Source organism: Leiobunum rupestre, chromosome 1, assembly GCF_980474605.1.
Source record: "Leiobunum rupestre chromosome 1, qqLeiRupe1.1.hap1, whole genome shotgun sequence".
Classification (NCBI taxonomy): Eukaryota; Metazoa; Arthropoda; class Arachnida; order Opiliones; family Sclerosomatidae; genus Leiobunum; species Leiobunum rupestre.
This window is the reverse complement of record NC_143384.1, coordinates 68,539,487-68,611,575: the sequence shown is the minus strand read 5'-3', so window position 1 is coordinate 68,611,575 and position 72,089 is coordinate 68,539,487.

Genomic DNA, 72,089 nt, shown 5'->3' with positions numbered 1-72,089 from the left:
GGCAGCTCTGTTTTGTTAACCACACTAAGAAAATCGATATAAATTTGGAATTAATTCTTAAGAATGAAGAATAATTTCAGTTCCAAAATCCATTTATCTGGCAGATTGCCGTGTTGAAATGCCAAATTTTGGTAAATTTCTTCAGTCAAACAGGGTTTTGAAGAAACATTGACACTAGCAATTGATTAACAAATCAATAAACTTGAATAATTATTGATATAAATAAGCCTGGCAGCGCTGTTTTATTAACCACACTAAGAAAGTTAAAATAAATTTTGTATTAAATCTTAAGAATTATGAATATTTCCAGCTCCAAAATCCATTTATCTGGCAGATTGCCGTGTTGAAATGCCAAATTTTGGTAAATTTCTTCAGTCAAACAGAGTTTTGAAGAAACATTGACACTAGCAATTGATTAACAAATCAATAAACTTGAATAATTATTGATATAAATAAGTCTGGCAGCTCTGTTTTGTTAACCACACTAAGAAAATAAATATAAATTTTGAATTAATACTTAAGATTTATGAATATTTATAGCTCCAAAATCCATTTATCTGGAGGATTGCCGTGTTGAAATACCAAATTTTGGTAAATTTCTTTAGTCAAACAGGGTTTTGAAGAAACATTGACACTAGCAATTGATTAACAAATCAATAAACTTGAATAATTATTGATATAAATAAGCCTGGCAGCTCTGTTTTGTTAACCACACTAAGAAAATCAATATAAATTTTGAATTAATTCTAAAGAGTGAAGAAAAATTTCAGTTCCAAAATCCATTTATCTGGCAGATTGCCGTGTTGAAATGCCAAATTTTGGTAAATTTCTTCAGTCAAACAGGGTTTTGAAGAAACATTGACACTAGCAATTGATTAACAAATCAATAAACTTGAATAATTATTGATATAAATAAGCCTGGCAGCGCTGTTTTATTAACCACACTAAGAAAGTAAATATAAATTTAGTATTAAATCTTAAGAATTATGAATATTTCCAGCTCCAAAATCCATTTATCTGGCAGATTGCCGTGTTGAAATGGCAAATTTTGGTAAATTTCTTCAGTAAAACACGTTTTGAAGAAACATTGACACAAGCAATTGATTAACAAATCAATAAATTTGAATAATTATTGATATAAATAAGCCTGGCAGCTCTGTTTTGTTAACCAAACTAAGAAAAACGATATCAATTTTGAATTAATTCTTAAGAATTATGAATATTTCCAGCTCCAAAATCCATTTATCTGGCAGATTGCCGTGTTGAAATGCCAAGTTTTGGTAAATTTCTTCAGTCAAACAGTATTTTGAAGAAACATTGACACTAGCAATTGATTAACAAATCAATAAACTTTAATAATTATTGATATAAATAAGCCTGGCAGCTCTGTTTTGTTAACCACACTAAGAAAATAAATATTAATTTTGAATTAATTATTAAGAATGAAGAATATTTCCAGCTCCAAAATCCATTTATATGGCAGATTGCAGTGTTGAAATGCCAAATTTTGGTAAATTTCTTCAGTCAAACAGGGTTTTGCGAAACATTGACACTAGCAATTGATTAACAAATCAATAAACTTGAATAATTATTGATATAAATAAGCCTGGCAGCTTTGTTTTGTTAACCACACTAAGAAAATAAATATAAATTTTGAATTAATTCTTAAGAATTATGAACATTTCCAGCTCCAAAATCCATTTATTTGGCAGATTGCCGTGTTGAAATGCCAAATTTTGGTAAATTTCTTCAGTAAAACTGAGTTCTGAAGAAACATTGACACTAGCAATTGATTAACAAATCAATAAACTTGAATAATTATTGATATAAATAAGCCTGGCAGCTCTGTTTTGTTAACCACACTAAGAAAATAAATATAAGTTTTGAATTAATTCTTAAGAATTATTAATATTTCCAGCTCCAAAATCCATTTATCTGGCAGATTGCCGTGTTGAAATGCCAAATTTTGGTAAATTTCTTCAGTCAAACATGGTGTTGAAGAAACATTGACACTAGCAATTGATTAACAAATCAATAAACTTGAATAATTATTGATCTAAATTAGCCTGGCAGCTTTGTTTTGTTAACCACACTAAGAAAATAAATATAAATTTTGAATTAATTCTTAAGAATTATGAACTTTTCCAGCTCCAAAATCCATTTATATGGCAGATTACCGTGTTGAAATACCAAATTTTGGTAAATTTCTTTAGTTTACCAAGAAAAATCGACCCAAGTAATTCATCAACAAATCTATAAACTTGAATAATTATTGATATAAATAAGCCTGGCAGCTCTGTTTTGTTAACCACACTAAGAAAATCGATATAAATATGGAATTAATTCTTAAGAATGAAGAATAATTTCAGTTCCAAAATCCATTTATCTGGCAGATTGCCGTGTTGAAATGCCAAATTTTGGTAAATTTCTTCAGTCAAACAGGGTTTTGAAGAAACATTGACACTAGCAATTGATTAACAAATCAATAAACTTGAATAATTATTGATATAAATAAGCCTGGCAGCGCTGTTTTATTAACCACACTAAGAAAGTTAAAATAAATTTTGTATGAAATCTTAAGAATTATGAATATTTCCAGCTCCAAAATCCATTTATCTGGCAGATTGCCGTGTTGAAATGCCAAATTTTGGTAAATTTCTTCAGTCAAACAGAGTTTTGAAGAAACATTGACACTAGCAATTGATTAACAAATCAATAAACTTGAATAATTATTGATATAAATAAGTCTGGCAGCTCTGTTTTGTTAACCACACTAAGAAAATAAATATAAATTTTGAATTAATACTTAAGATTTATGAATATTTATAGCTCCAAAATCCATTTATCTGGAGGATTGCCGTGTTGAAATACCAAATTTTGGTAAATTTCTTTAGTCAAACAGGGTTTTGAAGAAACATTGACACTAGCAATTGATTAACAAATCAATAAACTTGAATAATTATTGATATAAATAAGCCTGGCAGCTCTGTTTTGTTAACCACACTAAGAAAATCAATATAAATTTTGAATTAATTCTAAAGAGTGAAGAAAAATTTCAGTTCCAAAATCCATTTATCTGGCAGATTGCCGTGTTGAAATGCCAAATTTTGGTAAATTTCTTCAGTCAAACAGGGTTTTGAAGAAACATTGACACTAGCAATTGATTAACAAATCAATAAACTTGAATAATTATTGATCTAAATTAGCCTGGCAGCTTTGTTTTGTTAACCACACTAAGAAAATAAATATAAATTTTGAATTAATTCTTAAGAATTATGAACTTTTCCAGCTCCAAAATCCATTTATATGGCAGATTACCGTGTTGAAATACCAAATTTTGGTAAATTTCTTTAGTTTACCAAGAAAAATCGACCCAAGTAATTCATCAACAAATCTATAAACTTGAATAATTATTGATATAAATAAGCCTGGCAGCTCTGTTTTGTTAACCACACTAAGAAAATCGATATAAATATGGAATTAATTCTTAAGAATGAAGAATAATTTCAGTTCCAAAATCCATTTATCTGGCAGATTGCCGTGTTGAAATGCCAAATTTTGGTAAATTTCTTCAGTCAAACAGGGTTTTGAAGAAACATTGACACTAGCAATTGATTAACAAATCAATAAACTTGAATAATTATTGATATAAATAAGCCTGGCAGCGCTGTTTTATTAACCACACTAAGAAAGTTAAAATAAATTTTGTATTAAATCTTAAGAATTATGAATATTTCCAGCTCCAAAATCCATTTATCTGGCAGATTGCCGTGTTGAAATGCCAAATTTTGGTAAATTTCTTCAGTCAAACAGAGTTTTGAAGAAACATTGACACTAGCAATTGATTAACAAATCAATAAACTTGAATAATTATTGATATAAATAAGTCTGGCAGCTCTGTTTTGTTAACCACACTAAGAAAATAAATATAAATTTTGAATTAATACTTAAGATTTATGAATATTTATAGCTCCAAAATCCATTTATCTGGAGGATTGCCGTGTTGAAATACCAAATTTTGGTAAATTTCTTTAGTCAAACAGGGTTTTGAAGAAACATTGACACTAGCAATTGATTAACAAATCAATAAACTTGAATAATTATTGATATAAATAAGCCTGGCAGCTCTGTTTTGTTAACCACACTAAGAAAATCAATATAAATTTTGAATTAATTCTAAAGAGTGAAGAAAAATTTCAGTTCCAAAATCCATTTATCTGGCAGATTGCCGTGTTGAAATGCCAAATTTTGGTAAATTTCTTCAGTCAAACAGGGTTTTGAAGAAACATTGACACTAGCAATTGATTAACAAATCAATAAACTTGAATAATTATTGATATAAATAAGCCTGGCAGCGCTGTTTTATTAACCACACTAAGAAAGTAAATATAAATTTAGTATTAAATCTTAAGAATTATGAATATTTCCAGCTCCAAAATCCATTTATCTGGCAGATTGCCGTGTTGAAATGGCAAATTTTGGTAAATTTCTTCAGTAAAACACGTTTTGAAGAAACATTGACACAAGCAATTGATTAACAAATCAATAAATTTGAATAATTATTGATATAAATAAGCCTGGCAGCTCTGTTTTGTTAACCACACTAAGAAAAACGATATCAATTTTGAATTAATTCTTAAGAATTATGAATATTTCCAGCTCCAAAATCCATTTATCTGGCAGATTGCCGTGTTGAAATGGCAAATTTTGGTAAATTTCTTCAGTAAAACACGTTTTGAAGAAACATTGACACAAGCAATTGATTAACAAATCAATAAATTTGAATAATTATTGATCTAAATAAGCCTGGCAGCTTTGTTTTGTTAACCACACTAAGAAAATAAATATAAATTTTGAATTAATTCTTAAGAATTATGAACATTTCCAGCTCCAAAATCCATTTATCTGGCAGATTGCCGTGTTGAAATACCAAATTTTGGTAAATTTCTTTAGTATACCAAGAAAAATCGACACAAGCAATTGATTAACAAATCAATAAATTTGAATAATTAATGATATAAATAAGCCTTGCAGCTCTGTTTTATTAACCACACTAAGAAAATCGATATCAATTTTGAATTAATTCTTAAGAATTATGAATATTTCCAGCTCCAAAATCCATTTATCTGGCAGATTGCCGTGTTGAAATGCCAAATTTTGGTAAATTTCTTCAGTCAAACAGAGTTTTGAAGAAACATTGACACTAGCAATTGATTAACAAATCAATAAACTTGAATAATTATTGATATAAATAAGTCTGGCAGCTCTGTTTTGTTAACCACACTAAGAAAATAAATATAAATTTTGAATTAATACTTAAGATTTATGAATATTTATAGCTCCAAAATCCATTTATCTGGAGGATTGCCGTGTTGAAATACCAAATTTTGGTAAATTTCTTTAGTCAAACAGGGTTTTGAAGAAACATTGACACTAGCAATTGATTAACAAATCAATAAACTTGAATAATTATTGATATAAATAAGCCTGGCAGCGCTGTTTTATTCAAATTCAAATTCAAATTTTATTTGTTTTATATATATTAGTTTTTTACAATTATGAGGTAAAAGGGCCAAGTCGTCATGCGACTTATAGCCCTGTATTGATATACAAAATAAGACCGACTTTAAAGTACATTAGAATCATGTAGTAATTTTAAGCAAACTTAACAAGAATAAAAAGAACATATTAACAAAATATTAATAAAACAAGAAAAAAAAAATAAAAAAACAAAAAAGAAGACATTAAATGAGGTCATTAATAATACAAGATACCAACAGTAGTTGTCTAAAACTAATTTCTTAGTCATCCTTTTAATAGATTCGAGTGTTTTTATGTCCATTAGTTTTTCGTGCAGTTCATTGTATGTTTTAACCCCGGAATAGAAGATTGAATTTATTTTCTTTGACGTATTGCATTTTGGAGGTTTCAGTTTGTAGTAGAATCTAGTTTTCGTAGTTGGCTCAGAGATCGTGAATAAATTATTAGTTTTGTCTTTTATATTTTTTTGTATAAAAATCAGACTGATATATTTATAAATTTGATATATATTTAAAATTTTGCATTTTTTAAAAAATGGTTTTGTGGATGATTTCCATTCTAAGCTGTAGATGTTTCGTACTACACGTTTTTGTAGAATGTTTATTCGGTTTAAGTTAAAATTTGGGTGTTTCCCCACACAACTACGGCATAAGTTATATATGAGTAGAACATTGAATAATAGAGTTCGAACAAAATTTTCCTTGGAAAGTATTCCCGACATTTACGAATCATATACGTGGAGCTAGACAATTTATTACATATTGAGTTTATATGGTCGTTCCACGTTAGGTGAGTATCGAACCACACTCCCAAATATCTAAACCTTGGCACCCTCTTGATTTCCGAACCATTGATACTTAGTTTACAAAGGTCGTCAGCTACTGTTTTACCCCGGTTTCTAAAAAGTATATATTCAGTTTTGCTTTTATTTAATTTTAATCCATTTTTATTTAACCATTCATTTATTAAATTAATGTAGTTGTTAGCTTTTTTAAATAGGGGCTCAAGTGTTATACTTTCTAAGAGTAGTACGGCGTCATCTGCGTAAAGCTTTAGGGTGTCCCAGGGCACTATTTGGGTTATATCGTTTAGATATAAATTAAATATTAGGGGTGAGAGGACTGAGCCTTGGGGTACCCCAATGGTGATAGAGGCTGCTTCCGACAATTTTTCGTGAATTTTGGTGTAGCAAGGCCTATTACTCAGATAGCTGGTTAGCCAGTTAAGGGCTCGCCCTCTAATTCCCAGCCGCTCAAGCTTTTGGAGAAGTCTTTTGTGAGGAACGCTATCAAAGGCTTTCTCTAAATCAATAAATATTCCTAGACAGTAGTACGATTTATCAAGAGCATTCAATATGGTTTTATATGTACTAGTAATAGCCAGGTCAGTTCCACACCCTGCCCTAAACCCGAACTGGAGATCTGATAGAGTTCTGTGTTTTTCACAGAAGTTATTCAGTCTCGTTAAAAAGCATTTATCAAATATTCTAGCAAAGACGGAAAGTACGGAAATTGGCCGGTAGTTGGTAAGAATTTGTTCATCTCCTAAGAAAGTAAATATAAATTTAGTATTAAATCTTAAGAATTATGAATATTTATAGCTCCAAAATCCATTTATCTGGAGGATTGCCGTGTTGAAATAACAAATTTTGGTAAATTTCTTCAGTCAAACAGGGTTTTGAAGAAACATTGACACTAGCAATTGATTAACAAATCAATAAACGAATAATTATTGATATAAATAAGCCTGGCTGCTCTGTTTTGTTAACCACACTAAGAAAATCGATATAAATTTTGAATTAATTCTTAAAAATGATGAATTATTTCAGTTCCAAAATCCATTTATCTGGCAGATTGCCGTGTTGAAATGCCAAATTTTGGTAAATTTCTTCAGTCAAACAGTATTTTGAAGAAACATTGACACTAGCAATTGATTAACAAATCAATAAACTTTAATAATTATTGATATAAATAAGCCTGGCAGCTCTGTTTTGTTAACCACACTAAGAAAATAAATATTAATTTTGAATTAATTATTAAGAATGAAGAATATTTCCAGCTCCAAAATCCATTTATATGGCAGATTGCAGTGTTGAAATGCCAAATTTTGGTAAATTTCTTCAGTCAAACAGGGTTTTGCGAAACATTGACACTAGCAATTGATTAACAAATCAATAAACTTGAATAATTATTGATATAAATAAGCCTGGCAGCTTTGTTTTGTTAACCACACTAAGAAAATAAATATAAATTTTGAATTAATTCTTAAGAATTATGAACATTTCCAGCTCCAAAATCCATTTATTTGGCAGATTGCCGTGTTGAAATGCCAAATTTTGGTAAATTTCTTCAGTAAAACTGAGTTCTGAAGAAACATTGACACTAGCAATTGATTAACAAATCAATAAACTTGAATAATTATTGATATAAATAAGCCTGGCAGCTCTGTTTTGTTAACCACACTAAGAAAATAAATATAAGTTTTGAATTAATTCTTAAGAATTATTAATATTTCCAGCTCCAAAATCCATTTATCTGGCAGATTGCCGTGTTGAAATGCCAAATTTTGGTAAATTTCTTCAGTAAAACTGAGTTTTGAAGAAACATTGACACTAGCAATTGATTAACAAATCAATAAACTTGAATAATTATTGATATAAATAAGCCTGGCAGCGCTGTTTTATTAACCACACTAAGAAAGTAAAAATAAATTTTGTATTAAATCTTAAGAATTATGAAAATTTCCAGCTCCAAAATCCATTTATCTGGCAGATTGCCGTGTTGAAATGGCAAATTTTGGTAAATTTCTTCAGTCAAACACGTTTTGAAGAAACATTGACACTAGCAATTGATTAACAAATCAATAAACTTGTATAATTATTGATATAAATAAGCCTGGGAGCTCTGTTTTATTAACCACACTAAGAAAAACAATATTAATTTTGAATTAATTCTTAAGAATTATGAATATTTCCAGCTCCAAAATCCATTTATCTGGCAGATTGCCGTGTTGAAATGCCAAATTTTGGTAAATTTCTTCAGTCAAACATGGTTTTGAAGAAACATTGACACTAGCAATTGATTAACAAATCAATAAACTTGAATAATTATTGATCTAAATTAGCCTGGCAGCTTTGTTTTGTTAACCACACTAAGAAAATAAATATAAATTTTGAATTAATTCTTAAGAATTATGAACATTTCCAGCTCCAAAATCCATTTATTTGGCAGATTGCCGTGTTGAAATGCCAAATTTTGGTAAATTTCTTCAGTAAAACTGAGTTCTGAAGAAACATTGACACTAGCAATTGATTAACAAATCAATAAACTTGAATAATTATTGATATAAATAAGCCTGGCAGCTCTGTTTTGTTAACCACACTAAGAAAATAAATATAAGTTTTGAATTAATTCTTAAGAATTATTAATATTTCCAGCTCCAAAATCCATTTATCTGGCAGATTGCCGTGTTGAAATGCCAAATTTTGGTAAATTTCTTCAGTAAAACTGAGTTTTGAAGAAACATTGACACTAGCAATTGATTAACAAATCAATAAACTTGAATAATTATTGATATAAATAAGCCTGGCAGCGCTGTTTTATTAACCACACTAAGAAAGTAAAAATAAATTTTGTATTAAATCTTAAGAATTATGAAAATTTCCAGCTCCAAAATCCATTTATCTGGCAGATTGCCGTGTTGAAATGGCAAATTTTGGTAAATTTCTTCAGTCAAACACGTTTTGAAGAAACATTGACACTAGCAATTGATTAACAAATCAATAAACTTGTATAATTATTGATATAAATAAGCCTGGGAGCTCTGTTTTATTAACCACACTAAGAAAAACAATATTAATTTTGAATTAATTCTTAAGAATTATGAATATTTCCAGCTCCAAAATCCATTTATCTGGCAGATTGCCGTGTTGAAATGCCAAATTTTGGTAAATTTCTTCAGTCAAACATGGTTTTGAAGAAACATTGACACTAGCAATTGATTAACAAATCAATAAACTTGAATAATTATTGATCTAAATTAGCCTGGCAGCTTTGTTTTGTTAACCACACTAAGAAAATAAATATAAATTTTGAATTAATTCTTAAGAATTATGAACTTTTCCAGCTCCAAAATCCATTTATATGGCAGATTACCGTGTTGAAATACCAAATTTTGGTAAATTTCTTTAGTTTACCAAGAAAAATCGACCCAAGTAATTCATCAACAAATCTATAAACTTGAATAATTATTGATATAAATAAGCCTGGCAGCTCTGTTTTGTTAACCACACTAAGAAAATCGATATAAATTTGGAATTAATTCTTAAGAATGAAGAATAATTTCAGTTCCAAAATCCATTTATCTGGCAGATTGCCGTGTTGAAATGCCAAATTTTGGTAAATTTCTTCAGTCAAACAGGGTTTTGAAGAAACATTGACACTAGCAATTGATTAACAAATCAATAAACTTGAATAATTATTGATATAAATAAGCCTGGCAGCGCTGTTTTATTAACCACACTAAGAAAGTTAAAATAAATTTTGTATTAAATCTTAAGAATTATGAATATTTCCAGCTCCAAAATCCATTTATCTGGCAGATTGCCGTGTTGAAATGCCAAATTTTGGTAAATTTCTTCAGTCAAACAGAGTTTTGAAGAAACATTGACACTAGCAATTGATTAACAAATCAATAAACTTGAATAATTATTGATATAAATAAGTCTGGCAGCTCTGTTTTGTTAACCACACTAAGAAAATAAATATAAATTTTGAATTAATACTTAAGATTTATGAATATTTATAGCTCCAAAATCCATTTATCTGGAGGATTGCCGTGTTGAAATACCAAATTTTGGTAAATTTCTTTAGTCAAACAGGGTTTTGAAGAAACATTGACACTAGCAATTGATTAACAAATCAATAAACTTGAATAATTATTGATATAAATAAGCCTGGCAGCTCTGTTTTGTTAACCACACTAAGAAAATCAATATAAATTTTGAATTAATTCTAAAGAGTGAAGAAAAATTTCAGTTCCAAAATCCATTTATCTGGCAGATTGCCGTGTTGAAATGCCAAATTTTGGTAAATTTCTTCAGTCAAACAGGGTTTTGAAGAAACATTGACACTAGCAATTGATTAACAAATCAATAAATTTGAATAATTATTGATATAAATAAGCCTGGCAGCGCTGTTTTATTAACCACACTAAGAAAGTAAATATAAATTTAGTATTAAATCTTAAGAATTATGAATATTTCCAGCTCCAAAATCCATTTATCTGGCAGATTGCCGTGTTGAAATGGCAAATTTTGGTAAATTTCTTCAGTAAAACACGTTTTGAAGAAACATTGACACAAGCAATTGATTAACAAATCAATAAATTTGAATAATTATTGATATAAATAAGCCTGGCAGCTCTGTTTTGTTAACCAAACTAAGAAAAACGATATCAATTTTGAATTAATTCTTAAGAATTATGAATATTTCCAGCTCCAAAATCCATTTATCTGGCAGATTGCCGTGTTGAAATGCCAAGTTTTGGTAAATTTCTTCAGTCAAACAGTATTTTGAAGAAACATTGACACTAGCAATTGATTAACAAATCAATAAACTTTAATAATTATTGATATAAATAAGCCTGGCAGCTCTGTTTTGTTAACCACACTAAGAAAATAAATATTAATTTTGAATTAATTATTAAGAATGAAGAATATTTCCAGCTCCAAAATCCATTTATATGGCAGATTGCAGTGTTGAAATGCCAAATTTTGGTAAATTTCTTCAGTCAAACAGGGTTTTGCGAAACATTGACACTAGCAATTGATTAACAAATCAATAAACTTGAATAATTATTGATATAAATAAGCCTGGCAGCTTTGTTTTGTTAACCACACTAAGAAAATAAATATAAATTTTGAATTAATTCTTAAGAATTATGAACATTTCCAGCTCCAAAATCCATTTATTTGGCAGATTGCCGTGTTGAAATGCCAAATTTTGGTAAATTTCTTCAGTAAAACTGAGTTCTGAAGAAACATTGACACTAGCAATTGATTAACAAATCAATAAACTTGAATAATTATTGATATAAATAAGCCTGGCAGCTCTGTTTTGTTAACCACACTAAGAAAATAAATATAAGTTTTGAATTAATTCTTAAGAATTATTAATATTTCCAGCTCCAAAATCCATTTATCTGGCAGATTGCCGTGTTGAAATGCCAAATTTTGGTAAATTTCTTCAGTCAAACATGGTGTTGAAGAAACATTGACACTAGCAATTGATTAACAAATCAATAAACTTGAATAATTATTGATCTAAATTAGCCTGGCAGCTTTGTTTTGTTAACCACACTAAGAAAATAAATATAAATTTTGAATTAATTCTTAAGAATTATGAACTTTTCCAGCTCCAAAATCCATTTATATGGCAGATTACCGTGTTGAAATACCAAATTTTGGTAAATTTCTTTAGTTTACCAAGAAAAATCGACCCAAGTAATTCATCAACAAATCTATAAACTTGAATAATTATTGATATAAATAAGCCTGGCAGCTCTGTTTTGTTAACCACACTAAGAAAATCGATATAAATATGGAATTAATTCTTAAGAATGAAGAATAATTTCAGTTCCAAAATCCATTTATCTGGCAGATTGCCGTGTTGAAATGCCAAATTTTGGTAAATTTCTTCAGTCAAACAGGGTTTTGAAGAAACATTGACACTAGCAATTGATTAACAAATCAATAAACTTGAATAATTATTGATATAAATAAGCCTGGCAGCGCTGTTTTATTAACCACACTAAGAAAGTTAAAATAAATTTTGTATTAAATCTTAAGAATTATGAATATTTCCAGCTCCAAAATCCATTTATCTGGCAGATTGCCGTGTTGAAATGCCAAATTTTGGTAAATTTCTTTAGTATACCAAGAAAAATCGACACAAGCAATTGATTAACAAATCAATAAATTTGAATAATTAATGATATAAATAAGCCTTGCAGCTCTGTTTTATTAACCACACTAAGAAAATCGATATCAATTTTGAATTAATTCTTAAGAATTATGAATATTTCCAGCTCCAAAATCCATTTATCTGGCAGATTGCCGTGTTGAAATGCCAAATTTTGGTAAATTTCTTCAGTCAAACAGAGTTTTGAAGAAACATTGACACTAGCAATTGATTAACAAATCAATAAACTTGAATAATTATTGATATAAATAAGTCTGGCAGCTCTGTTTTGTTAACCACACTAAGAAAATAAATATAAATTTTGAATTAATACTTAAGATTTATGAATATTTATAGCTCCAAAATCCATTTATCTGGAGGATTGCCGTGTTGAAATACCAAATTTTGGTAAATTTCTTTAGTCAAACAGGGTTTTGAAGAAACATTGACACTAGCAATTGATTAACAAATCAATAAACTTGAATAATTATTGATATAAATAAGCCTGGCAGCTCTGTTTTGTTAACCACACTAAGAAAATCAATATAAATTTTGAATTAATTCTAAAGAGTGAAGAAAAATTTCAGTTCCAAAATCCATTTATCTGGCAGATTGCCGTGTTGAAATGCCAAATTTTGGTAAATTTCTTCAGTCAAACAGGGTTTTGAAGAAACATTGACACTAGCAATTGATTAACAAATCAATAAACTTGAATAATTATTGATCTAAATTAGCCTGGCAGCTTTGTTTTGTTAACCACACTAAGAAAATAAATATAAATTTTGAATTAATTCTTAAGAATTATGAACTTTTCCAGCTCCAAAATCCATTTATATGGCAGATTACCGTGTTGAAATACCAAATTTTGGTAAATTTCTTTAGTTTACCAAGAAAAATCGACCCAAGTAATTCATCAACAAATCTATAAACTTGAATAATTATTGATATAAATAAGCCTGGCAGCTCTGTTTTGTTAACCACACTAAGAAAATCGATATAAATATGGAATTAATTCTTAAGAATGAAGAATAATTTCAGTTCCAAAATCCATTTATCTGGCAGATTGCCGTGTTGAAATGCCAAATTTTGGTAAATTTCTTCAGTCAAACAGGGTTTTGAAGAAACATTGACACTAGCAATTGATTAACAAATCAATAAACTTGAATAATTATTGATATAAATAAGCCTGGCAGCGCTGTTTTATTAACCACACTAAGAAAGTTAAAATAAATTTTGTATTAAATCTTAAGAATAATGAATATTTCCAGCTCCAAAATCCATTTATCTGGCAGATTGCCGTGTTGAAATGCCAAATTTTGGTAAATTTCTTCAGTCAAACAGAGTTTTGAAGAAACATTGACACTAGCAATTGATTAACAAATCAATAAACTTGAATAATTATTGATATAAATAAGTCTGGCAGCTCTGTTTTGTTAACCACACTAAGAAAATAAATATAAATTTTGAATTAATACTTAAGATTTATGAATATTTATAGCTCCAAAATCCATTTATCTGGAGGATTGCCGTGTTGAAATACCAAATTTTGGTAAATTTCTTTAGTCAAACAGGGTTTTGAAGAAACATTGACACTAGCAATTGATTAACAAATCAATAAACTTGAATAATTATTGATATAAATAAGCCTGGCAGCTCTGTTTTGTTAACCACACTAAGAAAATCAATATAAATTTTGAATTAATTCTAAAGAGTGAAGAAAAATTTCAGTTCCAAAATCCTTTATCTGGCAGATTGCCGTGTTGAAATGCCAAATTTTGGTAAATTTCTTCAGTCAAACAGGGTTTTGAAGAAACATTGACACTAGCAATTGATTAACAAATCAATAAACTTGAATAATTATTGATCTAAATTAGCCTGGCAGCTTTGTTTTGTTAACCACACTAAGAAAATAAATATAAATTTTGAATTAATTCTTAAGAATTATGAACTTTTCCAGCTCCAAAATCCATTTATATGGCAGATTACCGTGTTGAAATACCAAATTTTGGTAAATTTCTTTAGTTTACCAAGAAAAATCGACCCAAGTAATTCATCAACAAATCTATAAACTTGAATAATTATTGATATAAATAAGCCTGGCAGCTCTGTTTTGTTAACCACACTAAGAAAATCGATATAAATATGGAATTAATTCTTAAGAATGAAGAATAATTTCAGTTCCAAAATCCATTTATCTGGCAGATTGCCGTGTTGAAATGCCAAATTTTGGTAAATTTCTTCAGTCAAACAGGGTTTTGAAGAAACATTGACACTAGCAATTGATTAACAAATCAATAAACTTGAATAATTATTGATATAAATAAGCCTGGCAGCGCTGTTTTATTAACCACACTAAGAAAGTTAAAATAAATTTTGTATTAAATCTTAAGAATTATGAATATTTCCAGCTCCAAAATCCATTTATCTGGCAGATTGCCGTGTTGAAATGCCAAATTTTGGTAAATTTCTTCAGTCAAACAGAGTTTTGAAGAAACATTGACACTAGCAATTGATTAACAAATCAATAAACTTGAATAATTATTGATATAAATAAGTCTGGCAGCTCTGTTTTGTTAACCACACTAAGAAAATAAATATAAATTTTGAATTAATACTTAAGATTTATGAATATTTATAGCTCCAAAATCCATTTATCTGGAGGATTGCCGTGTTGAAATACCAAATTTTGGTAAATTTCTTTAGTCAAACAGGGTTTTGAAGAAACATTGACACTAGCAATTGATTAACAAATCAATAAACTTGAATAATTATTGATATAAATAAGCCTGGCAGCTCTGTTTTGTTAACCACACTAAGAAAATCAATATAAATTTTGAATTAATTCTAAAGAGTGAAGAAAAATTTCAGTTCCAAAATCCATTTATCTGGCAGATTGCCGTGTTGAAATGCCAAATTTTGGTAAATTTCTTCAGTCAAACAGGGTTTTGAAGAAACATTGACACTAGCAATTGATTAACAAATCAATAAACTTGAATAATTATTGATATAAATAAGCCTGGCAGCGCTGTTTTATTAACCACACTAAGAAAGTAAATATAAATTTAGTATTAAATCTTAAGAATTATGAATATTTCCAGCTCCAAAATCCATTTATCTGGCAGATTGCCGTGTTGAAATGGCAAATTTTGGTAAATTTCTTCAGTAAAACACGTTTTGAAGAAACATTGACACAAGCAATTGATTAACAAATCAATAAATTTGAATAATTATTGATATAAATAAGCCTGGCAGCTCTGTTTTGTTAACCACACTAAGAAAAACGATATCAATTTTGAATTAATTCTTAAGAATTATGAATATTTCCAGCTCCAAAATCCATTTATCTGGCAGATTGCCGTGTTGAAATGCCAAATTTTGGTAAATTTCTTCAGTCAAACATGGTTTTGAAGAAACATTGACACTAGCAATTGATTAACAAATCAATAAACTTGAATAATTATTGATCTAAATAAGCCTGGCAGCTTTGTTTTGTTAACCACACTAAGAAAATAAATATAAATTTTGAATTAATTCTTAAGAATTATGAACATTTCCAGCTCCAAAATCCATTTATATGGCAGATTACCGTGTTGAAATACCAAATTTTGGTAAATTTCTTTAGTATACCAAGAAAAATCGACACAAGCAATTGATTAACAAATCAATAAATTTGAATAATTAATGATATAAATAAGCCTTGCAGCTCTGTTTTATTAACCACACTAAGAAAATCGATATCAATTTTGAATTAATTCTTAAGAATTATGAATATTTCCAGCTCCAAAATCCATTTATCTGGCAGATTGCCGTGTTGAAATGCCAAATTTTGGTAAATTTCTTCAGTCAAACAGAGTTTTGAAGAAACATTGACACTAGCAATTGATTAACAAATCAATAAACTTGAATAATTATTGATATAAATAAGTCTGGCAGCTCTGTTTTGTTAACCACACTAAGAAAATAAATATAAATTTTGAATTAATACTTAAGATTTATGAATATTTATAGCTCCAAAATCCATTTATCTGGAGGATTGCCGTGTTGAAATACCAAATTTTGGTAAATTTCTTTAGTCAAACAGGGTTTTGAAGAAACATTGACACTAGCAATTGATTAACAAATCAATAAACTTGAATAATTATTGATATAAATAAGCCTGGCAGCTCTGTTTTGTTAACCACACTAAGAAAATCAATATAAATTTTGAATTAATTCTAAAGAGTGAAGAAAAATTTCAGTTCCAAAATCCATTTATCTGGCAGATTGCCGTGTTGAAATGCCAAATTTTGGTAAATTTCTTCAGTCAAACAGGGTTTTGAAGAAACATTGACACTAGCAATTGATTAACAAATCAATAAACTTGAATAATTATTGATATAAATAAGCCTGGCAGCGCTGTTTTATTAACCACACTAAGAAAGTAAATATAAATTTAGTATTAAATCTTAAGAATTATGAATATTTCCAGCTCCAAAATCCATTTATCTGGCAGATTGCCGTGTTGAAATGGCAAATTTTGGTAAATTTCTTCAGTAAAACACGTTTTGAAGAAACATTGACACAAGCAATTGATTAACAAATCAATAAATTTGAATAATTATTGATATAAATAAGCCTGGCAGCTCTGTTTTGTTAACCACACTAAGAAAAACGATATCAATTTTGAATTAATTCTTAAGAATTATGAATATTTCCAGCTCCAAAATCCATTTATCTGGCAGATTGCCGTGTTGAAATGGCAAATTTTGGTAAATTTCTTCAGTCAAACACGTTTTGAAGAAACATTGACACTAGCAATTGATTAACAAATCAATAAACTTGTATAATTATTGATATAAATAAGCCTGGGAGCTCTGTTTTATTAACCACACTAAGAAAAACAATATTAATTTTGAATTAATTCTTAAGAATTATGAATATTTCCAGCTCCAAAATCCATTTATCTGGCAGATTGCCGTGTTGAAATGCCAAATTTTGGTAAATTTCTTCAGTCAAACATGGTTTTGAAGAAACATTGACACTAGCAATTGATTAACAAATCAATAAACTTGAATAATTATTGATCTAAATTAGCCTGGCAGCTTTGTTTTGTTAACCACACTAAGAAAATAAATATAAATTTTGAATTAATTCTTAAGAATTATGAACTTTTCCAGCTCCAAAATCCATTTATATGGCAGATTACCGTGTTGAAATACCAAATTTTGGTAAATTTCTTTAGTTTACCAAGAAAAATCGACCCAAGTAATTCATCAACAAATCTATAAACTTGAATAATTATTGATATAAATAAGCCTGGCAGCTCTGTTTTGTTAACCACACTAAGAAAATCGATATAAATTTGGAATTAATTCTTAAGAATGAAGAATAATTTCAGTTCCAAAATCCATTTATCTGGCAGATTGCCGTGTTGAAATGCCAAATTTTGGTAAATTTCTTCAGTCAAACAGGGTTTTGAAGAAACATTGACACTAGCAATTGATTAACAAATCAATAAACTTGAATAATTATTGATATAAATAAGCCTGGCAGCGCTGTTTTATTAACCACACTAAGAAAGTTAAAATAAATTTTGTATTAAATCTTAAGAATTATGAATATTTCCAGCTCCAAAATCCATTTATCTGGCAGATTGCCGTGTTGAAATGCCAAATTTTGGTAAATTTCTTCAGTCAAACAGAGTTTTGAAGAAACATTGACACTAGCAATTGATTAACAAATCAATAAACTTGAATAATTATTGATATAAATAAGTCTGGCAGCTCTGTTTTGTTAACCACACTAAGAAAATAAATATAAATTTTGAATTAATACTTAAGATTTATGAATATTTATAGCTCCAAAATCCATTTATCTGGAGGATTGCCGTGTTGAAATACCAAATTTTGGTAAATTTCTTTAGTCAAACAGGGTTTTGAAGAAACATTGACACTAGCAATTGATTAACAAATCAATAAACTTGAATAATTATTGATATAAATAAGCCTGGCAGCGCTGTTTTATTAACCACACTAAGAAAGTAAATATGAATTTAGTATTAAATCTTAAGAATTATGAATATTTCCAGCTCCAAAATCCATTTATCTGGCAGATTGCCGTGTTGAAATGGCAAATTTTGGTAAATTTCTTCAGTAAAACACGTTTTGAAGAAACATTGACACAAGCAATTGATTAACAAATCAATAAATTTGAATAATTATTGATATAAATAAGCCTGGCAGCTCTGTTTTGTTAACCACACTAAGAAAAACGATATCAATTTTGAATTAATTCTTAAGAATTATGAATATTTCCAGCTCCAAAATCCATTTATCTGGCAGATTGCCGTGTTGAAATGCCAAATTTTGGTAAATTTCTTCAGTCAAACATGGTTTTGAAGAAACATTGACACTAGCAATTGATTAACAAATCAATAAACTTGAATAATTATTGATCTAAATAAGCCTGGCAGCTTTGTTTTGTTAACCACACTAAGAAAATAAATATAAATTTTGAATTAATTCTTAAGAATTATGAACATTTCCAGCTCCAAAATCCATTTATATGGCAGATTACCGTGTTGAAATACCAAATTTTGGTAAATTTCTTTAGTATACCAAGAAAAATCGACACAAGCAATTGATTAACAAATCAATAAATTTGAATAATTAATGATATAAATAAGCCTTGCAGCTCTGTTTTATTAACCACACTAAGAAAATCGATATCAATTTTGAATTAATTCTTAAGAATTATGAATATTTCCAGCTCCAAAATCCATTTATCTGGCAGATTGCCGTGTTGAAATGCCAAATTTTGGTAAATTTCTTCAGTCAAACAGAGTTTTGAAGAAACATTGACACTAGCAATTGATTAACAAATCAATAAACTTGAATAATTATTGATATAAATAAGTCTGGCAGCTCTGTTTTGTTAACCACACTAAGAAAATAAATATAAATTTTGAATTAATACTTAAGATTTATGAATATTTATAGCTCCAAAATCCATTTATCTGGAGGATTGCCGTGTTGAAATACCAAATTTTGGTAAATTTCTTTAGTCAAACAGGGTTTTGAAGAAACATTGACACTAGCAATTGATTAACAAATCAATAAACTTGAATAATTATTGATATAAATAAGCCTGGCAGCTCTGTTTTGTTAACCACACTAAGAAAATCAATATAAATTTTGAATTAATTCTAAAGAGTGAAGAAAAATTTCAGTTCCAAAATCCATTTATCTGGCAGATTGCCGTGTTGAAATGCCAAATTTTGGTAAATTTCTTCAGTCAAACAGGGTTTTGAAGAAACATTGACACTAGCAATTGATTAACAAATCAATAAACTTGAATAATTATTGATATAAATAAGCCTGGCAGCGCTGTTTTATTAACCACACTAAGAAAGTAAATATAAATTTAGTATTAAATCTTAAGAATTATGAATATTTCCAGCTCCAAAATCCATTTATCTGGCAGATTGCCGTGTTGAAATGGCAAATTTTGGTAAATTTCTTCAGTAAAACACGTTTTGAAGAAACATTGACACAAGCAATTGATTAACAAATCAATAAATTTGAATAATTATTGATATAAATAAGCCTGGCAGCTCTGTTTTGTTAACCACACTAAGAAAAACGATATCAATTTTGAATTAATTCTTAAGAATTATGAATATTTCCAGCTCCAAAATCCATTTATCTGGCAGATTGCCGTGTTGAAATGCCAAATTTTGGTAAATTTCTTCAGTCAAACATGGTTTTGAAGAAACATTGACATTAGCAATTGATTAACAAATCAATAAACTTGAATAATTATTGATCTAAATAAGCCTGGCAGCTTTGTTTTGTTAACCACACTAAGAAAATAAATATAAATTTTGAATTAATTCTTAAGAATTATGAACATTTCCAGCTCCAAAATCCATTTATATGGCAGATTACCGTGTTGAAATACCAAATTTTGGTAAATTTCTTTAGTATACCAAGAAAAATCGACACAAGCAATTGATTAACAAATCAATAAATTTGAATAATTAATGATATAAATAAGCCTTGCAGCTCTGTTTTATTAACCACACTAAGAAAATCGATATCAATTTTGAATTAATTCTTAAGAATTATGAATATTTCCAGCTCCAAAATCCATTTATCTGGCAGATTGCCGTGTTGAAATGCCAAATTTTGGTAAATTTCTTCAGTCAAACAGAGTTTTGAAGAAACATTGACACTAGCAATTGATTAACAAATCAATAAACTTGAATAATTATTGATATAAATAAGTCTGGCAGCTCTGTTTTGTTAACCACACTAAGAAAATAAATATAAATTTTGAATTAATACTTAAGATTTATGAATATTTATAGCTCCAAAATCCATTTATCTGGAGGATTGCCGTGTTGAAATACCAAATTTTGGTAAATTTCTTTAGTCAAACAGGGTTTTGAAGAAACATTGACACTAGCAATTGATTAACAAATCAATAAACTTGAATAATTATTGATATAAATAAGCCTGGCAGCTCTGTTTTGTTAACCACACTAAGAAAATCAATATAAATTTTGAATTAATTCTAAAGAGTGAAGAAAAATTTCAGTTCCAAAATCCATTTATCTGGCAGATTGCCGTGTTGAAATGCCAAATTTTGGTAAATTTCTTCAGTCAAACAGGGTTTTGAAGAAACATTGACACTAGCAATTGATTAACAAATCAATAAACTTGAATAATTATTGATATAAATAAGCCTGGCAGCGCTGTTTTATTAACCACACTAAGAAAGTAAATATAAATTTAGTATTAAATCTTAAGAATTATGAATATTTCCAGCTCCAAAATCCATTTATCTGGCAGATTGCCGTGTTGAAATGGCAAATTTTGGTAAATTTCTTCAGTAAAACACGTTTTGAAGAAACATTGACACAAGCAATTGATTAACAAATCAATAAATTTGAATAATTATTGATATAAATAAGCCTGGCAGCTCTGTTTTGTTAACCAAACTAAGAAAAACGATATCAATTTTGAATTAATTCTTAAGAATTATGAATATTTCCAGCTCCAAAATCCATTTATCTGGCAGATTGCCGTGTTGAAATGCCAAGTTTTGGTAAATTTCTTCAGTCAAACAGTATTTTGAAGAAACATTGACACTAGCAATTGATTAACAAATCAATAAACTTTAATAATTATTGATATAAATAAGCCTGGCAGCTCTGTTTTGTTAACCACACTAAGAAAATAAATATTAATTTTGAATTAATTATTAAGAATGAAGAATATTTCCAGCTCCAAAATCCATTTATATGGCAGATTGCAGTGTTGAAATGCCAAATTTTGGTAAATTTCTTCAGTCAAACAGGGTTTTGCGAAACATTGACACTAGCAATTGATTAACAAATCAATAAACTTGAATAATTATTGATATAAATAAGCCTGGCAGCTTTGTTTTGTTAACCACACTAAGAAAATAAATATAAATTTTGAATTAATTCTTAAGAATTATGAACATTTCCAGCTCCAAAATCCATTTATTTGGCAGATTGCCGTGTTGAAATGCCAAATTTTGGTAAATTTCTTCAGTAAAACTGAGTTCTGAAGAAACATTGACACTAGCAATTGATTAACAAATCAATAAACTTGAATAATTATTGATATAAATAAGCCTGGCAGCTCTGTTTTGTTAACCACACTAAGAAAATAAATATAAGTTTTGAATTAATTCTTAAGAATTATTAATATTTCCAGCTCCAAAATCCATTTATCTGGCAGATTGCCGTGTTGAAATGCCAAATTTTGGTAAATTTCTTCAGTCAAACATGGTTTTGAAGAAACATTGACACTAGCAATTGATTAACAAATCAATAAACTTGAATAATTATTGATCTAAATTAGCCTGGCAGCTTTGTTTTGTTAACCACACTAAGAAAATAAATATAAATTTTGAATTAATTCTTAAGAATTATGAACTTTTCCAGCTCCAAAATCCATTTATATGGCAGATTACCGTGTTGAAATACCAAATTTTGGTAAATTTCTTTAGTTTACCAAGAAAAATCGACCCAAGTAATTCATCAACAAATCTATAAACTTGAATAATTATTGATATAAATAAGCCTGGCAGCTCTGTTTTGTTAACCACACTAAGAAAATCGATATAAATATGGAATTAATTCTTAAGAATGAAGAATAATTTCAGTTCCAAAATCCATTTATCTGGCAGATTGCCGTGTTGAAATGCCAAATTTTGGTAAATTTCTTCAGTCAAACAGGGTTTTGAAGAAACATTGACACTAGCAATTGATTAACAAATCAATAAACTTGAATAATTATTGATATAAATAAGCCTGGCAGCGCTGTTTTATTAACCACACTAAGAAAGTTAAAATAAATTTTGTATTAAATCTTAAGAATTATGAATATTTCCAGCTCCAAAATCCATTTATCTGGCAGATTGCCGTGTTGAAATGCCAAATTTTGGTAAATTTCTTCAGTCAAACAGAGTTTTGAAGAAACATTGACACTAGCAATTGATTAACAAATCAATAAACTTGAATAATTATTGATATAAATAAGTCTGGCAGCTCTGTTTTGTTAACCACACTAAGAAAATAAATATAAATTTTGAATTAATACTTAAGATTTATGAATATTTATAGCTCCAAAATCCATTTATCTGGAGGATTGCCGTGTTGAAATACCAAATTTTGGTAAATTTCTTTAGTCAAACAGGGTTTTGAAGAAACATTGACACTAGCAATTGATTAACAAATCAATAAACTTGAATAATTATTGATATAAATAAGCCTGGCAGCTCTGTTTTGTTAACCACACTAAGAAAATCAATATAAATTTTGAATTAATTCTAAAGAGTGAAGAAAAATTTCAGTTCCAAAATCCATTTATCTGGCAGATTGCCGTGTTGAAATGCCAAATTTTGGTAAATTTCTTCAGTCAAACAGGGTTTTGAAGAAACATTGACACTAGCAATTGATTAACAAATCAATAAACTTGAATAATTATTGATCTAAATTAGCCTGGCAGCTTTGTTTTGTTAACCACACTAAGAAAATAAATATAAATTTTGAATTAATTCTTAAGAATTATGAACTTTTCCAGCTCCAAAATCCATTTATATGGCAGATTACCGTGTTGAAATACCAAATTTTGGTAAATTTCTTTAGTTTACCAAGAAAAATCGACCCAAGTAATTCATCAACAAATCTATAAACTTGAATAATTATTGATATAAATAAGCCTGGCAGCTCTGTTTTGTTAACCACACTAAGAAAATCGATATAAATATGGAATTAATTCTTAAGAATGAAGAATAATTTCAGTTCCAAAATCCATTTATCTGGCAGATTGCCGTGTTGAAATGCCAAATTTTGGTAAATTTCTTCAGTCAAACAGGGTTTTGAAGAAACATTGACACTAGCAATTGATTAACAAATCAATAAACTTGAATAATTATTGATATAAATAAGCCTGGCAGCGCTGTTTTATTAACCACACTAAGAAAGTTAAAATAAATTTTGTATTAAATCTTAAGAATTATGAATATTTCCAGCTCCAAAATCCATTTATCTGGCAGATTGCCGTGTTGAAATGCCAAATTTTGGTAAATTTCTTCAGTCAAACAGAGTTTTGAAGAAACATTGACACTAGCAATTGATTAACAAATCAATAAACTTGAATAATTATTGATATAAATAAGTCTGGCAGCTCTGTTTTGTTAACCACACTAAGAAAATAAATATAAATTTTGAATTAATACTTAAGATTTATGAATATTTATAGCTCCAAAATCCATTTATCTGGAGGATTGCCGTGTTGAAATACCAAATTTTGGTAAATTTCTTTAGTCAAACAGGGTTTTGAAGAAACATTGACACTAGCAATTGATTAACAAATCAATAAACTTGAATAATTATTGATATAAATAAGTCTGGCAGCTCTGTTTTGTTAACCACACTAAGAAAATAAATATAAATTTTGAATTAATACTTAAGATTTATGAATATTTATAGCTCCAAAATCCATTTATCTGGAGGATTGCCGTGTTGAAATACCAAATTTTGGTAAATTTCTTTAGTCAAACAGGGTTTTGAAGAAACATTGACACTAGCAATTGATTAACAAATCAATAAACTTGAATAATTATTGATATAAATAAGCCTGGCAGCTCTGTTTTGTTAACCACACTAAGAAAATCAATATAAATTTTGAATTAATTCTAAAGAGTGAAGAAAAATTTCAGTTCCAAAATCCATTTATCTGGCAGATTGCCGTGTTGAAATGCCAAATTTTGGTAAATTTCTTCAGTCAAACAGGGTTTTGAAGAAACATTGACACTAGCAATTGATTAACAAATCAATAAACTTGAATAATTATTGATCTAAATTAGCCTGGCAGCTTTGTTTTGTTAACCACACTAAGAAAATAAATATAAATTTTGAATTAATTCTTAAGAATTATGAACTTTTCCAGCTCCAAAATCCATTTATATGGCAGATTACCGTGTTGAAATACCAAATTTTGGTAAATTTCTTTAGTTTACCAAGAAAAATCGACCCAAGTAATTCATCAACAAATCTATAAACTTGAATAATTATTGATATAAATAAGCCTGGCAGCTCTGTTTTGTTAACCACACTAAGAAAATCGATATAAATATGGAATTAATTCTTAAGAATGAAGAATAATTTCAGTTCCAAAATCCATTTATCTGGCAGATTGCCGTGTTGAAATGCCAAATTTTGGTAAATTTCTTCAGTCAAACAGGGTTTTGAAGAAACATTGACACTAGCAATTGATTAACAAATCAATAAACTTGAATAATTATTGATATAAATAAGCCTGGCAGCGCTGTTTTATTAACCACACTAAGAAAGTTAAAATAAATTTTGTATTAAATCTTAAGAATTATGAATATTTCCAGCTCCAAAATCCATTTATCTGGCAGATTGCCGTGTTGAAATGCCAAATTTTGGTAAATTTCTTCAGTCAAACAGAGTTTTGAAGAAACATTGACACTAGCAATTGATTAACAAATCAATAAACTTGAATAATTATTGATATAAATAAGTCTGGCAGCTCTGTTTTGTTAACCACACTAAGAAAATAAATATAAATTTTGAATTAATACTTAAGATTTATGAATATTTATAGCTCCAAAATCCATTTATCTGGAGGATTGCCGTGTTGAAATACCAAATTTTGGTAAATTTCTTTAGTCAAACAGGGTTTTGAAGAAACATTGACACTAGCAATTGATTAACAAATCAATAAACTTGAATAATTATTGATATAAATAAGCCTGGCAGCTCTGTTTTGTTAACCACACTAAGAAAATCAATATAAATTTTGAATTAATTCTAAAGAGTGAAGAAAAATTTCAGTTCCAAAATCCATTTATCTGGCAGATTGCCGTGTTGAAATGCCAAATTTTGGTAAATTTCTTCAGTCAAACAGGGTTTTGAAGAAACATTGACACTAGCAATTGATTAACAAATCAATAAACTTGAATAATTATTGATATAAATAAGCCTGGCAGCGCTGTTTTATTAACCACACTAAGAAAGTAAATATAAATTTAGTATTAAATCTTAAGAATTATGAATATTTCCAGCTCCAAAATCCATTTATCTGGCAGATTGCCGTGTTGAAATGGCAAATTTTGGTAAATTTCTTCAGTAAAACACGTTTTGAAGAAACATTGACACAAGCAATTGATTAACAAATCAATAAATTTGAATAATTATTGATATAAATAAGCCTGGCAGCTCTGTTTTGTTAACCACACTAAGAAAAACGATATCAATTTTGAATTAATTCTTAAGAATTATGAATATTTCCAGCTCCAAAATCCATTTATCTGGCAGATTGCCGTGTTGAAATGCCAAATTTTGGTAAATTTCTTCAGTCAAACATGGTTTTGAAGAAACATTGACACTAGCAATTGATTAACAAATCAATAAACTTGAATAATTATTGATCTAAATAAGCCTGGCAGCTTTGTTTTGTTAACCACACTAAGAAAATAAATATTAATTTTGAATTAATTATTAAGAATGAAGAATATTTCCAGCTCCAAAATCCATTTATATGGCAGATTGCAGTGTTGAAATGCCAAATTTTGGTAAATTTCTTCAGTCAAACAGGGTTTTGCGAAACATTGACACTAGCAATTGATTAACAAATCAATAAACTTGAATAATTATTGATATAAATAAGCCTGGCAGCTTTGTTTTGTTAACCACACTAAGAAAATAAATATAAATTTTGAATTAATTCTTAAGAATTATGAACATTTCCAGCTCCAAAATCCATTTATTTGGCAGATTGCCGTGTTGAAATGCCAAATTTTGGTAAATTTCTTCAGTAAAACTGAGTTCTGAAGAAACATTGACACTAGCAATTGATTAACAAATCAATAAACTTGAATAATTATTGATATAAATAAGCCTGGCAGCTCTGTTTTGTTAACCACACTAAGAAAATAAATATAAGTTTTGAATTAATTCTTAAGAATTATTAATATTTCCAGCTCCAAAATCCATTTATCTGGCAGATTGCCGTGTTGAAATGCCAAATTTTGGTAAATTTCTTCAGTCAAACATGGTTTTGAAGAAACATTGACACTAGCAATTGATTAACAAATCAATAAACTTGAATAATTATTGATCTAAATTAGCCTGGCAGCTTTGTTTTGTTAACCACACTAAGAAAATAAATATAAATTTTGAATTAATTCTTAAGAATTATGAACTTTTCCAGCTCCAAAATCCATTTATATGGCAGATTACCGTGTTGAAATACCAAATTTTGGTAAATTTCTTTAGTTTACCAAGAAAAATCGACCCAAGTAATTCATCAACAAATCTATAAACTTGAATAATTATTGATATAAATAAGCCTGGCAGCTCTGTTTTGTTAACCACACTAAGAAAATCGATATAAATATGGAATTAATTCTTAAGAATGAAGAATAATTTCAGTTCCAAAATCCATTTATCTGGCAGATTGCCGTGTTGAAATGCCAAATTTTGGTAAATTTCTTCAGTCAAACAGGGTTTTGAAGAAACATTGACACTAGCAATTGATTAACAAATCAATAAACTTGAATAATTATTGATATAAATAAGCCTGGCAGCGCTGTTTTATTAACCACACTAAGAAAGTTAAAATAAATTTTGTATTAAATCTTAAGAATTATGAATATTTCCAGCTCCAAAATCCATTTATCTGGCAGATTGCCGTGTTGAAATGCCAAATTTTGGTAAATTTCTTCAGTCAAACAGAGTTTTGAAGAAACATTGACACTAGCAATTGATTAACAAATCAATAAACTTGAATAATTATTGATATAAATAAGTCTGGCAGCTCTGTTTTGTTAACCACACTAAGAAAATAAATATAAATTTTGAATTAATACTTAAGATTTATGAATATTTATAGCTCCAAAATCCATTTATCTGGAGGATTGCCGTGTTGAAATACCAAATTTTGGTAAATTTCTTTAGTCAAACAGGGTTTTGAAGAAACATTGACACTAGCAATTGATTAACAAATCAATAAACTTGAATAATTATTAATATAAATAAGTCTGGCAGCTCTGTTTTGTTAACCACACTAAGAAAATAAATATAAATTTTGAATTAATACTTAAGATTTATGAATATTTATAGCTCCAAAATCCATTTATCTGGAGGATTGCCGTGTTGAAATACCAAATTTTGGTAAATTTCTTTAGTCAAACAGGGTTTTGAAGAAACATTGACACTAGCAATTGATTAACAAATCAATAAACTTGAATAATTATTGATATAAATAAGCCTGGCAGCTCTGTTTTGTTAACCACACTAAGAAAATCAATATAAATTTTGAATTAATTCTAAAGAGTGAAGAAAAATTTCAGTTCCAAAATCCATTTATCTGGCAGATTGCCGTGTTGAAATGCCAAATTTTGGTAAATTTCTTCAGTCAAACAGGGTTTTGAAGAAACATTGACACTAGCAATTGATTAACAAATCAATAAACTTGAATAATTATTGATCTAAATTAGCCTGGCAGCTTTGTTTTGTTAACCACACTAAGAAAATAAATATAAATTTTGAATTAATTCTTAAGAATTATGAACTTTTCCAGCTCCAAAATCCATTTATATGGCAGATTACCGTGTTGAAATACCAAATTTTGGTAAATTTCTTTAGTTTACCAAGAAAAATCGACCCAAGTAATTCATCAACAAATCTATAAACTTGAATAATTATTGATATAAATAAGCCTGGCAGCTCTGTTTTGTTAACCACACTAAGAAAATCGATATAAATATGGAATTAATTCTTAAGAATGAAGAATAATTTCAGTTCCAAAATCCATTTATCTGGCAGATTGCCGTGTTGAAATGCCAAATTTTGGTAAATTTCTTCAGTCAAACAGGGTTTTGAAGAAACATTGACACTAGCAATTGATTAACAAATCAATAAACTTGAATAATTATTGATATAAATAAGCCTGGCAGCGCTGTTTTATTAACCACACTAAGAAAGTTAAAATAAATTTTGTATTAAATCTTAAGAATTATGAATATTTCCAGCTCCAAAATCCATTTATCTGGCAGATTGCCGTGTTGAAATGCCAAATTTTGGTAAATTTCTTCAGTCAAACAGAGTTTTGAAGAAACATTGACACTAGCAATTGATTAACAAATCAATAAACTTGAATAATTATTGATATAAATAAGTCTGGCAGCTCTGTTTTGTTAACCACACTAAGAAAATAAATATAAATTTTGAATTAATACTTAAGATTTATGAATATTTATAGCTCCAAAATCCATTTATCTGGAGGATTGCCGTGTTGAAATACCAAATTTTGGTAAATTTCTTTAGTCAAACAGGGTTTTGAAGAAACATTGACACTAGCAATTGATTAACAAATCAATAAACTTGAATAATTATTGATATAAATAAGCCTGGCAGCTCTGTTTTGTTAACCACACTAAGAAAATCAATATAAATTTTGAATTAATTCTAAAGAGTGAAGAAAAATTTCAGTTCCAAAATCCATTTATCTGGCAGATTGCCGTGTTGAAATGCCAAATTTTGGTAAATTTCTTCAGTCAAACAGGGTTTTGAAGAAACATTGACACTAGCAATTGATTAACAAATCAATAAACTTGAATAATTATTGATATAAATAAGCCTGGCAGCGCTGTTTTATTAACCACACTAAGAAAGTAAATATAAATTTAGTATTAAATCTTAAGAATTATGAATATTTCCAGCTCCAAAATCCATTTATCTGGCAGATTGCCGTGTTGAAATGGCAAATTTTGGTAAATTTCTTCAGTAAAACACGTTTTGAAGAAACATTGACACAAGCAATTGATTAACAAATCAATAAATTTGAATAATTATTGATATAAATAAGCCTGGCAGCTCTGTTTTGTTAACCACACTAAGAAAAACGATATCAATTTTGAATTAATTCTTAAGAATTATGAATATTTCCAGCTCCAAAATCCATTTATCTGGCAGATTGCCGTGTTGAAATGCCAAATTTTGGTAAATTTCTTCAGTCAAACATGGTTTTGAAGAAACATTGACACTAGCAATTGATTAACAAATCAATAAACTTGAATAATTATTGATCTAAATAAGCCTGGCAGCTTTGTTTTGTTAACCACACTAAGAAAATAAATATAAATTTTGAATTAATTCTTAAGAATTATGAACATTTCCAGCTCCAAAATCCATTTATATGGCAGATTACCGTGTTGAAATACCAAATTTTGGTAAATTTCTTTAGTATACCAAGAAAAATCGACACAAGCAATTGATTAACAAATCAATAAATTTGAATAATTAATGATATAAATAAGCCTTGCAGCTCTGTTTTATTAACCACACTAAGAAAATCGATATCAATTTTGAATTAATTCTTAAGAATTATGAATATTTCCAGCTCCAAAATCCATTTATCTGGCAGATTGCCGTGTTGAAATGCCAAATTTTGGTAAATTTCTTCAGTCAAACAGAGTTTTGAAGAAACATTGACACTAGCAATTGATTAACAAATCAATAAACTTGAATAATTATTGATATAAATAAGTCTGGCAGCTCTGTTTTGTTAACCACACTAAGAAAATAAATATAAATTTTGAATTAATACTTAAGATTTATGAATATTTATAGCTCCAAAATCCATTTATCTGGAGGATTGCCGTGTTGAAATACCAAATTTTGGTAAATTTCTTTAGTCAAACAGGGTTTTGAAGAAACATTGACACTAGCAATTGATTAACAAATCAATAAACTTGAATAATTATTGATATAAATAAGCCTGGCAGCTCTGTTTTGTTAACCACACTAAGAAAATCAATATAAATTTTGAATTAATTCTAAAGAGTGAAGAAAAATTTCAGTTCCAAAATCCATTTATCTGGCAGATTGCCGTGTTGAAATGCCAAATTTTGGTAAATTTCTTCAGTCAAACAGGGTTTTGAAGAAACATTGACACTAGCAATTGATTAACAAATCAATAAACTTGAATAATTATTGATATAAATAAGCCTGGCAGCGCTGTTTTATTAACCACACTAAGAAAGTAAATATAAATTTAGTATTAAATCTTAAGAATTATGAATATTTCCAGCTCCAAAATCCATTTATCTGGCAGATTGCCGTGTTGAAATGGCAAATTTTGGTAAATTTCTTCAGTAAAACACGTTTTGAAGAAACATTGACACAAGCAATTGATTAACAAATCAATAAATTTGAATAATTATTGATATAAATAAGCCTGGCAGCTCTGTTTTGTTAACCACACTAAGAAAAACGATATCAATTTTGAATTAATTCTTAAGAATTATGAATATTTCCAGCTCCAAAATCCATTTATCTGGCAGATTGCCGTGTTGAAATGGCAAATTTTGGTAAATTTCTTCAGTAAAACACGTTTTGAAGAAACATTGACACAAGCAATTGATTAACAAATCAATAAATTTGAATAATTATTGATCTAAATAAGCCTGGCAGCTTTGTTTTGTTAACCACACTAAGAAAATAAATATAAATTTTGAATTAATTCTTAAGAATTATGAACATTTCCAGCTCCAAAATCCATTTATATGGCAGATTACCGTGTTGAAATACCAAATTTTGGTAAATTTCTTTAGTATACCAAGAAAAATCGACACAAGCAATTGATTAACAAATCAATAAATTTGAATAATTAATGATATAAATAAGCCTTGCAGCTCTGTTTTATTAACCACACTAAGAAAATCGATATCAATTTTGAATTAATTCTTAAGAATTATGAATATTTCCAGCTCCAAAATCCATTTATCTGGCAGATTGCCGTGTTGAAATGCCAAATTTTGGTAAATTTCTTCAGTCAAACAGAGTTTTGAAGAAACATTGACACTAGCAATTGATTAACAAATCAATAAACTTGAATAATTATTGATATAAATAAGTCTGGCAGCTCTGTTTTGTTAACCACACTAAGAAAATAAATATAAATTTTGAATTAATACTTAAGATTTATGAATATTTATAGCTCCAAAATCCATTTATCTGGAGGATTGCCGTGTTGAAATACCAAATTTTGGTAAATTTCTTTAGTCAAACAGGGTTTTGAAGAAACATTGACACTAGCAATTGATTAACAAATCAATAAACTTGAATAATTATTGATATAAATAAGCCTGGCAGCGCTGTTTTATTCAAATTCAAATTCAAATTTTATTTGTTTTATATATATTAGTTTTTTACAATTATGAGGTAAAAGGGCCAAGTCGTCATGCGACTTATAGCCCTGTATTGATATACAAAATAAGACCGACTTTAAAGTACATTAGAATCATGTAGTAATTTTAAGCAAACTTAACAAGAATAAAAAGAACATATTAACAAAATATTAATAAAACAAGAAAAAAAAAATAAAAAAACAAAAAAGAAGACATTAAATGAGGTCATTAATAATACAAGATACCATCAGTAGTTGTCTAAAACTAATTTCTTAGTCATCCTTTTAATAGATTCGAGTGTTTTTATGTCCATTAGTTTTTCGTGCAGTTCATTGTATGTTTTAACCCCGGAATAGAAGATTGAATTTATTTTCTTTGACGTATTGCATTTTGGAGGTTTCAGTTTGTAGTAGAATCTAGTTTTCGTAGTTGGCTCAGAGATCGTGAATAAATTATTAGTTTTGTCTTTTATATTTTTTTGTATAAAAATCAGACTGATATATTTATAAATTTGATATATATTTAAAATTTTGCATTTTTTAAAAAATGGTTTTGTGGATGATTTCCATTCTAAGCCGTAGATGTTTCGTACTACACGTTTTTGTAGAATGTTTATTCGGTTTAAGTTAAAATTTGGGTGTTTCCCCACACAACTACGGCATAAGTTATATATGAGTAGAACATTGAATAATAGAGTTCGAACAAAATTTTCCTTGGAAAGTATTCCCGACATTTACGAATCATATACGTGGAGCTAGACAATTTATTACATATTGAGTTTATATTTTCGTTCCACGTTAGGTGAGTATCGAACCACACTCCCAAATATCTAAACCTTGGCACCCTCTTGATTTCCGAACCATTGATACTTAGTTTACAAAGGTCGTCAGCTACTGTTTTACCCCGGTTTCTAAAAAGTATATATTCAGTTTTGCTTTTATTTAATTTTAATCCATTTTTATTTAACCATTCATTTATTAAATTAATGTAGTTGTTAGCTTTTTTAAATAGGGGCTCAAGTGTTATACTTTCTAAGAGTAGTACGGCGTCATCTGCGTAAAGCTTTAGGGTGTCCCAGGGCACTATTTGGGTTATATCGTTTAGATATAAATTAAATATTAGGGGTGAGAGGACTGAGCCTTGGGGTACCCCAATGGTGATAGAGGCTGCTTCCGACAATTTTTCGTGAATTTTGGTGTAGCAAGGCCTATTACTCAGATAGCTGGTTAGCCAGTTAAGGGCTCGCCCTCTAATTCCCAGCCGCTCAAGCTTTTGGAGAAGTCTTTTGTGAGGAACGCTATCAAAGGCTTTCTCTAAATCAATAAATATTCCTAGACAGTAGTACGATTTATCAAGAGCATTCAATATGGTTTTATATGTACTAGTAATAGCCAGGTCAGTTCCACACCCTGCCCTAAACCCGAACTGGAGATCTGATAGAGTTCTGTGTTTTTCACAGAAGTTATTCAGTCTCGTTAAAAAGCATTTATCAAATATTCTAGCAAAGACGGAAAGTACGGAAATTGGCCGGTAGTTGGTAAGAATTTGTTCATCTCCTAAGAAAGTAAATATAAATTTAGTATTAAATCTTAAGAATTATGAATATTTATAGCTCCAAAATCCATTTATCTGGAGGATTGCCGTGTTGAAATAACAAATTTTGGTAAATTTCTTCAGTCAAACAGGGTTTTGAAGAAACATTGACACTAGCAATTGATTAACAAATCAATAAACTTGAATAATTATTGATATAAATAAGCCTGGCAGCTCTGTTTTGTTAACCACACTAAGAAAATCGATATAAATTTTGAATTAATTCTTAAAAATGATGAATTATTTCAGTTCCAAAATCCATTTATCTGGCAGATTGCCGTGTTGAAATGCCAAATTTTGGTAAATTTCTTCAGTCAAACAGGGTTTTGAAGAAACATTGACACTAGCAATTGATTAACAAATCAATAAACTTGAATAATTATTGATATAAATAAGCCTGGCAGCTCTGTTTTGTTAACCACACTAAGAAAATAAATATTAATTTTGAATTAATTATTAAGAATGAAGAATATTTCCAGCTCCAAAATCCATTTATATGGCAGATTGCAGTGTTGAAATGCCAAATTTTGGTAAATTTCTTCAGTCAAACAGGGTTTTGCGAAACATTGACACTAGCAATTGATTAACAAATCAATAAACTTGAATAATTATTGATATAAATAAGCCTGGCAGCTTTGTTTTGTTAACCACACTAAGAAAATAAATATAAATTTTGAATTAATTCTTAAGAATTATGAACATTTCCAGCTCCAAAATCCATTTATATGGCAGATTGCCGTGTTGAAATACCAAATTTTGGTAAATTTCTTTTGTTTAACCAGAAAAATCGACCCAAGTAATTCATAAACAAATCTATAAACTTGAATAATTATTGATATAAATAAGCCTGGCAGCTCTGTTTTGTTAACCACACTAAGAAAATCGATATAAATTTTGAATTAATTCTTAAGAATGAAGAATAATTTCAGTTCCAAAATCCATTTATCTGGCAGATTGCCGTGTTGAAATGCCAAATTTTGGTAAATTTCTTCAGTCAAACAGGGTTTTGAAGAAACATTGACACTAGCAATTGATTAACAAATCAATAAACTTGAATAATTATTGATATAAATAAGCCTGGCAGCTCTGTTTTATTAACCACACTAAGAAAATAAATATAAATTTTGTATTAAATCTTAAGAATTATGAATATTTCCAGCTCCAAAATCCATTTATCTGGCAGATTGCCGCTTTGAAATGCCAAATTTTGGTAAATTTCTTCAGTCAAACAGGGTTTTGAAGAAACATTGACACTAGCAATTGATTAACAAATCAATAAACTTGAATAATTATTGATATAAATAAGCCTGGCAGCTCTGTTTTGTTAACCACACTAAGAAAATAAATATAAATTTTGAATTAATTCTTAAGAATGAAGAATAATTTCAGTTCCAAAATCCATTTATCTGGCAGATTGCCGTGTTGAAATGGCAAATTTTGGTAAATTTCTTCAGTCAAGCAGGGTTTGAAGAAACATTGACACTAGCAATTGATTAACAAATCAATAAACTTGAATAATTATTGATATAAATAAGCCTGGCAGCGCTGTTTTATTAACCACACTAAGAAAATCGATATAAATTTGGAATTAATTTTTAAGAATTGTGAATATTTCCAGCTCCAAAATCCATTTATATGGCAGATTGCCGTGTTGAAATACCAAATTTTTGTAAATTTCTTTTGTTTAACCAGAAAAATCGACCCAAGTAATTCATAAACAAATCTATAAACTTGAATAATTATTGATATAAATAAGCCTGGCAGCTCTGTTTTGTTAACCACACTAAGAAAATAAATATAAATTTTGAATTAATTCTTAAGAATTATGAATATTTCCAGCTCCAAAATCCATTTATCTGGCAGATTGCCGTGTTGAAATGGCAAATTTTGGTAAATTTCTTCAGTCAAACATTGTTTTGAAGAAACATTGACACTAGCAATTGATTAACAAAACAATTATCTTGAATAATTATTGATATAAATAAGCCTGGTAGCTCTGTTTTATTAACCACACTAAGAAAATCGATATAAATTTTGAATTAATTCTTAAGAATGAAGAATAATTTCAGTTCCAAATTCCATTTATCAGGCAGATTGCCGTGTTGAAATCCCAAATTTTGGTAAATTTCTTTAGTTTACCAAGAAAAATGGACCCAAGTAATTCATTAACAAATCTATAAACTTGAATAATTATTGATATAAATAAGCCTGGCAGCGCTGTTTTATTAACCACACTAAGAAAATCGATATATATTTTGAATTAATTTTTAACTTGAATAATTATTGATATAAATAAGCCTGGCAGCTCTGTTTTGTTAACCACACTAAGAAAATCGATATAAATTTTGAATTAATTCTTAAGAATGAAGAATAATTTCAGTTCCAAAATCCATTTATCTGGCAGATTGCCGTGTTGAAATGCCAAACTTTGGTAAATTTCTTCAGTCAAACAGGGTTTTGAAGAAACATTGACACTAGCAATTGATTAACAAATCAATAAACTTGAATAATTATTGATATAAATAAGCCTGGCAGCGCTGTTTTATTAACCACACTAAGAAAATCGATATAAATTTTGAATTAATTTTTAAGAATTGTGAATATTTCCAGCTCCAAAATCCATTTATCTGGCAGATTGCCGTGTTGAAATGGCAAATTTTGGTAAATTTCTTCAGTCAAACAGGGTTTTGAAGAAACATTGACACAAGCAATTGATTAAAAAATCAATAAATTTGAATAATTAATGATATAAATAAGCCTGGCAGCGCTGTTTTATTAACCACACTAAGAAAATCGATATAAATTTTGAATTAATTTTTAAGAATTGTGAATATTTCCAGCTCCAAAATCCATTTATATGGCAGATTGCCGTGTTGAAATACCAAATTTTGGTAAATTTCTTTTGTTTAACCAGAAAAATCGACCCAAGTAATTCATAAACAAATCTATAAACTTGAATAATTATTGATATAAATAAGCCTGGCAGCTCGGTTTTGTTAACCACACTAAGAAAATCGATATAAATTTTGAATTAATTCTTAAGAATGAAGAATAATTTCAGTTCCAAAATCCATTTATCTGGCAGATTGCCGTGTTGAAATGCCAAATTTTGGTAAATTTCTTCAGTCAAACAGGGTTTTGAAGATACATTGACACTAGCAATTGATTAAAAAATCAATAAACTTGAATAATTATTGATATAAATAAGCCTGGCAGCTCTGTTTTGTTAACCACACTAAGAAAATAAATATAAATTTTGAAATAATTTTCAAGAATTATGAATATTTCCAGCTCCAAAATCCATTTATCTGGCAGATTGCCGTGTTGAAATCCCAAATTTTGGTAAATTTCTTCAGTCAAACAGGGTTTTGAAAAAACATTGACACTAGCAATTGATTAACAAATCAATAAACTTGAATAATTATTGATATAAATAAGCCTGGCAGCTCGGTTTTGTTAACCACATTAAGAAAATAAATATAAATTTTGAAATAATTTTCAAGAATTATGAATATTTCCAGCTCCAAAATCCATTTATATCGCAGATTGCCGTGTTGAAATACCAAATTTTGGTAAATTTCTTTAGTTTACTAAGACAAATCGACCCAAGTAATTCATTAACAAATCTATAAACTTGAATAATTATTGATATAAATAAGCCTGGCAGCTTTGTTTTATTAACCACACTAAGAAAATCGATATAAATTTTGAATTAATTTTTAAGAATTGTGAATATTTCCAGCTCCAAAATCCATTTATATCGCAGATTGCCGTGTTGAAATACCAAATTTTGGTAAATTTCTTCAGTCAAACAGGGTTTTGAAGAAACATTGACACTAGCAATTGAATAACAAAACAATAAATTCGAATAATTATTGATATAAATAAGCCTGGCAGCTCTGTTTTGTTAACCACACTAAGAAAATAAATATTAATTTTGAATTAATTCTTAAGAATTATGAATATTTCCAGCTCCAAAATCCATTTATCTGGCAGATTGCCGTGTTGAAATGCCAAATTTTGGTAAATTTCTTCAGTCAAACATTGTTTTGAAGAAACATTGACACTAGCAATTGATTAACAAATCAATAAACTTGAATAATTATTGATATAAATAAGCCTGGCAGCTCTGTTTTGTTAACCACACTAAGAAAATAAATATAAATTTTGAATTAATTCTTAAGAATTATGAATATTTCCAGCTCCAAAATCCATTTATCTGGCAGATTGCCGTGTTGAAATGGCAAATTTTGGTAAATTTCTTCAGTCAAACATTGTTTTGAAGAAACATTGACACTAGCAATTGATTAACAAAACAATTATCTTGAATAATTATTGATATAAATAAGCCTGGTAGCTCTGTTTTATTAACCACACTAAGAAAATCGATATAAATTTTGAATTAATTCTTAAGAATGAAGAATAATTTCAGTTCCAAATTCCATTTATCAGGCAGATTGCCGTGTTGAAATCCCAAATTTTGGTAAATTTCTTTAGTTTACCAAGAAAAATGGACCCAAGTAATTCATTAACAAATCTATAAACTTGAATAATTATTGATATAAATAAGCCTGGCAGCGCTGTTTTATTAACCACACTAAGAAAATCGATATATATTTTGAATTAATTTTTAACTTGAATAATTATTGATATAAATAAGCCTGGCAGCTCTGTTTTGTTAACCACACTAAGAAAATCGATATAAATTTTGAATTAATTCTTAAGAATGAAGAATAATTTCAGTTCCAAAATCCATTTATCTGGCAGATTGCCGTGTTGAAATGGCAAATTTTGGTAAATTTCTTCAGTCAAACATTGTTTTGAAGAAACATTGACACTAGCAATTGATTAACAAAACAATTATCTTGAATAATTATTGATATAAATAAGCCTGGTAGCTCTGTTTTATTAACCACACTAAGAAAATCGATATAAATTTTGAATTAATTCTTAAGAATGAAGAATAATTTCAGTTCCAAATTCCATTTATCAGGCAGATTGCCGTGTTGAAATCCCAAATTTTGGTAAATTTCTTTAGTTTACCAAGAAAAATGGACCCAAGTAATTCATTAACAAATCTATAAACTTGAATAATTATTGATATAAATAAGCCTGGCAGCGCTGTTTTATTAACCACACTAAGAAAATCGATATATATTTTGAATTAATTTTTAACTTGAATAATTATTGATATAAATAAGCCTGGCAGCTCTGTTTTGTTAACCACACTAAGAAAATCGATATAAATTTTGAATTAATTCTTAAGAATGAAGAATAATTTCAGTTCCAAAATCCATTTATCTGGCAGATTGCCGTGTTGAAATGCCAAACTTTGGTAAATTTCTTCAGTCAAACAGGGTTTTGAAGAAACATTGACACTAGCAATTGATTAACAAATCAATAAACTTGAATAATTATTGATATAAATAAGCCTGGCAGCGCTGTTTTATTAACCACACTAAGAAAATCGATATAAATTTTGAATTAATTTTTAAGAATTGTGAATATTTCCAGCTCCAAAATCCATTTATCTGGCAGATTGCCGTGTTGAAATGGCAAATTTTGGTAAATTTCTTCAGTCAAACAGGGTTTTGAAGAAACATTGACACAAGCAATTGATTAAAAAATCAATAAATTTGAATAATTAATGATATAAATAAGCCTGGCAGCGCTGTTTTATTAACCACACTAAGAAAATCGATATAAATTTTGAATTAATTTTTAAGAATTGTGAATATTTCCAGCTCCAAAATCCATTTATATGGCAGATTGCCGTGTTGAAATACCAAATTTTGGTAAATTTCTTTTGTTTAACCAGAAAAATCGACCCAAGTAATTCATAAACAAATCTATAAACTTGAATAATTATTGATATAAATAAGCCTGGCAGCTCGGTTTTGTTAACCACACTAAGAAAATCGATATAAATTTTGAATTAATTCTTAAGAATGAAGAATAATTTCAGTTCCAAAATCCATTTATCTGGCAGATTGCCGTGTTGAAATGCCAAATTTTGGTAAATTTCTTCAGTCAAACAGGGTTTTGAAGATACATTGACACTAGCAATTGATTAACAAATCAATAAACTTGAATAATTATTGATATAAATAAGCCTGGCAGCTCTGTTTTGTTAACCACACTAAGAAAATAAATATAAATTTTGAAATAATTTTCAAGAATTATGAATATTTCCAGCTCCAAAATCCATTTATCTGGCAGATTGCCGTGTTGAAATCCCAAATTTTGGTAAATTTCTTCAGTCAAACAGGGTTTTGAAAAAACATTGACACTAGCAATTGATTAACAAATCAATAAACTTGAATAATTATTGATATAAATAAGCCTGGCAGCTCGGTTTTGTTAACCACATTAAGAAAATAAATATAAATTTTGAAATAATTTTCAAGAATTATGAATATTTCCAGCTCCAAAATCCATTTATATCGCAGATTGCCGTGTTGAAATACCAAATTTTGGTAAATTTCTTTAGTTTACTAAGACAAATCGACCCAAGTAATTCATTAACAAATCTATAAACTTGAATAATTATTGATATAAATAAGCCTGGCAGCTTTGTTTTATTAACCACACTAAGAAAATCGATATAAATTTTGAATTAATTTTTAAGAATTGTGAATATTTCCAGCTCCAAAATCCATTTATATCGCAGATTGCCGTGTTGAAATACCAAATTTTGGTAAATTTCTTCAGTCAAACAGGGTTTTGAAGAAACATTGACACTAGCAATTGAATAACAAAACAATAAATTCGAATAATTATTGATATAAATAAGCCTGGCAGCTCTGTTTTGTTAACCACACTAAGAAAATAAATATTAATTTTGAATTAATTCTTAAGAATTATGAATATTTCCAGCTCCAAAATCCATTTATATGGCAGATTGCCGTGTTGAAATACCAAATTTTGGTAAATTTCTTTAGTTTACCAAGAAAAATCGACCCAAGTAATTCATTAACAAATCTATAAACTTGAATAATTATTGATATAAATAAGCCTGGCAGCTCTGTTTTGTTAACCACACTAAGAAAATAAATATAAGTTTTGAATTAATTCTTAAGAATTATTAATATTTCCAGCTCCAAAATCCATTTATCTGGCAGATTGCCGTGTTGAAATGCCAAATTTTGGTAAATTTCTTCAGTCAAACTGAGTTTTGAAGAAACATTGACACTAGCAATTGATTAACAAAACAATTAACTTGAATAATTATTGATATAAATAAGCCTGGTAGCTCTGTTTTATTAACCACACTAAGAAAATCGATATAAATTTTGAATTAATTCTTAAGAATGAAGAATAATTTCAGTTCCAAAATCCATTTATCTGGCAGATTGCCGTGTTGAAATCCCAAATTTTGGTAAATTTCTTCAGTCAAACAGGGTTTTGAAAAAACATTGACACTAGCAATTGATTAACAAATCAATAAACTTGAATAATTATTGATATAAATAAGCCTGGCAGCTCGGTTTTGTTAACCACATTAAGAAAATAAATATAAATTTTGAAATAATTTTCAAGAATTATGAATATTTCCAGCTCCAAAATCCATTTATATGGCAGATTGCCGTGTTGAAATACCAAATTTTTGTAAATTTCTTTTGTTTAACCAGAAAAATCGACCCAAGTAATTCATAAACAAATCTATAAACTTGAATAATTATTGATATAAATAAGCCTGGCAGCTCTGTTTTGTTAACCACACTAAGAAAATAAATATAAATTTTGAATTAATTCTTAAGAATGAAGAATAATTTCAGTTCCAAAATCCATTTATCTGGCAGATTGCCGTGTTGAAATGCCAAATTTTGGTAAATTTCTTCAGTCAAACAGGGTTTTGAAAAAACATTGACACTAGCAATTGATTAACAAATCAATAAACTTGAATAATTATTGATATAAATAAGCCTGGCAGCTCTGTTTTGTTAACCACACTAAGAAAATAAATATAAATTTTGAATTAATTTTTAAGAATTATGAATATTTCCAGCTCCAAAATCCATTTATCTGGCAGATTACCGTGTTGAAATGCCAAATTTTGGTAAATTTCTTCAGTCAAACAGGGTTTTGAAGAAACATTGACACTAGCAATTGATTAACAAATCAATAAACTTGAATAATTATTGATATAAATAAGCCTGGCAGCTCTGTTTTGTTAACCACACTAAGAAAATAAATATAAATTTTGAATTAATTCTTAAGAATTATGAATATTTCCAGCTCCAAAATCCATTTATCTGGCAGATTGCCGTGTTGAAATGCCAAATTTTGGTAAATTTCTTCAGTCAAACATTGTTTTGAAGAAACATTGACACTAGCAATTGATTAACAAAACAATTATCTTGAATAATTATTGATATAAATAAGCCTGGTAGCTCTGTTTTATTAACCACACTAAGAAAATCGATATAAATTTTGAATTAATTCTTAAGAATGAAGAATAATTTCAGTTCCAAATTCCATTTATCTGGCAGATTGCCGTGTTGAAATCCCAAATTTTGGTAAATTTCTTTAGTTTACCAAGAAAAATGGACCCAAGTAATTCATTAACAAATCTATAAACTTGAATAATTATTGATATAAATAAGCCTGGCAGCGCTGTTTTATTAACCACACTAAGAAAATCGATATATATTTTGAATTAATTTTTAACTTGAATAATTATTGATATAAATAAGCCTGGCAGCTCTGTTTTGTTAACCACACTAAGAAAATCGATATAAATTTTGAATTAATTCTTAAGAATGAAGAATAATTTCAGTTCCAAAATCCATTTATCTGGCAGATTGCCGTGTTGAAATGCCAAACTTTGGTAAATTTCTTCAGTCAAACAGGGTTTTGAAGAAACATTGACACTAGCAATTGATTAACAAATCAATAAACTTGAATAATTATTGATATAAATAAGCCTGGCAGCGCTGTTTTATTAACCACACTAAGAAAATCGATATAAATTTTGAATTAATTTTTAAGAATTGTGAATATTTCCAGCTCCAAAATCCATTTATCTGGCAGATTGCCGTGTTGAAATGGCAAATTTTGGTAAATTTCTTCAGTCAAACAGGGTTTTGAAGAAACATTGACACAAGCAATTGATTAAAAAATCAATAAATTTGAATAATTAATGATATAAATAAGCCTGGCAGCGCTGTTTTATTAACCACACTAAGAAAATCGATATAAATTTTGAATTAATTTTTAAGAATTGTGAATATTTCCAGCTCCAAAATCCATTTATATGGCAGATTGCCGTGTTGAAATACCAAATTTTGGTAAATTTCTTTTGTTTAACCAGAAAAATCGACCCAAGTAATTCATAAACAAATCTATAAACTTGAATAATTATTGATATAAATAAGCCTGGCAGCTCGGTTTTGTTAACCACACTAAGAAAATCGATATAAATTTTGAATTAATTCTTAAGAATGAAGAATAATTTCAGTTCCAAAATCCATTTATCTGGCAGATTGCCGTGTTGAAATGCCAAATTTTGGTAAATTTCTTCAGTCAAACAGGTTTTTGAAGATACATTGACACTAGCAATTGATTAACAAATCAATAAACTTGAATAATTATTGATATAAATAAGCCTGGCAGCTCTGTTTTATTAACCACACTAAGAAAATAAATATAAATTTTGTATTAAATCTTAAGAATTATGAATATTTCCAGCTCCAAAATCCATTTATCTGGCAGATTGCCGCGTTGAAATGCCAAATTTTGGTAAATTTCTTCAGTCAAACAGGGTTTTGAAGAAATATTGACACTAGCAATTGATTAACAAATCAATAAACTTGAATAATTATTGATATAAATAAGCCTGGCAGCTCTGTTTTGTTAACCACACTAAGAAAATAAATATAAATTTTGAATTAATTCTTAAGAATTATGAATATTTCCAGCTCCAAAATCCATTTATCTGGCAGATTGCCGTGTTGAAATGCCAAATTTTGGTAAATTTCTTCAGTCAAACATTGTTTTGAAGAAACATTGACACTAGCAATTGATTAACAAAACAATTATCTTGAATAATTATTGATATAAATAAGCCTGGTAGCTCTGTTTTATTAACCACACTAAGAAAATCGATATAAATTTTGAATTAATTCTTAAGAATGAAGAATAATTTCAGTTCCAAATTCCATTTATCTGGCAGATTGCCGTGTTGAAATCCCAAATTTTGGTAAATTTCTTTAGTTTACCAAGAAAAATGGACCCAAGTAATTCATTAACAAATCTATAAACTTGAATAATTATTGATATAAATAAGCCTGGCAGCGCTGTTTTATTAACCACACTAAGAAAATCGATATATATTTTGAATTAATTTTTAACTTGAATAATTATTGATATAAATAAGCCTGGCAGCTCTGTTTTGTTAACCACACTAAGAAAATCGATATAAATTTTGAATTAATTCTTAAGAATGAAGAATAATTTCAGTTCCAAAATCCATTTATCTGGCAGATTGCCGTGTTGAAATGCCAAACTTTGGTAAATTTCTTCAGTCAAACAGGGTTTTGAAGAAACATTGACACTAGCAATTGATTAACAAATCAATAAACTTGAATAATTATTGATATAAATAAGCCTGGCAGCGCTGTTTTATTAACCACACTAAGAAAATCGATATAAATTTTGAATTAATTTTTAAGAATTGTGAATATTTCCAGCTCCAAAATCCATTTATCTGGCAGATTGCCGTGTTGAAATGGCAAATTTTGGTAAATTTCTTCAGTCAAACAGGGTTTTGAAGAAACATTGACACAAGCAATTGATTAAAAAATCAATAAATTTGAATAATTAATGATATAAATAAGCCTGGCAGCGCTGTTTTATTAACCACACTAAGAAAATCGATATAAATTTTGAATTAATTTTTAAGAATTGTGAATATTTCCAGCTCCAAAATCCATTTATATGGCAGATTGCCGTGTTGAAATACCAAATTTTGGTAAATTTCTTTTGTTTAACCAGAAAAATCGACCCAAGTAATTCATAAACAAATCTATAAACTTGAATAATTATTGATATAAATAAGCCTGGCAGCTCGGTTTTGTTAACCACACTAAGAAAATCGATATAAATTTTGAATTAATTCTTAAGAATGAAGAATAATTTCAGTTCCAAAATCCATTTATCTGGCAGATTGCCGTGTTGAAATGCCAAATTTTGGTAAATTTCTTCAGTCAAACAGGTTTTTGAAGATACATTGACACTAGCAATTGATTAACAAATCAATAAACTTGAATAATTATTGATATAAATAAGCCTGGCAGCTCTGTTTTATTAACCACACTAAGAAAATAAATATAAATTTTGTATTAAATCTTAAGAATTATGAATATTTCCAGCTCCAAAATCCATTTATCTGGCAGATTGCCGCGTTGAAATGCCAAATTTTGGTAAATTTCTTCAGTCAAACAGGGTTTTGAAGAAATATTGACACTAGCAATTGATTAACAAATCAATAAACTTGAATAATTATTGATATAAATAAGCCTGGCAGCTCTGTTTTGTTAACCACACTATAAATTTTGAATTAATTCTTAAGAATGAAGAATAATTTCAGTTCCAAAATCCATTTATCTGGCAGATTGCCGTGTTGAAATGCCAAATTTTGGTAAATTTCTTCAGTCAAACAGGGTTTTGAAGAAACATTGACACTAGCAATTGATTAACAAAACAATTAACTTGAATAATTATTGATATAAATAAGCCTGGTAGCTCTGTTTTATTAACCACACTAAGAAAATCGATATAAATTTTGAATTAATTCTTAAGAATGAAGAATAATTTCAGTTCCAAAATCCATTTATCTGGCAGATTGCCGTGTTGAAATGCCAAATTTTGGTAAATTTCTTCAGTCAAACAGGGTTTTGAAGAAACATTGACACTAGCAATTGATTAACAAAACAATTAACTTGAATAATTATTGATATAAATAAGCCTGGCAGCTCTGTTTTGTTAACCACACTAAGAAAATAAATATAAATTTTGAAATAATTTTCAAGAATTATGAATATTTCCAGCTCCAAAATCCATTTATCTGGCAGATTGCCGTGTTGAAATCCCAAATTTTGGTAAATTTCTTCAGTCAAACAGGGTTTTGAAAAAACATTGACACTAGCAATTGATTAACAAATCAATAAACTTGAATAATTATTGATATAAATAAGCCTGGCAGCTCTGTTTTGTTAACCACATTAAGAAAATAAATATTAATTTTGAATTAATTCTTAAGAATTATGAATATTTCCAGCTCCAAAATCCATTTATATGGCAGATTACCGTGTTCAAATACCAAATTTTGGTAAATTTCTTTAGTTTACCAAGAAAAATCGACCCAAGTAATTCATTAACAAATCTATAAACTTGAATAATTATTGATATAAATAAGCCTGGCAGCTCTGTTTTGTTAACCACACTAAGAAAATCGATATAAATTTGGAATTAATTCTTAAGAATGAAGAATAATTTCAGTTCCAAAATCCATTTATCTGGCAGATTGCCGTGTTGAAATGCCAAATTTTGGTAAATTTCTTCAGTCAAACATGGTTTTGAAGAAACATTGACACTAGCAATTGATTAACAAATCAATAAACTTGAATAATTATTGATATAAATAAGCCTGGCAGCGCTGTTTTATTAACCACACTAAGAAAGTAAAAATAAATTTTGTATTAAATCTTAAGAATTATGAATATTTCCAGCTCCAAAATCCATTTATCTGGCAGATTGCCGTGTTGAAATGGCAAATTTTGGTAAATTTCTTCAGTCAAACACGTTTTGAAGAAACATTGACACAAGCAATTGATTAAAAAATCAATAAATTTGAATAATTAATGATATAAATAAGCCTGGCAGCTCTGTTTTATTAACCACACTAAGAAAATCGATATCAATTTTGAATTAATTCTTAAGAATTATGAATATTTCCAGCTCCAAAATCCATTTATCTGGCAGATTGCCGTGTTGAAATCCCAAATTTTGGTAAATTTCTTCAGTCAAACAGGGTTTTGAAAAAACATTGACACTAGCAATTGATTAACAAAACAATAAATTCGAATAATTATTGATATAAATAAGCCTGGCAGCTCTGTTTTGTTAACCACATTAAGAAAATAAATATAAATTTTGAAATAATTTTCAAGAATTATGAATATTTCCAGCTCCAAAATCCATTTATATCGCAGATTGCCGTGTTGAAATACCAAATTTTGGTAAATTTCTTTAGTTTACTAAGACAAATCGACCCAAGTAATTCATTAACAAATCTATAAACTTGAATAATTATTGATATAAATAAGCCTGGCAGCTTTGTTTTATTAACCACACTAAGAAAATCGATATAAATTTTGAATTAATTTTTAAGAATTGTGAATATTTCCAGCTCCAAAATCCATTTATAACCCAGATTGCCGTGTTGAAATACCAAATTTTGGTAAATTTCTTTAGTTTACCAAGAAAAATCGACCCAAGTAATTCATTAACAAATCTATAAACTTGAATAATTATTGATATAAATAAGCCTGGCAGCTCTGTTTTGTTAACCACACTAAGAAAATAAATATAAGTTTTGAATTAATTCTTAAGAATGAAGAATAATTTCAGTTCCAAAATCCATTTATCTGGCAGATTGCCGTGTTGAAATGCCAAATTTTGGTAAATTTCTTCAGTCAAACAGGGTTTTGAAGAAACATTGACACTAGCAATTGAATAACAAAACAATAAATTCGAATAATTATTGATATAAATAAGCCTGGCAGCTCTGTTTTGTTAACCACACTAAGAAAATAAATATTAATTTTGAATTAATTCTTAAGAATTATGAATATTTCCAGCTCCAAAATCCATTTATATGGCAGATTGCCGTGTTGAAATACCAAATTTTGGTAAATTTCTTTAGTTTACCAAGAAAAATCGACCCAAGTAATTCATTAACAAATCTATAAACTTGAATAATTATTGATATAAATAAGCCTGGCAGCTCTGTTTTGTTAACCACACTAAGAAAATAAATATAAGTTTTGAATTAATTCTTAAGAATGAAGAATAATTTCAGTTCCAAAATCCATTTATCTGGCAGATTGCCGTGTTGAAATGCCAAATTTTGGTAAATTTCTTCAGTCAAACAGGGTTTTGAAGATACATTGACACTAGCAATTGATTAACAAATCAATAAACTTGAATAATTATTGATATAAATAAGCCTGGCAGCTCTGTTTTATTAACCACACTAAGAAAATAAATATAAATTTTGTATTAAATCTTAAGAATTATGAATATTTCCAGCTCCAAAATCCATTTATCTGGCAGATTGCCGCGTTGAAATGCCAAATTTTGGTAAATTTCTTCAGTCAAACAGGGTTTTGAAGAAATATTGACACTAGCAATTGATTAACAAATCAATAAACTTGAATAATTATTGATATAAATAAGCCTGGCAGCTCTGTTTTGTTAACCACACTATAAATTTTGAATTAATTCTTAAGAATGAAGAATAATTTCAGTTCCAAAATCCATTTATCTGGCAGATTGCCGTGTTGAAATGCCAAATTTTGGTAAATTTCTTCAGTCAAACAGGGTTTTGAAGATACATTGACACTAGCAATTGATTAACAAATCAATAAACTTGAATAATTATTGATATAAATAAGCCTGGCAGCTCTGTTTTATTAACCACACTAAGAAAATAAATATAAATTTTGTATTAAATCTTAAGAATTATGAATATTTCCAGCTCCAAAATCCATTTATCTGGCAGATTGCCGCGTTGAAATGCCAAATTTTGGTAAATTTCTTCAGTCAAACAGGGTTTTGAAGAAATATTGACACTAGCAATTGATTAACAAATCAATAAACTTGAATAATTATTGATATAAATAAGCCTGGCAGCTCTGTTTTGTTAACCACACTATAAATTTTGAATTAATTCTTAAGAATGAAGAATAATTTCAGTTCCAAAATCCATTTATCTGGCAGATTGCCGTGTTGAAATGCCAAATTTTGGTAAATTTCTTCAGTCAAACAGGGTTTTGAAGAAACATTGACACTAGCAATTGATTAACAAAACAATTAACTTGAATAATTATTGATATAAATAAGCCTGGTAGCTCTGTTTTATTAACCACACTAAGAAAATCGATATAAATTTTGAATTAATTCTTAAGAATGAAGAATAATTTCAGTTCCAAAATCCATTTATCTGGCAGATTGCCGTGTTGAAATGCCAAATTTTGGTAAATTTCTTCAGTCAAACAGGGTTTTGAAGAAACATTGACACTAGCAATTGATTAACAAAACAATTAACTTGAATAATTATTGATATAAATAAGCCTGGCAGCTCTGTTTTGTTAACCACACTAAGAAAATAAATATAAATTTTGAAATAATTTTCAAGAATTATGAATATTTCCAGCTCCAAAATCCATTTATCTGGCAGATTGCCGTGTTGAAATCCCAAATTTTGGTAAATTTCTTCAGTCAAACAGGGTTTTGAAAAAACATTGACACTAGCAATTGATTAACAAATCAATAAACTTGAATAATTATTGATATAAATAAGCCTGGCAGCTCTGTTTTGTTAACCACATTAAGAAAATAAATATTAATTTTGAATTAATTCTTAAGAATTATGAATATTTCCAGCTCCAAAATCCATTTATATGGCAGGTTACCGTGTTCAAATACCAAATTTTGGTAAATTTCTTTAGTTTACCAAGAAAAATCGACCCAAGTAATTCATTAACAAATCTATAAACTTGAATAATTATTGATATAAATAAGCCTGGCAGCTCTGTTTTGTTAACCACACTAAGAAAATCGATATAAATTTGGAATTAATTCTTAAGAATGAAGAATAATTTCAGTTCCAAAATCCATTTATCTGGCAGATTGCCGTGTTGAAATGCCAAATTTTGGTAAATTTCTTCAGTCAAACATGGTTTTGAAGAAACATTGACACTAGCAATTGATTAACAAATCAATAAACTTGAATAATTATTGATATAAATAAGCCTGGCAGCGCTGTTTTATTAACCACACTAAGAAAGTAAAAATAAATTTTGTATTAAATCTTAAGAATTATGAATATTTCCAGCTCCAAAATCCATTTATCTGGCAGATTGCCGTGTTGAAATGGCAAATTTTGGTAAATTTCTTCAGTCAAACACGTTTTGAAGAAACATTGACACAAGCAATTGATTAAAAAATCAATAAATTTGAATAATTAATGATATAAATAAGCCTGGCAGCTCTGTTTTATTAACCACACTAAGAAAATCGATATCAATTTTGAATTAATTCTTAAGAATTATGAATATTTCCAGCTCCAAAATCCATTTATCTGGCAGATTGCCGTGTTGAAATCCCAAATTTTGGTAAATTTCTTCAGTCAAACAGGGTTTTGAAAAAACATTGACACTAGCAATTGATTAACAAAACAATAAACTTGAATAATTATTGATATAAATAAGCCTGGCAGCTCGGTTTTGTTAACCACATTAAGAAAATAAATATAAATTTTGAAATAATTTTCAAGAATTATGAATATTTCCAGCTCCAAAATCCATTTATATCGCAGATTGCCGTGTTGAAATACCAAATTTTGGTAAATTTCTTTAGTTTACTAAGACAAATCGACCCAAGTAATTCATTAACAAATCTATAAACTTGAATAATTGTTGATATAAATAAGCCTGGCAGCTTTGTTTTATTAACCACACTAAGAAAATCGATATAAATTTTGAATTAATTTTTAAGAATTGTGAATATTTCCAGCTCCAAAATCCATTTATATCGCAGATTGCCGTGTTGAAATACCAAATTTTGGTAAATTTCTTCAGTCAAACAGGGTTTTGAAGAAACATTGACACTAGCAATTGAATAACAAAACAATAAATTCGAATAATTATTGATATAAATAAGCCTGGCAGCTCTGTTTTGTTAACCACACTAAGAAAATAAATATTAATTTTGAATTAATTCTTAAGAATTATGAATATTTCCAGCTCCAAAATCCATTTATATGGCAGATTGCCGTGTTGAAATACCAAATTTTGGTAAATTTCTTTAGTTTACCAAGAAAAATCGACCCAAGTAATTCATTAACAAATCTATAAACTTGAATAATTATTGATATAAATAAGCCTGGCAGCTCTGTTTTGTTAACCACACTAAGAAAATAAATATAAGTTTTGAATTAATTCTTAAGAATGAAGAATAATTTCAGTTCCAAAATCCATTTATCTGGCAGATTGCCGTGTTGAAATGCCAAATTTTGGTAAATTTCTTCAGTCAAACAGGGTTTTGAAGATACATTGACACTAGCAATTGATTAACAAATCAATAAACTTGAATAATTATTGATATAAATAAGCCTGGCAGCTCTGTTTTATTAACCACACTAAGAAAATAAATATAAATTTTGTATTAAATCTTAAGAATTATGAATATTTCCAGCTCCAAAATCCATTTATCTGGCAGATTGCCGCGTTGAAATGCCAAATTTTGGTAAATTTCTTCAGTCAAACAGGGTTTTGAAGAAATATTGACACTAGCAATTGATTAACAAATCAATAAACTTGAATAATTATTGATATAAATAAGCCTGGCAGCTCTGTTTTGTTAACCACACTATAAATTTTGAATTAATTCTTAAGAATGAAGAATAATTTCAGTTCCAAAATCCATTTATCTGGCAGATTGCCGTGTTGAAATCCCAAATTTTGGTAAATTTCTTCAGTCAAACAGGGTTTTGAAAAAACATTGACACTAGCAATTGATTAACAAATCAATAAACTTGAATAATTATTGATATAAATAAGCCTGGCAGCTCGGTTTTGTTAACCACATTAAGAAAATAAATATAAATTTTGAAATAATTTTCAAGAATTATGAATATTTCCAGCTCCAAAATCCATTTATCTGGCAGATTGCCGTGTTGAAATGCCAAATTTTGGTAAATTTCTTCAGTCAAACAGGGTTTTGAAGAAACATTGACACTAGCAATTGATTAACAAAACAATTAACTTGAATAATTATTGATATAAATAAGCCTGGTAGCTCTGTTTTATTAACCACACTAAGAAAATCGATATAAATTTTGAATTAATTCTTAAGAATGAAGAATAATTTCAGTTCCAAAATCCATTTATCTGGCAGATTGCCGTGTTGAAATGCCAAATTTTGGTAAATTTCTTCAGTCAAACAGGGTTTTGAAGAAACATTGACACTAGCAATTGATTAACAAAACAATTAACTTGAATAATTATTGATATAAATAAGCCTGGCAGCTCTGTTTTGTTAACCACACTAAGAAAATAAATATAAATTTTGAAATAATTTTCAAGAATTATGAATATTTCCAGCTCCAAAATCCATTTATCTGGCAGATTGCCGTGTTGAAATCCCAAATTTTGGTAAATTTCTTCAGTCAAACAGGGTTTTGAAAAAACATTGACACTAGCAATTGATTAACAAATCATTAAACTTGAATAATTATTGATATAAATAAGCCTGGCAGCTCTGTTTTGTTAACCACATTAAGAAAATAAATATTAATTTTGAATTAATTCTTAAGAATTATGAATATTTCCAGCTCCAAAATCCATTTATATGGCAGGTTACCGTGTTCAAATACCAAATTTTGGTAAATTTCTTTAGTTTACCAAGAAAAATCGACCCAAGTAATTCATTAACAAATCTATAAACTTGAATAATTATTGATATAAATAAGCCTGGCAGCTCTGTTTTGTTAACCACACTAAGAAAATCGATATAAATTTGGAATTAATTCTTAAGAATGAAGAATAATTTCAGTTCCAAAATCCATTTATCTGGCAGATTGCCGTGTTGAAATGCCAAATTTTGGTAAATTTCTTCAGTCAAACATGGTTTTGAAGAAACATTGACACTAGCAATTGATTAACAAATCAATAAACTTGAATAATTATTGATATAAATAAGCCTGGCAGCGCTGTTTTATTAACCACACTAAGAAAGTAAAAATAAATTTTGTATTAAATCTTAAGAATTATGAATATTTCCAGCTCCAAAATCCATTTATCTGGCAGATTGCCGTGTTGAAATGGCAAATTTTGGTAAATTTCTTCAGTCAAACACGTTTTGAAGAAACATTGACACAAGCAATTGATTAAAAAATCAATAAATTTGAATAATTAATGATATAAATAAGCCTGGCAGCTCTGTTTTATTAACCACACTAAGAAAATCGATATCAATTTTGAATTAATTCTTAAGAATTATGAATATTTCCAGCTCCAAAATCCATTTATCTGGCAGATTGCCGTGTTGAAATCCCAAATTTTGGTAAATTTCTTCAGTCAAACAGGGTTTTGAAAAAACATTGACACTAGCAATTGATTAACAAAACAATAAATTCGAATAATTATTGATATAAATAAGCCTGGCAGCTCTGTTTTGTTAACCACATTAAGAAAATAAATATAAATTTTGAAATAATTTTCAAGAATTATGAATATTTCCAGCTCCAAAATCCATTTATATCGCAGATTGCCGTGTTGAAATACCAAATTTTGGTAAATTTCTTTAGTTTACTAAGACAAATCGACCCAAGTAATTCATTAACAAATCTATAAACTTGAATAATTATTGATATAAATAAGCCTGGCAGCTTTGTTTTATTAACCACACTAAGAAAATCGATATAAATTTTGAATTAATTTTTAAGAATTGTGAATATTTCCAGCTCCAAAATCCATTTATATCGCAGATTGCCGTGTTGAAATACCAAATTTTGGTAAATTTCTTCAGTCAAACAGGGTTTTGAAGAAACATTGACACTAGCAATTGAATAACAAAACAATAAATTCGAATAATTATTGATATAAATAAGCCTGGCAGCTCTGTTTTGTTAACCACACTAAGAAAATAAATATTAATTTTGAATTAATTCTTAAGAATTATGAATATTTCCAGCTCCAAAATCCATTTATATGGCAGATTGCCGTGTTGAAATACCAAATTTTGGTAAATTTCTTTAGTTTACCAAGAAAAATCGACCCAAGTAATTCATTAACAAATCTATAAACTTGAATAATTATTGATATAAATAAGCCTGGCAGCTCTGTTTTGTTAACCACACTAAGAAAATAAATATAAGTTTTGAATTAATTCTTAAGAATGAAGAATAATTTCAGTTCCAAAATCCATTTATCTGGCAGATTGCCGTGTTGAAATGCCAAATTTTGGTAAATTTCTTCAGTCAAACAGGGTTTTGAAGATACATTGACACTAGCAATTGATTAACAAATCAATAAACTTGAATAATTATTGATATAAATAAGCCTGGCAGCTCTGTTTTATTAACCACACTAAGAAAATAAATATAAATTTTGTATTAAATCTTAAGAATTATGAATATTTCCAGCTCCAAAATCCATTTATCTGGCAGATTGCCGCGTTGAAATGCCAAATTTTGGTAAATTTCTTCAGTCAAACAGGGTTTTGAAGAAATATTGACACTAGCAATTGATTAACAAATCAATAAACTTGAATAATTATTGATATAAATAAGCCTGGCAGCTCTGTTTTGTTAACCACACTATAAATTTTGAATTAATTCTTAAGAATGAAGAATAATTTCAGTTCCAAAATCCATTTATCTGGCAGATTGCCGTGTTGAAATCCCAAATTTTGGTAAATTTCTTCAGTCAAACAGGGTTTTGAAAAAACATTGACACTAGCAATTGATTAACAAATCAATAAACTTGAATAATTATTGATATAAATAAGCCTGGCAGCTCTGTTTTGTTAACCACATTAAGAAAATAAATATTAATTTTGAATTAATTCTTAAGAATTATGAATATTTCCAGCTCCAAAATCCATTTATATGGCAGATTACCGTGTTCAAATACCAAATTTTGGTAAATTTCTTTAGTTTACCAAGAAAAATCGACCCAAGTAATTCATTAACAAATCTATAAACTTGAATAATTATTGATATAAATAAGCCTGGCAGCTCTGTTTTGTTAACCACACTAAGAAAATCGATATAAATTTGGAATTAATTCTTAAGAATGAAGAATAATTTCAGTTCCAAAATCCATTTATCTGGCAGATTGCCGTGTTGAAATGCCAAATTTTGGTAAATTTCTTCAGTCAAACATGGTTTTGAAGAAACATTGACACTAGCAATTGATTAACAAATCAATAAACTTGAATAATTATTGATATAAATAAGCCTGGCAGCGCTGTTTTATTAACCACACTAAGAAAGTAAAAATAAATTTTGTATTAAATCTTAAGAATTATGAATATTTCCAGCTCCAAAATCCATTTATCTGGCAGATTGCCGTGTTGAAATGGCAAATTTTGGTAAATTTCTTCAGTCAAACACGTTTTGAAGAAACATTGACACAAGCAATTGATTAAAAAATCAATAAATTTGAATAATTAATGATATAAATAAGCCTGGCAGCTCTGTTTTATTAACCACACTAAGAAAATCGATATCAATTTTGAATTAATTCTTAAGAATTATGAATATTTCCAGCTCCAAAATCCATTTATCTGGCAGATTGCCGTGTTGAAATCCCAAATTTTGGTAAATTTCTTCAGTCAAACAGGGTTTTGAAAAAACATTGACACTAGCAATTGATTAACAAATCAATAAACTTGAATAATTATTGATATAAATAAGCCTGGCAGCTCGGTTTTGTTAACCACATTAAGAAAATAAATATAAATTTTGAAATAATTTTCAAGAATTATGAATATTTCCAGCTCCAAAATCCATTTATATCGCAGATTGCCGTGTTGAAATACCAAATTTTGGTAAATTTCTTTAGTTTACTAAGACAAATCGACCCAAGTAATTCATTAACAAATCTATAAACTTGAATAATTATTGATATAAATAAGCCTGGCAGCTTTGTTTTATTAACCACACTAAGAAAATCGATATAAATTTTGAATTAATTTTTAAGAATTGTGAATATTTCCAGCTCCAAAATCCATTTATATCGCAGATTGCCGTGTTGAAATACCAAATTTTGGTAAATTTCTTCAGTCAAACAGGGTTTTGAAGAAACATTGACACTAGCAATTGAATAACAAAACAATAAATTCGAATAATTATTGATATAAATAAGCCTGGCAGCTCTGTTTTGTTAACCACACTAAGAAAATAAATATTAATTTTGAATTAATTCTTAAGAATTATGAATATTTCCAGCTCCAAAATCCATTTATATGGCAGATTGCCGTGTTGAAATACCAAATTTTGGTAAATTTCTTTAGTTTACCAAGAAAAATCGACCCAAGTAATTCATTAACAAATCTATAAACTTGAATAATTATTGATATAAATAAGCCTGGCAGCTCTGTTTTGTTAACCACATTAAGAAAATAAATATTAATTTTGAATTAATTCTTAAGAATTATGAATATTTCCAGCTCCAAAATCCATTTATATGGCAGATTACCGTGTTCAAATACCAAATTTTGGTAAATTTCTTTAGTTTACCAAGAAAAATCGACCCAAGTAATTCATTAACAAATCTATAAACTTGAATAATTATTGATATAAATAAGCCTGGCAGCTCTGTTTTGTTAACCACACTAAGAAAATCGATATAAATTTGGAATTAATTCTTAAGAATGAAGAATAATTTCAGTTCCAAAATCCATTTATCTGGCAGATTGCCGTGTTGAAATGCCAAATTTTGGTAAATTTCTTCAGTCAAACATGGTTTTGAAGAAACATTGACACTAGCAATTGATTAACAAATCAATAAACTTGAATAATTATTGATATAAATAAGCCTGGCAGCGCTGTTTTATTAACCACACTAAGAAAGTAAAAATAAATTTTGTATTAAATCTTAAGAATTATGAATATTTCCAGCTCCAAAATCCATTTATCTGGCAGATTGCCGTGTTGAAATGGCAAATTTTGGTAAATTTCTTCAGTCAAACACGTTTTGAAGAAACATTGACACAAGCAATTGATTAAAAAATCAATAAATTTGAATAATTAATGATATAAATAAGCCTGGCAGCTCTGTTTTATTAACCACACTAAGAAAATCGATATCAATTTTGAATTAATTCTTAAGAATTATGAATATTTCCAGCTCCAAAATCCATTTATCTGGCAGATTGCCGTGTTGAAATCCCAAATTTTGGTAAATTTCTTCAGTCAAACAGGGTTTTGAAAAAACATTGACACTAGCAATTGATTAACAAATCAATAAACTTGAATAATTATTGATATAAATAAGCCTGGCAGCTCGGTTTTGTTAACCACATTAAGAAAATAAATATAAATTTTGAAATAATTTTCAAGAATTATGAATATTTCCAGCTCCAAAATCCATTTATATCGCAGATTGCCGTGTTGAAATACCAAATTTTGGTAAATTTCTTTAGTTTACTAAGACAAATCGACCCAAGTAATTCATTAACAAATCTATAAACTTGAATAATTATTGATATAAATAAGCCTGGCAGCTTTGTTTTATTAACCACACTAAGAAAATCGATATAAATTTTGAATTAATTTTTAAGAATTGTGAATATTTCCAGCTCCAAAATCCATTTATATCGCAGATTGCCGTGTTGAAATACCAAATTTTGGTAAATTTCTTCAGTCAAACAGGGTTTTGAAGAAACATTGACACTAGCAATTGAATAACAAAACAATAAATTCGAATAATTATTGATATAAATAAGCCTGGCAGCTCTGTTTTGTTAACCACACTAAGAAAATAAATATTAATTTTGAATTAATTCTTAAGAATTATGAATATTTCCAGCTCCAAAATCCATTTATATGGCAGATTGCCGTGTTGAAATACCAAATTTTGGTAAATTTCTTTAGTTTACCAAGAAAAATCGACCCAAGTAATTCATTAACAAATCTATAAACTTGAATAATTATTGATATAAATAAGCCTGGCAGCTCTGTTTTGTTAACCACACTAAGAAAATAAATATAAGTTTTGAATTAATTCTTAAGAATTATTAATATTTCCAGCTCCAAAATCCATTTATCTGGCAGATTGCCGTGTTGAAATGCCAAATTTTGGTAAATTTCTTCAGTCAAACTGAGTTTTGAAGAAACATTGACACTAGCAATTGATTAACAAAACAATTAACTTGAATAATTATTGATATAAATAAGCCTGGTAGCTCTGTTTTATTAACCACACTAAGAAAATCGATATAAATTTTGAATTAATTCTTAAGAATGAAGAATAATTTCAGTTCCAAAATCCATTTATCTGGCAGATTGCCGTGTTGAAATGCCAAATTTTGGTAAATTTCTTCAGTCAAACAGGGTTTTGAAGAAACATTGACACTAGCAATTGATTAACAAAACAATTAACTTGAATAATTATTGATATAAATAAGCCTGGCAGCTCTGTTTTGTTAACCACACTAAGAAAATAAATATAAATTTTGAATTAATTCTTAAGAATTATGAATATTTCCAGCTCCAAAATCCATTTATCTGGCAGATTGCCGTGTTGAAATCCCAAATTTTGGTAAATTTCTTCAGTCAAACAGGGTTTTGAAAAAACATTGACACTAGCAATTGATTAACAAATCAATAAACTTGAATAATTATTGATATAAATAAGCCTGGCAGCTCGGTTTTGTTAACCACATTAAGAAAATAAATATAAATTTTGAAATAATTTTCAAGAATTATGAATATTTCCAGCTCCAAAATCCATTTATATCGCAGATTGCCGTGTTGAAATACCAAATTTTTTAAATTTCTTTAGTTTACTAAGACAAATCGACCCAAGTAATTCATTAACAAATCTATAAACTTGAATAATTATTGATATAAATAAGCCTGGCAGCTTTGTTTTATTAACCACACTAAGAAAATCGATATAAATTTTGAATTAATTTTTAAGAATTGTGAATATTTCCAGCTCCAAAATCCATTTATCTGGCAGATTGCCGTGTTGAAATGGCAAATTTTGGTAAATTTCTTCAGTCAAACAGGGTTTTGAAGAAACATTGACACTAGCAATTGATTAACAAATCAATAAACTTGAATAATTTTTGATCTAAATAAGCCTGGCAGCTTTGTTTTGTTAACCACACTAAGAAAATCGATATAAATTTTGAATTAATTCTTAAGAATGAAGAATAATTTCAGTTCCAAAATCCATTTATCTGGCAGATTGCCGTGTTGAAATGCCAAATTTTGGTAAATTTCTTCAGTCAAACATTGTTTTGAAGAAACATTGACACAAGCAATTGATTAAAAAATCAATAAATTTGAATAATTAATGATATAAATAAGCCTGGCAGCTCTGTTTTATTAACCACACTAAGAAAATCGATATCAATTTTGAATTAATTCTTAAGAATTATGAATATTTCCAGCTCCAAAATCCATTTATATGGCAGATTGCCGTGTTGAAATACCAAATTTTGGTAAATTTCTTTAGTTTACCAAGAAAAATCGACCCAAGTAATTCATTAACAAATCTATAAACTTGAATAATTATTGATATAAATAAGCCTGGCAGCTCTGTTTTGTTAACCACACTAAGAAAATAAATATAAGTTTTGAATTAATTCTTAAGAATTATTAATATTTCCAGCTCCAAAATCCATTTATCTGGCAGATTGCCGTGTTGAAATGCCAAATTTTGGTAAATTTCTTCAGTCAAACTGAGTTTTGAAGAAACATTGACACTAGCAATTGATTAACAAATCAATAAACTTGAATAATTATTGATATAAATAAGCCTGGTAGCTCTGTTTTGTTAACCACACAAAGAAAATCGATATAAATTTTGATTTAATTCTTAAGAATGAAGAATAATTTCAGTTCCAAAATCCATTTATCTGGCAGATTGCCGTGATGAAATGCCAAATTTTGGTAAATTTCTTCAGTCAAACTGAGTTTTGAAGAAACATTGACACTAGCAATTGATTAACAAATCAATAAACTTGAATAATTATTGATATAAATAAGCCTGGCAGCTCTGTTTTGTTAACCACACTAAGAAAATCGATATAAATTTTGAATTAATTCTTAAGAATGAAGAATAATTTCAGTTCCAAAATCCATTTAATGGCAGATTGCCGTGTTGAAATGCCAAATTTTGGTAAATATCTTTAGTTTACTAAGACAAATCGACCCAAGTAATTCATTAACAAATCTATAAACTTGAATAATTATTGATATAAATAAGCCTGGCAGCTTTGTTTTATTAACCACACTAAGAAAATCGATATAAATTTTGAATTAATTTTTAAGAATTGTGAATATTTCCAGCTCCAAAATCCATTTATCTGGCAGATTGCCGTGTTGAAATGGCAAATTTTGGTAAATTTCTTCAGTCAAACAGGGTTTTGAAGAAACATTGACACTAGCAATTGATTAACAAATCAATAAACTTGAATAATTTTTGATCTAAATAAGCCTGGCAGCTTTGTTTTGTTAACCACACTAAGAAAATCGATATAAATTTTGAATTAATTCTTAAGAATGAAGAATAATTTCAGTTCCAAAATCCATTTATCTGGCAGATTGCCGTGTTGAAATGCCAAATTTTGGTAAATTTCTTCAGTCAAACATTGTTTTGAAGAAACATTGACACAAGCAATTGATTAAAAAATCAATAAATTTGAATAATTAATGATATAAATAAGCCTGGCAGCTCTGTTTTATTAACCACACTAAGAAAATCGATATCAATTTTGAATTAATTCTTAAGAATTATGAATATTTCCAGCTCCAAAATCCATTTATATGGCAGATTGCCGTGTTGAAATACCAAATTTTGGTAAATTTCTTTAGTTTACCAAGAAAAATCGACCCAAGTAATTCATTAACAAATCTATAAACTTGAATAATTATTGATATAAATAAGCCTGGCAGCTCTGTTTTGTTAACCACACTAAGAAAATAAATATAAGTTTTGAATTAATTCTTAAGAATTATTAATATTTCCAGCTCCAAAATCCATTTATCTGGCAGATTGCCGTGTTGAAATGCCAAATTTTGGTAAATTTCTTCAGTCAAACTGAGTTTTGAAGAAACATTGACACTAGCAATTGATTAACAAATCAATAAACTTGAATAATTATTGATATAAATAAGCCTGGTAGCTCTGTTTTGTTAACCACACAAAGAAAATCGATATAAATTTTGATTTAATTCTTAAGAATGAAGAATAATTTCAGTTCCAAAATCCATTTATCTGGCAGATTGCCGTGATGAAATGCCAAATTTTGGTAAATTTCTTTAGTCAAACTGAGTTTTGAAGAAACATTGACACTAGCAATTGATTAACAAATCAATAAACTTGAATAATTATTGATATAAATAAGCCTGGCAGCGCTGTTTTATTAACCACACTAAGAAAATCGATATAAATTTTGAATTAATTTTTAAGAATTGTGAATATTTCCAGCTCCAAAATCCATTTATCTGGCAGATTGCCGTGTTGAAATGGCAAATTTTGGTAAATTTCTTCAGTCAAACAGGGTTTTGAAGAAACATTGACACTAGCAATTGAGTAACAAATCAATAAACTTGAACAATTATTGATAAAAATAAGCCTGGCAGCTCTGTTTTGTTAAACCCATTAAGAAAATGATATAAATTTTGAATTAATTCTTAAGAATTATGAATATTTCCAGCTCCAAAATCCATTTATATCGCAGATTGCCATGTTGAAATACCAAATTTTGGTAAATTTCTTTAGTTTACTAAGACAAATCGACCCAAGTAATTCATTAACAAATCTATAAACTTGAATAATTATTGATATAAATAAGCCTGGCAGCTCTGTTTTATTAACCACACTAAGAAAATAAATATAAATTTTGTATTAAATCTTAAGAATTATGAATATTTCCAGCTCCAAAATCCATTTATCTGGCAGATTGCCGTATGAAATGCTAAATTTTGGTAAATTTCTTCAGTCAAACAGGGTTTTGAAGAAACATTGACACTAGCAATTGATTAACAAATCAATAAACTTGAATAATTTTTTATCTAAATAAGCCTGGCAGCTTTGTTTTATTAACCACACTAAGAAAATCGATATAAATTTTGAATTAATTTTTAAGAATTGTGAATATTTCCAGCTCCAAAATCCATTTATCTGGCAGATTGCCGTGTTGAAATGGCAAATTTTGGTAAATTTCTTCAGTCAAACAGGGTTTTGAAGAAACATTGACACTAGCAATTGATTAACAAATCAATAAACTTGAATAATTTTTGATCTAAATAAGCCTGGCAGCTTTGTTTTGTTAACCACACTAAGAAAATCGATATAAATTTTGAATTAATTCTTAAGAATGAAGAATAATTTCAGTTCCAAAATCCATTTATCTGGCAGATTGCCGTGTTGAAATGCCAAATTTTGGTAAATTTCTTCAGTCAAACATTGTTTTGAAGAAACATTGACACAAGCAATTGATTAAAAAATCAATAAATTTGAATAATTAATGATATAAATAAGCCTGGCAGCTCTGTTTTATTAACCACACTAAGAAAATCGATATCAATTTTGAATTAATTCTTAAGAATGAAGAATAATTTCAGTTCCAAAATCCATTTATCTGGCAGATTGCCGTGTTGAAATGCCAAATTTTGGTAAATTTCTTCAGTCAAACAGGGTTTTGAAGAAACATTGACACTAGCAATTGATTAACAAATCAATAAACTTGAATAATTATTGATATAAATAAGCCTGGCAGCTCTGTTTTGTTAACCACACTAAGAAAATCGATATAAATTTTGAATTAATTCTTAAGAATGAAGAATAATTTCAGTTCCAAAATCCATTTATCTGGCAGATTGCCGTGATGAAATGCCAAATTTTGGCTAATTTCTTCAGTCAAACAGGGTTTTGAAGAAACATTGACACTAGCAATTGATTAACAAATCAATAAACTTGAATAATTATTGATATAAATAAGCCTGGCAGCTCTGTTTTGTTAAACCCATTAAGAAAATGATATAAATTTTGAATTAATTCTTAAGAATTATGAATATTTCCAGCTCCAAAATCCATTTATATCGCAGATTGCCGTGTTGAAATACCAAATTTTGGTAAATTTCTTTAGTTTACTAAGACAAATCGACCCAAGTAATTCATTAACAAATCTATAAACTTGAATAATTATTGATATAAATAAGCCTGGCAGCTCTGTTTTATTAACCACACTAAGAAAATAAATATAAATTTTGTATTAAATCTTAAGAATTATGAATATTTCCAGCTCCAAAATCCATTTATCTGGCAGATTGCCGTGATGAAATGCCAAATTTTGGCTAATTTCTTCAGTCAAACAGGGTTTTGAAGAAACATTGACACTAGCAATTGATTAACAAATCAATAAACTTGAATAATTATTGATATAAATAAGCCTGGCAGCTCTGTTTTGTTAACCACACTAAGAAAATCGATATAAATTTTGAATTAATTCTTAAGAATGAAGAATAATTTCAGTTCCAAAATCCATTTAATGGCAGATTGCCGTGTTGAAATGCCAAATTTTGGTAAATATCTTCAGTCAAACAGGGTTTTGAAGAAACATTGACACTAGCAATTGATTATCAAATCAATAAACTTGAATAATTATCGATATAAATAAGCCTGGCAGCGCTGTTTTATTAACCACACTAAGAAAATCGATATAAATTTTGAATTAATTTTTAAGAATTGTTAATATTTCCAGCTCCAAAATCCATTTATATGGCAGATTGCCGTGTTGAAATACCAAATTTTGGTAAATTTCTTTAGTTTACCAAGAAAAATCGACCCAAGTAATTCATTAACAAATCTATAAACTTGAATAATTATTGATATAAATAAGCCTGGCAGCTCTGTTTTGTTAACCACACTAAGAAAATAAATATAAGTTTTGAATTAATTCTTAAGAATTATTAATATTTCCAGCTCCAAAATCCATTTATCTGGCAGATTGCCGTGTTGAAATGCCAAATTTTGGTAAATTTCTTCAGTCAAACTGAGTTTTGAAGAAACATTGACACTAGCAATTGATTAACAAATCAATAAACTTGAATAATTATTGATATAAATAAGCCTGGTAGCTCTGTTTTGTTAACCACACAAAGAAAATCGATATAAATTTTGATTTAATTCTTAAGAATGAAGAATAATTTCAGTTCCAAAATCCATTTATCTGGCAGATTGCCGTGATGAAATGCCAAATTTTGGTAAATTTCTTCAGTCAAACTGAGTTTTGAAGAAACATTGACACTAGCAATTGATTAACAAATCAATAAACTTGAATAATTATTGATATAAATAAGCCTGGCAGCTCTGTTTTGTTAACCACACTAAGAAAATCGATATAAATTTTGAATTAATTCTTAAGAATGAAGAATAATTTCAGTTCCAAAATCCATTTAATGGCAGATTGCCGTGTTGAAATGCCAAATTTTGGTAAATATCTTTAGTTTACTAAGACAAATCGACCCAAGTAATTCATTAACAAATCTATAAACTTGAATAATTATTGATATAAATAAGCCTGGCAGCTTTGTTTTATTAACCACACTAAGAAAATCGATATAAATTTTGAATTAATTTTTAAGAATTGTGAATATTTCCAGCTCCAAAATCCATTTATCTGGCAGATTGCCGTGTTGAAATGGCAAATTTTGGTAAATTTCTTCAGTCAAACAGGGTTTTGAAGAAACATTGACACTAGCAATTGATTAACAAATCAATAAACTTGAATAATTTTTGATCTAAATAAGCCTGGCAGCTTTGTTTTGTTAACCACACTAAGAAAATCGATATAAATTTTGAATTAATTCTTAAGAATGAAGAATAATTTCAGTTCCAAAATCCATTTATCTGGCAGATTGCCGTGTTGAAATGCCAAATTTTGGTAAATTTCTTCAGTCAAACATTGTTTTGAAGAAACATTGACACAAGCAATTGATTAAAAAATCAATAAATTTGAATAATTAATGATATAAATAAGCCTGGCAGCTCTGTTTTATTAACCACACTAAGAAAATCGATATCAATTTTGAATTAATTCTTAAGAATTATGAATATTTCCAGCTCCAAAATCCATTTATATGGCAGATTGCCGTGTTGAAATACCAAATTTTGGTAAATTTCTTTAGTTTACCAAGAAAAATCGACCCAAGTAATTCATTAACAAATCTATAAACTTGAATAATTATTGATATAAATAAGCCTGGCAGCTCTGTTTTGTTAACCACACTAAGAAAATAAATATAAGTTTTGAATTAATTCTTAAGAATTATTAATATTTCCAGCTCCAAAATCCATTTATCTGGCAGATTGCCGTGTTGAAATGCCAAATTTTGGTAAATTTCTTCAGTCAAACTGAGTTTTGAAGAAACATTGACACTAGCAATTGATTAACAAATCAATAAACTTGAATAATTATTGATATAAATAAGCCTGGTAGCTCTGTTTTGTTAACCACACAAAGAAAATCGATATAAATTTTGATTTAATTCTTAAGAATGAAGAATAATTTCAGTTCCAAAATCCATTTATCTGGCAGATTGCCGTGATGAAATGCCAAATTTTGGTAAATTTCTTCAGTCAAACTGAGTTTTGAAGAAACATTGACACTAGCAATTGATTAACAAATCAATAAACTTGAATAATTATTGATATAAATAAGCCTGGCAGCGCTGTTTTATTAACCACACTAAGAAAATCGATATAAATTTTGAATTAATTCTTAAGAATTATGAATATTTCCAGCTCCAAAATCCATTTATATCGCAGATTGCCATGTTGAAATACCAAATTTTGGTAAATTTCTTTAGTTTACTAAGACAAATCGACCCAAGTAATTCATTAACAAATCTATAAACTTGAATAATTATTGATATAAATAAGCCTGGCAGCTCTGTTTTATTAACCACACTAAGAAAATAAATATAAATTTTGTATTAAATCTTAAGAATTATGAATATTTCCAGCTCCAAAATCCATTTATCTGGCAGATTGCCGTATGAAATGCTAAATTTTGGTAAATTTCTTCAGTCAAACAGGGTTTTGAAGAAACATTGACACTAGCAATTGATTAACAAATCAATAAACTTGAATAATTTTTTATCTAAATAAGCCTGGCAGCTTTGTTTTATTAACCACACTAAGAAAATCGATATAAATTTTGAATTAATTTTTAAGAATTGTGAATATTTCCAGCTCCAAAATCCATTTATCTGGCAGATTGCCGTGTTGAAATGGCAAATTTTGGTAAATTTCTTCAGTCAAACAGGGTTTTGAAGAAACATTGACACTAGCAATTGATTAACAAATCAATAAACTTGAATAATTTTTGATCTAAATAAGCCTGGCAGCTTTGTTTTGTTAACCACACTAAGAAAATCGATATAAATTTTGAATTAATTCTTAAGAATGAAGAATAATTTCAGTTCCAAAATCCATTTATCTGGCAGATTGCCGTGTTGAAATGCCAAATTTTGGTAAATTTCTTCAGTCAAACATTGTTTTGAAGAAACATTGACACAAGCAATTGATTAAAAAATCAATAAATTTGAATAATTAATGATATAAATAAGCCTGGCAGCTCTGTTTTATTAACCACACTAAGAAAATCGATATCAATTTTGAATTAATTCTTAAAAATGAAGAATAATTTCAGTTCCAAAATCCATTTATCTGGCAGATTGCCGTGTTGAAATGCCAAATTTTGGTAAATTTCTTCAGTCAAACAGGGTTTTGAAGAAACATTGACACTAGCAATTGATTAACAAATCAATAAACTTGAATAATTATTGATATAAATAAGCCTGGCAGCTCTGTTTTGTTAACCACACTAAGAAAATCGATATAAATTTTGAATTAATTCTTAAGAATGAAGAATAATTTCAGTTCCAAAATCCATTTATCTGGCAGATTGCCGTGATGAAATGCCAAATTTTGGCTAATTTCTTCAGTCAAACAGGGTTTTGAAGAAACATTGACACTAGCAATTGATTAACAAATCAATAAACTTGAATAATTATTGATATAAATAAGCCTGGCAGCTCTGTTTTGTTAAACCCATTAAGAAAATGATATAAATTTTGAATTAATTCTTAAGAATTATGAATATTTCCAGCTCCAAAATCCATTTATATCGCAGATTGCCGTGTTGAAATACCAAATTTTGGTAAATTTCTTTAGTTTACTAAGACAAATCGACCCAAGTAATTCATTAACAAATCTATAAACTTGAATAATTATTGATATAAATAAGCCTGGCAGCTCTGTTTTATTAACCACACTAAGAAAATAAATATAAATTTTGTATTAAATCTTAAGAATTATGAATATTTCCAGCTCCAAAATCCATTTATCTGGCAGATTGCCGTGATGAAATGCCAAATTTTGGCTAATTTCTTCAGTCAAACAGGGTTTTGAAGAAACATTGACACTAGCAATTGATTAACAAATCAATAAACTTGAATAATTATTGATATAAATAAGCCTGGCAGCTCTGTTTTGTTAACCACACTAAGAAAATCGATATAAATTTTGAATTAATTCTTAAGAATGAAGAATAATTTCAGTTCCAAAATCCATTTAATGGCAGATTGCCGTGTTGAAATGCCAAATTTTGGTAAATATCTTCAGTCAAACAGGGTTTTGAAGAAACATTGACACTAGCAATTGATTATCAAATCAATAAACTTGAATAATTATCGATATAAATAAGCCTGGCAGCGCTGTTTTATTAACCACACTAAGAAAATCGATATAAATTTTGAATTAATTTTTAAGAATTGTTAATATTTCCAGCTCCAAAATCCATTTATCTGGCAGATTGCCGTGTTGAAATGGCAAATTTTGGTAAATTTCTTCAGTCAAACAGGGTTTTGAAGAAACATTGACACTAGCAATTGAGTAACAAATCAATAAACTTGAATAATTATTGATAAAAATAAGCCTGGCAGCTCTGTTTTGTTAAACCCATTAAGAAAATGATATAAATTTTGAATTAATTCTTAAGAATTATGAATATTTCCAGCTCCAAAATCCATTTATATCGCAGATTGCCGTGTTCAAATACCAAATTTTGGTAAATTTCTTTAGTTTACTAAGACAAATCGACCCAAGTAATTCATTAACAAATCTATAAACTTGAATAATTATTGATATAAATAAGCCTGGCAGCTCTGTTTTATTAACCACACTAAGAAAATAAATATAAATTTTGTATTAAATCTTAAGAATGAAGAATAATTTCAGTTCCAAAATCCATTTATCTGGCAGATTGCCGTGTTGAAATGCCAAATTTTGGTAAATTTCTTCAGTCAAACATTGTTTTGAAGAAACATTGACACTAGCAATTGATTAACAAATCAGTAAACTTGAATAATTATTGATATAAATAAGCCTGGCAGCTCTGTTTTGTTAACCACACTAAGAAAATCGATATAAATTTTGAATTAATTCTTAAGAATGAAGAATAATTTCAGTTCCAAAATCCATTTATCTGGCAGATTGCCGTGTTGAAATGCCAAATTTTGGTAAATTTCTTCAGTCAAACAGGGTTTTGAAGAAACATTGACACTAGCAATTGATTAACAAATCAATAAACTTGAATAATTATTGATATAAATAAGCCTGGCAGCTCTGTTTTGTTAACCACACTAAGAAAATCGATATAAATTTTGAATTAATTCTTAAGAATGAAGAATAATTTCAGTTCCAAAATCCATTTATCTGGCAGATTGCCGTGTTGAAATGCCAAATTTTGGTAAATTTCTTCAGTCAAACAGGGTTTTGAAGAAACATTGACACTAGCAATTGATTAACAAATCAATAAACTTGAATAATTATTGATATAAATAAGCCTGGCAGCGCTGTTTTATAAACCACACTAAGAAAATCGATATAAATTTTGAATTAATTTTTAACTTGAATAATTATTGATATAAATAAGCCTGGCAGCTCTGTTTTGTTAACCACACTAAGAAAATCGATATAAATTTTGAATTAATTCTTAAGAATGAAGAATAATTTCAGTTCCAAAATCCATTTATCTGGCAGATTGCCGTGTTGAAATGCCAAACTTTGGTAAATTTCTTCAGTCAAACAGGGTTTTGAAGAAACATTGACACTAGCAATTGATTAACAAATCAATAAACTTGAATAATTATTGATATAAATAAGCCTGGCAGCGCTGTTTTATTAACCACACTAAGAAAATCGATATAAATTTTGAATTAATTTTTAAGAATTGTGAATATTTCCAGCTCCAAAATCCATTTATCTGGCAGATTGCCGTGTTGAAATGGCAAATTTTGGTAAATTTCTTCAGTCAAACAGGGTTTTGAAGAAACATTGACACTAGCAATTTAATAACAAATCAATAAACTTGAATAATTATTGATATAAATAAGCCTGGCAGCGCTGTTTTATTAACCACACTAAGAAAATCGATATAAATTTTGAATTAATTTTTAAGAATTGTGAATATTTCCAGCTCCAAAATCCATTTATATGGCAGATTGCCGTGTTCAAATGGCAAATTTTGGTAAATTTCTTCAGTCAAACAGGGTTTTGAAGAAACATTGACACTAGCAATTGAATAACAAATCAATAAAATTGAATAATTATTGATATAAATAAGCCTGGCAGCGCTGTTTTATTAACCACACTAAGAAAATCGATATAAATTTTGAATTAATTTTTAAGAATTGTGAATATTTCCAGCTCCAAAATCCATTTATATGGCAGATTGCCGTGTTGAAATACCAAATTTTGGTAAATTTCTTTTGTTTAACCAGAAAAATCGACCCAAGTAATTCATAAACAAATCTATAAACTTGAATAATTATTGATATAAATAAGCCTGGCAGCTCTGTTTTGTTAACCACACTAAGAAAATCGATATAAATTTTGAATTAATTCTTAAGAATGAAGAATAATTTCAGTTCCAAAACCCATTTATCTGGCAGATTGCCGTGTTGAAATGCCAAATTTTGGTAAATTTCTTCAGTCAAACAGGGTTTTGAAGATACATTGACACTAGCAATTGATTAACAAATCAATAAACTTGAATAATTATTGATATAAATAAGCCTGGCAGCTCTGTTTTATTAACCACACTAAGAAAATAAATATAAATTTTGTATTAAATCTTAAGAATTATGAATATTTCCAGCTCCAAAATCCATTTATCTGGCAGATTGCCGCGTTGAAATGCCAAATTTTGGTAAATTTCTACAGTCAAACAGGGTTTTGAAGAAACATTGACACTAGCAATTGATTAACAAATCAATAAACTTGAATAATTATTGATATAAATAAGCCTGGCAGCTCTGTTTTGTTAACCACACTAAGAAAATAAATATAAATTTTGAATTAATTCTTAAGAATGAAAAATAATTTCAGTTCCAAAATCCATTTATCTGGCAGATTGCCGTGTTGAAATGGCAAATTTTGGTAAATTTCTTCAGTCAAACATTGTTTTGAAGAAACATTGACACAAGCAATTGATTAAAAAATCAATAAATTTGAATAATTAATGATATAAATAAGCCTGGCAGCTCTGTTTTATTAACCACACTAAGAAAATCGATATCAATTTTGAATTAATTCTTAAGAATTATGAATATTTCCAGCTCCAAAATCCATTTATATGGCAGATTGCCGTGTTGAAATACCAAATTTTGGTAAATTTCTTTAGTTTACCAAGAAAAATCGACCCAAGTAATTCATTAACAAATCTATAAACTTGAATAATTATTGATATAAATAAGCCTGGCAGCTCTGTTTTGTTAACCACACTAAGAAAATAAATATAAGTTTTGAATTAATTCTTAAGAATTATTAATATTTCCAGCTCCAAAATCCATTTATCTGGCAGATTGCCGTGTTGAAATGCCAAATTTTGGTAAATTTCTTTTGTTTAACCAGAAAAATCGACCCAAGTAATTCATAAACAAATCTATAAACTTGAATAATTATTGATATAAATAAGCCTGGCAGCTCTGTTTTGTTAACCACACTAAGAAAATCGATATAAATTTTGAATTAATTCTTAAGAATGAAGAATAATTTCAGTTCCAAAACCCATTTATCTGGCAGATTGCCGTGTTGAAATGCCAAATTTTGGTAAATTTCTTCAGTCAAACAGGGTTTTGAAGATACATTGACACTAGCAATTGATTAACAAATCAATAAACTTGAATAATTATTGATATAAATAAGCCTGGCAGCTCTGTTTTATTAACCACACTAAGAAAATAAATATAAATTTTGTATTAAATCTTAAGAATTATGAATATTTCCAGCTCCAAAATCCATTTATCTGGCAGATTGCCGCGTTGAAATGCCAAATTTTGGTAAATTTCTACAGTCAAACAGGGTTTTGAAGAAACATTGACACTAGCAATTGATTAACAAATCAATAAACTTGAATAATTATTGATATAAATAAGCCTGGCAGCTCTGTTTTGTTAACCACACTAAGAAAATAAATATAAATTTTGAATTAATTCTTAAGAATGAAAAATAATTTCAGTTCCAAAATCCATTTATCTGGCAGATTGCCGTGTTGAAATGGCAAATTTTGGTAAATTTCTTCAGTCAAACATTGTTTTGAAGAAACATTGACACAAGCAATTGATTAAAAAATCAATAAATTTGAATAATTAATGATATAAATAAGCCTGGCAGCTCTGTTTTATTAACCACACTAAGAAAATCGATATCAATTTTGAATTAATTCTTAAGAATTATGAATATTTCCAGCTCCAAAATCCATTTATATGGCAGATTGCCGTGTTGAAATACCAAATTTTGGTAAATTTCTTTAGTTTACCAAGAAAAATCGACCCAAGTAATTCATTAACAAATCTATAAACTTGAATAATTATTGATATAAATAAGCCTGGCAGCTCTGTTTTGTTAACCACACTAAGAAAATAAATATAAGTTTTGAATTAATTCTTAAGAATTATTAATATTTCCAGCTCCAAAATCCATTTATCTGGCAGATTGCCGTGTTGAAATGCCAAATTTTGGTAAATTTCTTCAGTCAAACTGATTTTTGAAGAAACATTGACACTAGCAATTGATTAACAAATCAATAAACTTGAATAATTATTGATATAAATAAGCCTGGTAGCTCTGTTTTGTTAACCACACAAAGAAAATCGATATAAATTTTGATTTAATTCTTAAGAATGAAGAATAATTTCAGTTCCAAAATCCATTTATCTGG